Source organism: Bidens hawaiensis, unplaced genomic scaffold (assembly GCF_021521415.1).
Source record: "Bidens hawaiensis isolate Kalapana, Puna unplaced genomic scaffold, B.hawaiensis_p1.1 tig00037905_1, whole genome shotgun sequence".
Lineage (NCBI taxonomy): Eukaryota > Viridiplantae > Streptophyta > Magnoliopsida > Asterales > Asteraceae > Bidens > Bidens hawaiensis.
The window spans coordinates 140,276-212,364 of NW_027496634.1; the positions used below are offsets into that span (position 1 = coordinate 140,276).

At 38.0% G+C, this 72,089-nt stretch overlaps 5 protein-coding genes and 1 non-coding gene across 6 annotated transcripts; 1 reads left to right on the top strand and 5 right to left on the bottom strand.

Annotated features, from left to right (window-relative positions):
* Nucleotides 1–16,350: 16,350 nt before the first annotated feature.
* Nucleotides 16,351–20,291, bottom strand: LOC143589836 (uncharacterized). The gene is made up of 8 exons (XM_077070479.1): nt 20,087–20,291; nt 19,432–19,534; nt 19,245–19,304; nt 19,056–19,112; nt 18,731–18,934; nt 18,533–18,644; nt 16,827–17,041; nt 16,351–16,716 (listed from the first exon to the last, which is right to left on the bottom strand). The coding sequence occupies exons 1-8, from the start codon at nt 20,200–20,202 to the stop codon at nt 16,624–16,626; spliced, it is 960 nt and encodes a 319-aa protein (XP_076926594.1). The 5' UTR covers nt 20,203–20,291; the 3' UTR covers nt 16,351–16,623.
* Nucleotides 20,292–26,242: 5,951 nt separating this feature from the next.
* Nucleotides 26,243–30,019, bottom strand: LOC143589837 (large ribosomal subunit protein uL3c-like). Its single transcript, XM_077070480.1, has 4 exons — nt 29,645–30,019; nt 29,451–29,539; nt 26,851–26,956; nt 26,243–26,745 (listed from the first exon to the last, which is right to left on the bottom strand). Exons 1-4 carry the CDS (start codon nt 30,017–30,019, stop codon nt 26,404–26,406), a joined length of 912 nt encoding a protein of 303 aa, XP_076926595.1. The 3' UTR covers nt 26,243–26,403.
* Nucleotides 30,020–34,644: 4,625 nt separating this feature from the next.
* On the bottom strand, nt 34,645–36,800 carry LOC143589842 (beta-hexosaminidase 2-like). The gene is made up of 2 exons (XM_077070484.1): nt 35,997–36,800; nt 34,645–35,675 (listed from the first exon to the last, which is right to left on the bottom strand). Exons 1-2 carry the CDS (start codon nt 36,781–36,783, stop codon nt 34,723–34,725), a joined length of 1,740 nt encoding a protein of 579 aa, XP_076926599.1. The 5' UTR covers nt 36,784–36,800; the 3' UTR covers nt 34,645–34,722.
* A 16,887-nt stretch (nt 36,801–53,687) lies between these two features.
* LOC143589838 (uncharacterized) lies at nt 53,688–54,155 on the bottom strand. The gene has a single exon (XM_077070481.1). It carries the CDS (start codon nt 54,153–54,155, stop codon nt 53,688–53,690), a length of 468 nt encoding a protein of 155 aa, XP_076926596.1.
* Nucleotides 54,156–56,723: 2,568 nt separating this feature from the next.
* On the bottom strand, nt 56,724–57,824 carry LOC143589840 (uncharacterized). Its single transcript, XM_077070482.1, has one exon. It carries the CDS (start codon nt 57,822–57,824, stop codon nt 56,724–56,726), a length of 1,101 nt encoding a protein of 366 aa, XP_076926597.1.
* Nucleotides 57,825–58,080: 256 nt separating this feature from the next.
* LOC143589843 (small nucleolar RNA R71) lies at nt 58,081–58,187 on the top strand. The gene has a single exon (XR_013145358.1). It is a non-coding gene; the product is annotated as a small nucleolar RNA R71 (small nucleolar RNA).
* Nucleotides 58,188–72,089: the final 13,902 nt, after the last annotated feature.

The window sequence follows — 72,089 nt, forward strand, 5'->3', positions numbered from 1 at the left end:
TCCACCTTTGTTTGAAACCCTGAGTGAGATTGAATATACCGGAATGGAGGAGCAGAGAGTAGAGGAGTATGTTCCCTCTTGGGAGGAAGAATTTAAGGATGAGTTTGGTGAAGAGTTGATGGACTGTGCCACTACGGATGAAGGTGAGTTTGACCCACTTGGTGATCTAAAGCTGCTTGAAGATTTAATATATAACGAGCCAAGTGTGGGGATCGAGAAAGAGCTGTAAGGAGAGCCATGAAGTAGTTAGTGATTTGGTCCTTCCGACACTTCACCTCGATTGTGAAAAACCAAAACACGAACCGTACTCAATCTCCATTCGGGACGTGTTAAGGTTTAAAAATTTGGCTAAAATAATTAGGAGGATTTCTGGGCGAAGAAATCATAGTTTGATGAAGAGATTGACTTCCCCATTTCAGTTCATTCAACCATTTTGGGGGAATTCAAGAGTTGGTGGGTCGAGTTTAAATCATATGATCGGGCCCATGAGAGTTGTGCAATTGGTTTCTTCCCGACCAATTGTAAAAGGAGAGTGTTGAGGAGTATCGACGGGAAGAGGATAAAGGAGAAGCCTCCTGATTGAGGTTTCGGGAGTGAGTCGGGCTGAAGACTATTCAATAAACTTAGCTCTTCCCGGGAGGCAACCCGGTAATATCTTTTCTTGTTATTTTATTTTCATTTGATTTTTATTTCCGAGTTTTGCCGGGTTTCTCTTCTCTTACTTGCAGGTTATTCCTTGGTTGGCTGATGACGGTTGATGAGCTAGAGTTTTAAACAAGTGTGGGGATGCAATTTGCATAAGGATTGCCGTTTTCGTTCGTTAGTGATAGCTTGATAGAGAGCACTAGAGTTTTAAGCTTGCGTTTGAATAGGAGAGCGAGGAACATGATTCACCGGACACTTTCATGATCACAATACCAGGGGAGTCTGTTCCACTTTATTTTTCTTTATGTTTAGTTTTGTCTTTTCCTTGTCTCACATTGAGGACAATGTGAAATTTAAGTGTGGGGATGGGGAACTGACGTTTTCATTTTAAAGAAAATAAAAGAATATTGAAAATCTTGGGAGTTAATATTTAAAAAAAAAGTTTTAAAGGAAAAAATGTCCCTTAAAAATTGTTTTTCTTCTACGTTAAGCAGGAAATGATATTATTACCATTGTGTTAACGAACTCTCGGAACTTTTGAAAAATATAATATAATAATAAAAGAAAAGATGGTTTGCATATCTGATTTGGGATTTGTCGGTAGGCCCAACTAGCTTTGATAGCCCTCTTTAGCAGATTTTATATATATAATAATTTGAAAAACAGTGAAACCGAATTTCGATGCTTAGGGAGGATTACCATAATCTGAAAACTTTGAGATGGTTATACTTAGATGCACTCAAACCAGCACACCACCACATGTCCATCTTTCTACGAGCTTAGAAATAGTTATATTTTTTAGGGTGATATAAAAGATTGAAAAAAAAAAGAAAAGAAAAAGAGAAAAGAAAAAAAAAGAGAAAAAAAAGTAAGAAAAAGAAAAGTATGTATTGAAATTTATGTTTGTGTATTCTCAAAAGTTGTTAAAAAAAAGCAAAATGCTTGTGAAGAAAGTTATGTATTGTAAAATGCCAAATGAGCATTCTTTAAAGTTAGTAAAAGAGGCCAAAGTGCACATACTAGACGGGACTTAGAGTTTACGTGTTACCAAGTGGATGGTGACTCTGAGGATACACTATTGGGGCTCGAATGTTCTTAGTCAATAAATATCAAATTAGGAATTTATAGGACAAAGTCCAATAATATTTAGGAATAGCTCGTACGACCTCCACATGACCATTCATCCATTAAAATTTCACCGAGTGCATCTAATTAGTACCATCAACGAGTCCTTGGCTTATGGTAATTTGTCGAACCAGTTTGCTTCAACTCTAGTTTTTCGAGCTCTCTTTGTCTGAGATGGGGTAGGTGTAGCCTTAATTTTTGTACTTAGAAATGCTTAATGCAAAAGGGGGGCTTGATTGGCTGGTGGTTGGGTTTAAGTGGACAACAATATCGGCAATCGCGGTCAATATGTCGAGCTATTTCTTATGTTTTGATGATGATTAATAATCTGGGAGTTTTTTGTTTTTCACTTGGTTATGATCCTGTGTAGATTTCTATTTCAGGGACGAAAAAGGTTCAAGTGTGGGGATATTTGATGTGTTGCAAAACACATAGCGTTTTTATTCTGTTTTTGGGTTGTTTTGTGCGTTAAAAGTTAACGAATATAAATTTTTCTTGCATGAAATTACATGTTTGTGTATGTGATAGGTCCCATGTTGAAGAGAGCGAGAAAACGAGTCAAATGGAAAAAGAATCAGCTAAAACGGAGCTCGGATGAAGCCGGTACGCAAAAACGAAGATAAACGAGCTGAAAGTCGAAAAACGTCAGAAAATGTCATGTTCGAGCTACGTGACCTGGTCATACCATTCAAGAAGTATGTGGTAGATTCCAACATGTCCCAAGCTACCAAGAATGTTCAAGAATCAGCTACCACGCCTATTTTGTCTTCTAGTGGGCCTAGTGGGCTTGTTTTAACCTATTTTATATTAGGAATGAGGTGATTAAACATATATATAAACCCTAAAAGCCTATGAACGATTTTATTCAAGTTTCCAGCCATCCCACACCTGCTCTAGAGGAGAAACCAAGGAGGACAAGATTACGGTTACATCTTTTATCCTTCGGTTGTCGGTTTTGACTATTTTAACGTTTGTGAGTTCGTTTTTGGATTTTAAGCATTCAAACCTTTTGTAATCAGATTTATATGAACATGTTTATCATTTATATCTATTTCATCTATTGTTCATTGATTATGATTGGCTAAACGTGTTAGTTCTACCTAGGTTAGATGTTTATTGTTAGGTTTTAATAAGTAATATGGATTGTTGATCATCATGGCTTGAATTGTTAATGAAAAGTTTGGTTTAACATTGAATTAGGTTGTGTTTAGTGGCTGTGAATTTATTAGTTATACTCATATACCTCTTGCTTTGATTAATTGAATAAGTTTTGATTGATTGTTGCTTGTTAGAACTCCTTACTTTGTGTTTAGGGTTTGTTTGCGGGGTGATCAACCGTAGGGTTTAAGTGAGTGTATTAATTGAATATAATCAGCGGGTGAACACCTTCTTAGAGACCGGGAGGTGATAAGAAGTAAACTCGTCTCATAGCTTTTACTTGTTAGGACTAGGACAGCGCGAGAGCGGGTTCGGTTCTTGTCGGGTTTGGGTTTTTGAGCCATTAGTTGATCTAATTTAAGTTAAACTAAATTGTTCCTCTATCCTTGGTTGCGTAGTATTCGTCTCCATTAGGGTAGTGTGTCGGTGAGACCGAGAGGAGAGTCGACATTAGAGCACTTTAACAATTCGTTTCCCGGTTTGTTCTTAAAATCAACTAAGTGCAAGTTAGAGTTTGTTAGTGAGACTGAGAGGTGATCTAGCTTTCATGAGTGAACTTTAGTTGTGTCATCCTTAGGAACCGGTGTCGTGAGAATCCTCAATCCATTAGCTTATTATACCTTCAATATGATTCTTACCTAGGTAGACGTTTTCTCCGATTGCAGTTAAGTTTCCAAGTTTGTTAAGAGTTTCATTTAATTAAGTTAAGTTTAGTTAACTAATTTAGTTAAAGTAAGTTAGGTTAAGTAGTTAATTATATTAAAAATCATTTAAATATTATTAGGTGAGTCTTGGTTAGGGTTAGGTATCATATACGTTTTCAAGTGTCCTTGTGTTCGATACTCGGACTTCCATAGTGCTATACTATTAGTGATCGGTACACTTGCCGGTTTTGTGTGGCTTCTTTAGGGATTTCGTTTAATAAATTTATAGCTTAGTTGTGAGAGCATCATTATACACACATCATAAGTTCACCAGCCCATAACTTCACCACTGGATAACTTCGCCAGCTAATAACTTCGCCAAAACCCTAAAAATCGATCGATAACTTCGCCAAAACGGCTGTTCATCCAAAAACATATCAGAAACGAGCCAGAAACACCAAAACGCAGATCTCGAACCATAGCATAAAAGCCTAAGGCTTTGATACCACTTGTAAGTCCCCCCGGGGCGTCGCTGATCGATACGAGATCCGCACGATGTCTAGGAGTGCGGAATCCTCCTAGACTCGCTTATGGTGTTGGAGACGAAGAACACGATTACACACAAACAAATACACGAATGGGATAAACGAACCTGCAGATACTTTATATAAAAACCAAACCACATTACATACCGAACAAAAACAAAAACACGGCCGACCCGAGCTAAGCTCTACCTCAGGTATGCCTACTCGACACTCTCTATCTGTTTCTCTCTAGACAATGACAGCTACACCAAAACACTCTTACTTTTCTGGATACCAAACCCTAAACAAGACACACACATATAAAGATAACCAACTTCGCGGGCTTGGGCTTGGGCTTGGGCCTGTAGGCGAAGTTGTTCTAACTTCGCCTATGGTGAAGTTGTTCTAACTTCACCACTTCGTCTCCCCTGGTCAGAATTGCATAGCGACGGTCACAAAATGCACCAACAGACTCCCCTTTGACCGTTGCTCTCAATCCTAACAAACACAAAAGATTATCTGTTACAAAACATGCACCAACAGACACCCCCTTAACTGATGATCTTCTGTTTTCTTCTTCCGGTAGGACTCGATTGCACTGTGATCTTCAAACTTGAACTTCACATATACATGCAACATCCATCCTGTCTTCAACCAGCGGTGTCTGAAACTGTCTTGTAGCTCCACAAATTTACCAATCACCCGGCGTCTTCTATATCAGATCTCCCCTTCAGTGTAAGATCCTTACATTATTAATAAGAGTAAAAGCCTAGACCTCAGGCTGTAGTATACGTTTGTCTGGATCCTTACATATGTGGTAAAATGCGGTGGGCACATCGCACCACACCTGGTCACGACCTCCAGCCACGATGGGCCGAACCAAAGTATGTTCGAGTGAGAATGACCTTGTGTATATTTATGGTACCTAAGTACGTCGAGACGCTGCGGTGTCTTGCTGGGGTGACCTAGGTAGAGACTCGAGTTTATAATGATATTGTTTTAACTTTGTTATTCCTAAGCCAAGATGGGCCGAGGCATGCGTAACCCTCGAGGGGTAACAAAGTAAGAGAAAATGTTTTCGCGTCAGCATATTCACCAGCATTCGTTGCTGACGTATTTTTATAACATTTTGCAGGTAACCAAGATTAGAGCTAAAGGATGAAAGCTCAAGAATCTGATGGCTCGGATAATTTTTGTTAAATGTTAATATAACTAAATGGTGGTTTTGTAAACTTAAAACAAGTAAACACAAATGGAACTTGTTTCCATCTTTTGTAATGTAAATATTTTTCAACTTTAATCCTTATAATTTATAAAGTCTTCCGCTAATAATCGTAACTCTGATTTATTTACAAATATGGTACCAACTATCGAGTCACACGCCTAGGCCCAAGTTGGGGGTGTGACAGAAAGTTCGAGACCCAGCAAGGTCCCTAGACAAGCTCAAAGAACCGAGCTAGAGAAATGGGTTTTGAACAAGTAATTTCCTGATTAAACAGTTACTATTGGCCCGGCTATTTCAGAAATAGTAAGGACCTTTTTGAAACAATTACTATAAAAAAACGTGGACATCTTCGCCTGGCAACCCGCGGACATGACTGGTGTCCCGCGGAACATTGCTGAACACAAGTTAAGGGTAAACCCGGCGTTTACCCCAATTGTCCAGAAAAAGCGAAAGATGGGCCCGGAACAAACGAAAGCTATGAATGAGCAAGTAAAAGATCTCCGTCACGCCGGAATCATCCGGGAAATCAAATATAAGACATGGGTAGCTAATCCAGTAATTGTCCCAAAAAAGTAACGGTTCATGGCGGATGTGTATTGATTTTAAAGACCTAAACAAAGCTTGCCCCAAAGACTGTTATCCATTACCTGAGATTGATCTCAAGGTAGACGCTGTAGCTCCGTTCAAATTCAAATGCTTTCTTGATGCCTACAAAGGCTATCACCAAATCCGCATGGCGGCATGTGATGATGATAAAACAACATTCCGAACTGATCAAGGCACTTTTTGTTATAAGATGATGCCTTTCGGGTTGAAGAACGCAGGTGCCACATATCAGCGGTTAATGGATCAAGCTTTCAAGAATCAGATAAGTCAAAACCTGGAAGTTTATATGGACGATTTAGTCATCAAAAGCATCGAAGAAGATCAAATTTTAAGAGATATTGAAGAGACCTTTGAAACATTAAAAAGCATCAACATGAAGTTGAACCCGACTAAGTGTTCGTTTGGGATGGAAGAGGGAAAATTCCTTGGAGTCATAGTAACGGGTGCGGGCTTCAGAGCCAACCCTGATAAAGTTCAGGCTATAGCCCGCATGCCCTCTCCCTCTTCCCTTAAAGAGGTTCAAACACTTAATGGAAGACTTGTAGCACTAAACCGATTCTTAGCAAATCACGCGGCCAAGTCTTATCCATTCGTGTCAACACTTAGAAATTGCCTCAAGAAGGCACATTTCAAGTGGACCGCGGAAGCTGAAAAAACATTCTTAGAGATTAAGAAATGCTTAATGGAGTTGCCTACTTTAACAGCACCATATGCAGGTGAACCTCTGACACTGTATTTATCTGCCTCGGATATTGCCATAGGGGTTATACTATTGACGGATAGGAAAAATGTCCAGACGCCAATATACTATGTCAGTAGAACGCTATCAGATCCAGAGACCAGATATTCGATGTTAGAAAAACTTGTCTTAGTACTGGTCTATGCAGCCCGACGGCTCCGCAGATATTTTCAGGGACATCCCATAAACGTTCTGACCGGTTACAAACTCAAGAACGTATTGAGTAAACCGGAAATTTCTGGACGGTTGGCAAAATGGGCCATTGAGTTGGGTAAGCATGCAATCGAATATAAACCTAGACCATCGATCAAGGGACAGGTACTCGCGGACTTCATTACCGAAGTCCCGCAGCACAAAGAGAAAGAATGCTTGATTGAACAACAACCCCAAGCACCCCCGGAACAAGGACAAGTTTGGTCATTGTTCACGGACGAAGCTTCTATCAGTGAAGGATCTGGTGCAGGCCTCAGGCTAGTTAACCCTGAAGGCCATGAGTTCACATATGCCATAAAGTTGGACATCAAAAGTACCAACAACGAGGCTGAATATGAAGCCTTCCTGGCAGGCCTGCGGATAGCCAGCAAGCTTGGGGTGAACAATTTGGAAGCACGGGTGGACTCCATGCTAATTGCGGGATAGATTAACGGAACTTACGAAGCAAAAAACGACGTTATGGCTTCTTATATCTCGCAAGCAAAAGACTTAATCCGCTAGTTCTCCTCCTTCAACATTGTTCACATTAAGAGTAGTGAGAACAAATCTGCGGACGCCCTTAGCAAACTAGCCTCGACAAATTTCGAACATTTTGCTAAGGATATTCGCGTGGAAGTCTTGGAACACCCGTCCGTTCCTCAAAATCAAGTTCTGGTAATTCAAACAGGCGTCGAATCATGGATGACACCGATTAAGGCTTACTTATCATCCGGAGTTCTCCCAGCAGAAAAAGCTGAAGCCCGGAAGATTAAGCACAAGGCTTTGAATTACCAATTAAATGATGGCGTGTTATACCGGAGATCATTTCTAGGACCACTGTTGCGTTGCGTGGATGCGGAAGACGCGAATTATCTAATACGAGAAATTTACAAAGGTATCTGTGGCTTGCACGCGGGTCCTAGAATGACTGTTGCGAAAATCAGGAATGCGGGATATTATTGGCCCGACATGCACTTAGACGTTGTGCAAGAAATCAGAAAGTGCGATTCTTGCCAACGCCATGCCCCCAATACCTTGCGCCCCAAAAATGAACTGATCCCGGTAACGTCCGCCTGGCCATTCCAGAAGTGGGCCATTGACATTATGGGACCATTCCTAGAAGCCCCTAGACGAGTCAAATTCTTGATAATGGCCATAATTACTTCACCAAATGGGTGGAAGCTAAACCAGTTGCATCAATAACGGCATCAAGCGTTAAAAAATTCCTCTGGGAATTTATCATTTGCCGGTTTGGTCTTCCGCGGGAATTGGTAAGTGACAATGGGACCCAATTTGCTGACAGCGGACTACAGGAATGGCTGAAAGAACTTCAAGTTATTCAAAATTTTACGTCTGTAGCTCACCCGCAAGCAAATGGTCAGGTCGAAAGAACCAACCGAACTATCAAAGAAGGGATTAAGGCAAGGCTAGGAACTAAACGGACGGGCTAGGTGGACGAATTGTCCCATGTACTTTGGGCTTTTCGCACCCAAAGGAATTCCAGCAACTCGAGACCCATCAAGAGGAGTAGATCCGTGTTTCTTCACGGACATTTTAATTTTATTTCATTTGTTTAATTTGCTTTTTAATATATATACTCTTTTTTATTTGTTATATTACAAATGTCCACTTTTAAAAATTATTAGCTAATTTCCAAGTGTACCTTTAAACACATACAACTAGCATTAACAAATAATATTGATGGATCCAATTTCAAATGACATTATTGTTATTTAATAAAAAAAAAAGAATCATTCCGTCTTTGAACTTATGATTTTTAAATCATGACACCTAAAAAGAGACTGGGGGTATAATTTTGCAGCCAACACAAAAGGTCCATTGTAAGTAAAAGGCTTGGTGGGCTCATGATGGGCTTATCAGAATAGTATGCCCGTTTGAGGGGAGGGGGAGAGAGACAAGAACAAACCAGGTCACGTAAATTGGAGGTGATCGCACGGACGAACTATTTTTGGAAGGTTGGTACACGGCAGTTTGCACAAGGGTTTGTTTTGCATTCGAACGGAGACGTAAGATTTTTTTTCTACTTTATTTCTATTCGAACAAGTGTGAAAATTTTAGTTATTTAATTTTAATGAAGATCTTGAAAATGACAGTATTGATTTCTTTATAATTATGATCGGCTAAATTTCTCTATAACCATCTACGGGTAGACGGTTCATTTATGTTTTAACCTGAACTCTATTTACTATAGTTATTTGGATTCTTTTTTATTGATTGGAATTAAATTTGTTGCTTGGTTAATTTATATGAAATATTCGTGTTACAAAATCTGTCTTTTATCATTTGCATTCGGTTTTCTTGTATCATGAACGGTTTGATAACAAGAGGGGTATTTGCTTGATGTTTTCGACTCTCATGTTTGCTTGGTAACTCAATTAGCCCCCTTTTGGACTTCTCTAGCTAGTATGTTTAGCCCAATACCGATTTTAGTAGTGCGTTGGCGGAAGGCCCTATAGGTGGTCAAGACTCAAGGGTGGGGCTAGGTAGAGGTGGTGAGTAGAGGTGCACAGAAACCCGGAATCGGATTTTTTTTATAACCAGGTTTTTAATACCCGAACTCAACCCTACATGTAGGGTACGGATAGGGTACGCATTTCGGCACTAAAACTCGAACCCGATTTGTACCCGATAATGCCCGAAAACCCGAACCGATTCCATACCCAGAACCGGGTTTTTCCATTACCCGAAACCGGGTATTTCAAATACTTGATTTATACCCGAAAAATACTATAAAAATACCCCTAAAAAGTGCAACATGTTAAAAAAATTCAATATATACCCCCGAAAAACTCCCTAAAAAACCCGAAAATAAGGTTTTTTTTTAATACCCGAAAATAGGGTATTCAAATACCCGGTTTTAGAATATCTGGTTCTGTACCCGACCCGAACCTGATGCATAATGTATGGTTTTTAGAGACAATGCCCGGACTCGAACCCGACCCGAGTATTACCAATACCCGATTTTTTAATACCTGGTCATACCTTAACTCGGTTCTATATTCAAAATCGGGTATCTGAAACACCCGATTTATGCATCTCTAGTGGTGAGTGATTGAGCTTTTAAAATTTTGTTGGTTTTGATTTTTGAAGGCTCATTGTTGGGTTAATCATGCACCTTCATTTAGTTTTTTCTTTTTTTTTTTCAGGTCCACTTTGAAGCCCCACGATGTGGGTTATTTTAGGGTAAAGTTAAAATATAACGGGAGACAAAAATGAGAAGTGTGAGAAAAAATTTATAGTCACACAAAAAAACTTAAAAAACGGGAGAAACATTATTGTTTTTTACTTTTTTTTTAAACATTTTTTATGATTTTTTATTAATTTTTTAGGGGATTATTTTGTGGCCACAAATCCCTCTCATCATTCTCATTTTTGTTTTCCTTTAAAGAATAACCTGGCCCGGATTTATTACCATTTCAATGATTACCTTTTAACCATTCAGACTTAAGACTACCTCTTAACAGTTAAGAGGTTATAAACCGTTAAAATGTATTATTTTAATGACTATTAAGAAACTACCAAACAGCCTCTAAAAATCTTACACTCTTATGTGTAATTTTGGTATAGGGGTGGTGTATTTTGATTTATTATCTTGTTCAGTTGTAGTAAGTTTGTATGTTGTTAGATCTTAGGGCCATTTGGTTAGGAAACAATACCATTCATACTAGGATCACTAATTTTAGCAATCTAGCAGGTCTTGTATGGTTTTCTTGTTTTAGGGTCCCAAAGCTCCCTAATTTTGTAACACTTTCTTCATTTCTAAATATTTTCTGGACATAGTCAATTGACCTTAAAATTTTGGAATGTGACAAAATACATCTGGTTTATTTGTTCTTGGTAAAATCGTCTTTTGAGACTTGACACTCTTATGAAAAATCAAAATTTGTCTGCTAAAAGATTATGAATTATAATTAATTAACATGTGGTGGAGCCGTGTTGGCAAGCAATTAAGAGAAAAACAAATGATTATCAAAAGTAAAATAGTGGATGATATTTACTGAAAAATGTTATATAAATTAACTAGCTTTTAGACCTATGTATTACACGAGATTTGTTAAATAATAAAAATTAATGAGGTTTGTTATTTCAATTGTGATTCTCAAAATGTTTTTTAATTTGATGTAGAGTTAATGGAAAACACAAACCGGGTTAACGAATATTACTAAATAGCATGATATTGGAAATGTCAAGTGTTGATTAAAAAAGAAATTAAAAAAAGATACTAAAATTGCGAAGTTGGTCAAACATCATAAATAATAATGACACTAAAATCAATAATGAATAAAATCAACTCTATGTTATAACCCAATTAACACAATGGTTTTGACCCATAATCAATAGATAGTTCGAATAAATGAAATGAGATTAAAAATTAGAAGAAATATATATTTGACATATAAGCTTTAACATTTTTTTATTAGTAGAGTAAGATAAGATTTATATTCCTCATTAAAATAAGACAAATTAGAAGAAGTTAAATTTGAATATCACTTGATCTTAACGTGATTTTTCTCACTTGCTTTAATAACAGTCAGAATGAAAAGGTTTCCACTTTCCACATAATTGGGCCCAATAAATATTTGACGTATAAGGTACAATTTGGTAAACATTGAACAATGTCTTATAAGAAGGGGTGTAACTAGTAAAAGAAAAATGTAGACCAAGATCTTAAGAGTCAAGATACACAACCAACCATGTGACATGACATTTTTGTTGGAATATTATCAAAATAAAAATAAGACAAAGGCTTATCTTCTCGGTTGATTATTAAGGGAAAAAGAAATATAGGGTTTGGGTTGCAAATGGTCCATATTGTTTGATTCAAAAGTCGTGAATGTTATGGCTCAGGTTGTTTTGGTTGGATTTGTGGAACACAATGGTTTAAATCAGTCCCCACACGCTACCACTAAGGGTTTAGGTTGTTATAAGATGATGGTCCAAATGATTGTGACTTGTTAGATAAAGATTACTAACGAATGGTTGTTATTTCTCTTATTTAGGACTGACAGTTGGGTACCTATTAAAGACACGATAAAACCTGTTAATCAAAAAAGTACGGTATATGATTTTTTTATTTTCTTAAATAATTGAAATTAGTATGTTAGACTCCCTCATTATCCCTTATTGGTACACAAAACTTAAAACTGTCTTATAGTCATGACATATATAGTAGTTAAACGAGTCGTATTCAGTTTGATATTTGTGTTACGTGTGTCGCCTCTTACCTGTTAAACTTGTTAAGACACGAATTGCCAGCCCTACTCTTATTGAGTTATTTCATACTCTCAGAGAATTTTGGTACAAAATATGGTTTTTAGTTGCTTAAAAACTTTATGCGTTCAATCGACTTATTACCATCCGTTCATCGGTTTATTTGTGCTTCAGATGTATATATCGGGAAGCGTTTGCCTCATACCCAAAATTAGGGTTGTCCAAACTACTCGTCGCTCGCCGCTCTTTCATCACTTGCTCGAAAATTGCTCGAAATATGCTCGTTCAATTTCAGCTCGGTTTGGAAGTGAGCCGTCGGCTCGGTTCGGTTTAAAACCAAGCCAAGCACGAGCAAAGCCACGCTCGGTTTGGTTCGGTTCGTTTTGCTCGAATGATTTTTTATTGTAAGTTTTATATATAAATTTTATGTATATAAATAATGTATACTTTTTTTTAAGTTTTTAAAATTTCCCTTTTTTTTGTTGACTTCAAAGTTCGAATTTAAATTCTAGCCGCTCGTTTTATATATGTTTTGTTAACTTTGAGTTTTAGACATTTTATATATGTTTTGTTAACTTTGAGTTTTAGACATTTTAAAGTTAGAAGTTTAGACATTTTAGAGTTGAAAGTCTTGAATTAATGTTATTTTGAAGTTTTAGAAATTTAAAATTGAAAACTTTGTACGAAATTAATCAAAACCAAGCCACACGGTTTCAAACCAAACCAAGTTAAAGCATAAAAATATCGCTCGTTTCTTTAAATCCAATCCGCTCAATTCGGCTCACTTTCAAACCAAACCAAGTATGAGCAAACCTACATTCGGTTCGACTCGATTCGATTCATGAACAGCCCTACTCAAAATGCATTACTATATTGGAACACTAAGGATGGAACCCCTTTAGTGATAAGAGTACTAAAGCAATAATTTGTAGTTTTTCGTTTCTATTTTTTAATTCAGCTATCATTTAAAATCTTAAAACTCAACATCATTGTAGTTTTAAATGCTTATTTTACATCTGGAATATTGTTAATCATGATCATTTTTCAAAGAATTGGTTAATTTCGAGAAAATTATTTTGCATTTTGATTAATTGGGGCAACTTAAATTATACAATTACACAAATAGGTTTTCTAAATAAACAAAATTGGTCAAGACGGCTAGTGCTATATAAAACTTGTTAACTTAAAAATGAGTCTGCACCATACACAATCATTGTTGTCAATTATTTGTCAATCCCCCCCACCCCTCTCTCTCTCTCTCTCATGTTATCATTGTCTCCACTACGAACACCAATGCCGTTGTGGTTTGAACTTTAAAAGTACTGGCATACTATTATTGGAAAAGACATTAACCTTAACACTGAACCTTTTCAAATCATGTAATCCAAACACGATTTATCTAACCCGTTTGTGTAAATGTATTGAAAATGAGTTGTACTCAAGTTGTAACGTGTTACAATCAACTTGTTTAATTAAACGAGTTAAATATGTCAACTCGAACATGACCCACTACCAACATTTTTCTTAAATTATATGTTTGTAAACTTTTGTTTCGAAATGAAAATGTAATACGTCTTAAATGCATCTTGGCATGTGTACTTAGGTTGACGGACTCGTCATAGGATCACCTAGCGGGTCTGTTTTGTAGATTGTCTTTGGGAGAGAGCTTGGATGAATGGATGGCATTAGAGGTTCTTTTAAAATTCATTATTTCATACCAACCGTGTTTTTCGAAGACGCGTGACATCTCACCTGTAAGCATCTTAAGAGTATCCATCTTTAGGCAAGGTTCTTTGATGTAACAGTTTGAAATACATTCCTTTCCCTATGCTTCTATAAAGTCGAAAAACATAGATCTATAGTATCCAATGCTCAATTTAGGAAGGAGACAGAAAGAGCAATGAGTTTCTTCAAGTACCTCATATATTCAAAGAACAACGGTTCATCAACCTCATGTACACTAGTTTATGATGATCGTCACGAGGTGTAGACCACTTGTCACATGATATAGACGATGTTCCGCAGACTCACAGTTTGAACCCAGAATAAGAGCTATAATCTTATCTTGAACTTGCCATACTTTGGGCTATAAAAATCAGGAGATTATTACTTTTGTTAATCATCCTCTCATGAATAGTAATTATATAGTTGCAACCAAGTGATTATGTTAACTGTGGTGCCACAATTTTAGTATCACTAAACACCCTACACTAGACGTGCACGAAAAAACCGGTTCCGGAACCTAACTGGTGGAACCGAACCGGAACCGGTTCCAGTTCCAACCCGGTTGGAACAATACCCGGTTTGGGTATTTTTGTACCCGAAAATCGTACCCGGTTCTCCTATTTGTATGTCAGTACCAGTTCCAACCCGGTTCCTACCCGGTTCTTAATTGGAACCGGTTCGGTTCGTACCGGAAAAACCGGTTCCGACGGGTTTTTTTGAAGGGTCAAACAAAAGTCAAACTAGCCGTTGGAACCGGTTCCAACGGTAATATAGCCGTTGGAACCGGTTTTTTAGACACCAATTAGCTGTTGGAACCGGTTCCAACGGTAATATAGTCGTTGGAACCGGTTTTTGAGACAACAGATCCGTTGGAACCGGTTCCAACGGTAATATAGCCGTTGGAACCGGTTTTTGATGCCCAAACCTATATATAACTTGTTTCCATTAAAAACTAACTATTACAAACCTATATATAACTTGTTTCCTATATTTAAAAACTAACTATTACAAACATTATTAAAACATAAACGATACTAAACATAACAACTAAAACATAAAAAACCGGTTCCAACGGTCAAAAAACCGGTTCCAACGGTCAAAAACGGTTCCAACGGTCAAAAACGGCTATATAGCCGTTGGAACCGGTTCCTAACGGCTCTAATATTTAAATTTCAAAAAAAACCGGTGGAACCGGTTTTTACGTAAAAACCGGTTCCGGTTCATACCCTACCCGGTTCTTAAAAGTTCGCATATCTGGGCATCAGTTCGGGTCGGGAACCGAACCGGTTCTTGATTGGAACCGGTGCCATTTTACAACCCGGTGTGAAAAAACCAGTTTGGAACCAGTTCGGGTTTTCCATTTGAACCCGATTTGTGCACCTCTACCCTACACCGTCCTTTGATGATAAAGGTGCTCCTAATCGTTGAAATCAAAACAAATTGGCTAGAAAAATTTCAGTTCAATTCACTATTAAACTTTCATTGTATATACTTGGAATACATGTTCTGTATCTTTACAATAATCATGAAGTATCTTAATTATTTTTTTGTGTGATACAAAACTTGTTTTAGAAGAAAATATTTAGAAACTCGTTTATAGTTGTCAACCCACCAAAACCATAAAAAAGACAAACCCATTCATAGGATGTTAACTAGGCAAGCCTGAACTCCACTACTCGTTTTGACTTATGAGAGCTCAAGCTCAAACTCGGATCGTTTCAAGCTCTGTTTCTAAATCTTGAAGCTTGTTTAGTTTATTATATATTATATATTTACTTATATACATTTGTTTATTACTTTAAATGAGTAAGCCCGGCTCAAGCCCATGTGTGGTACCTTAAATGAGCAAAGCTCGGTTGTGCAGAGTGAAGTTAAACATAGAAATCCAAGAGTTTATCGTAAAGATACACTAAACTAGATAAGACTTGACGAGCCTAGTGAATCTTTCCACACAACTAAACAATGCTCAAGCTCGGGCTCAATAACTAAACGAGTTTTATTTGAAACTCATATTCAGCTCAAACCCGATAACCCTAGACCTGTTTCGAGCTTTTTATCGATTTGATCTCAAATAGCTCATGATCAGCTAGGCTTGTTTGCACCCCTACAGCCACCCGACTCAAGCTAATTGGTTTGATTTGTAGCTCACTCAAACCATAGTCAGCGTTACAGACAAAAAAAAAATGGATCCGTCAAAATCAGTAAACACCACTCGCTTTGAACCATACTGTTTTCAGTCCAAAGATAACTCCATAAGTAAACACAGCACACGGACAGAACACACAACATAACACCAACGTTTTATCATCCCACAATCGTCTTGTGGCACCACGTATGTGTGTGACATGTGAGAGATCCATTACAATAATATATTTTTAAAAGTGATGCACGATTTAAATATTTATTACAACGGTATTATATCCCTCCAAAAAATCATGAAAGCAAACCAAACATAACCAATGCCCTATCTCATTTCAACTCATTTTCTTCATACCAACAAAACAAAGAATATGATTCCACAACTAGATATTACGATTCGGTTTCTGTCCATGTGTGTTCACAGATAACATAGAAGCACCTTTGGGGACACAAAGCAGCTTTGTGTTTTACGTTTTTAACTACCTTGCATGTTGGTTTTATGTCGATACAAAATGTCACACCAAGTGTTTAAAGAAATGCAGTACAAACCATTATTGACAACAGAACTCATTCAAAGCTGAACTAATATAATACTTACCAATAGCACGATCACTGCCATTACTTGCACCGCAAGTATTGTAATATTACTTGCAAAAGCTTGGAAATAATTTAAGATTCTTGAGGAGCTTCAAATCTTGTCGGGGTGTCAATACCAGCCATACAGCAAAGACCCGAGATCAAAATTACAAGCAAAACAAGTCCCTGAAACATCATAAAACCGTATGATATTGTTCTGAAGCAAGTGTCCCAGGTATTGACAAAGTTCAAATAAGTCAATAAGTCAACAAGATGAGAAGAGATAGTCAACTTACCACGAAAAGTCCCTCCAACATCGATGATTTGATTTGGCAAACTCCATCACATTTACCGGAGTCATGTGATGAATTTCCAGATTTTTCTGCAAGAAACCTGTCCACCTGGCGGTATGAGGGATAACGGATGACATTAACCGGGTCAGAGACATATAGAACCGAGTATTTTGCCCCTGTCTTCTCAACAGAGCTTATGAGCTCAGACAAAACTTGGCCTGCATTTCAACAAACTCAGCATACTATATTTGCACATGGCCATAAACATAATCATCCAAAACCAGAGACAATTTCAACCCATTTACTTATAAGCGGGTCAATTCAGCTGTTCGAAAAAAAATGGGTCAATTCAGATTATGTTTTAGGGCATATACCATAAAAAACCAATAATTTTTTGCACATAACATACTTTCTGATTTTTCTCATAAAAGTCACCTAACAATAATTTGCACATAAAAAACCAACATATTTTATGTTGTTTATCATGAAAGTCCCTAAACATGTTAAAACTATTTTTTAAAAAAAGATCTCTTATTATGATTAAATAAAATCATGAAAACAGTATTTAATAAATTACATTGCAATAGCGATAAAAATAACTTGTTTATAACTTTTTAGACAAATTTAATTTAGTACAAACCATTTTATATGTTTTTAGCTTTTGTATTTTAATTTGAGTTGTCTTCACGCTCATGTATTTTGTTACTATCAGCTTATTGAATTAAAAAAAAAACAGAAAAAACGAACATAAAACGGACTTTGCCTTGTCACGTGCCTAGTTTAAAATATTAATTCATCTTAATTCTAATTCTTTTCTAACGTAGTATTAATGTGTAAAAAATTGTTGACTTTTATGAAAAAATAAAAATATATATGTTTGTTTTTTTATATGCAGAAAACTGTTTTAAGGGACTTTTATAAGAAAATACAGATAGTATGTTCATTTTTTATAGTATTTGTCCTATGTTTTTATCTCTAAACAAGTCAATAACTGAAAAAGTGATGGGTCGAGCATAGAATCTCCATAAACCATTTTACATTTTTATATAAAAAGTACTATACTCGCATTTGACACACTAATTGCTTATATATAAAAGGGGGAAATTCATATATACCCTTACAAATATTGAAAATATCATATATACCCCCAGAAAACTAAAATATCATATATGCCCTTAAAAATTTGTTAATATATCATATAAACCCAATTCAATAAAAAAAATAATAAATGACCATATTACCCTGGCTCGATTAGATGCGATAAACCATTGAATGGTTTGCAATTTTGAAGAAGTGGCGAGAGACAATTTGGCTGTCCTCAAAGATGAGAAACATCGATCAAAATTAAAATAGGAGTATAAAAAATATTATGTAATGAAAAGCGGTAGCACGGTCTATTCATTAAAAAACGGGCATATATGAAATTTAAATTTTAGAAATGTAAAAGTAAAATGGTCATTTATTAAATATTTATTTATGAATAGAGTATATATGATATTTTAACTATTTTGTAAGGGCATAATTATTATTATAAGGTTTGCATGGGTATATATGATATTTCTAATCTTGGTAAGGGTATATATGAAATTAATCCTACAAAAAAATTCAAATTTAAAAACACATATTTTCAGATTGACCATAAGTTTTACCCATAAAAAACTAACTATTTTGATCCATTACCCAACTCACTCGTTTTCCACCTCACATACCCTCAGAACGTGATTGCTCGCTTCCTTTCACAGGGTCAGCACCTCCATTGCAAAACACAAGAAGTGGTGTCTGCCCATTGGACTTTTTTTCCATACTTGAAACCACATATTCCTGTCATTGTAAACAGTAATCTATTAAACATGTACAGAAAACTATGAATGTGTGATTATTTATTCCAACAAGATAAAAAGCATTACATGAACTGAGCTGATGTCAGCAAGTTTCTCAAAGTTTCCACCATCTGCAGCACAAGATTCCAGTATGCCAACCTTGCTTAATCCAGCATCAAGTCCACAAGTTTCTGCCAACTCGGAAACTATTGAACTTTGCAGAGATTTATTCTCTTCAGATGCAGATACATAAGGGTATGCCAAAGAAAATGTTGACTTTGTGAATGAGGCCTGTTCATTAAAGATATAAGATTGATATGAAAAACAGAATGTTAGACACGAGTTAAAATTTAAAACTTAAACCTAGAAAGACAGTTTTAGGAACATATTCAAGAACTCATGCAGCAGTTACCTTAAGCAAGTCTAGAAGTGTTTGGTCTTCATTTTTCTTCCCAGAAATATCCACAGACTGTGATTATAATAAAATAACAAGTTATGTAGGAGTAGATAATGATTTTGAAATGTGTCCGTTTGTAACTTGAAAGTCATTTATTTTGAAAAATGACACTGAAAGAAGAATAGAGTTTTAACAGATTCTTACCCCCCTCCCAACAAAGACAATGGCAAGATCCATGGATTCTTCGGGATTCTGATTGGAGCACTGAAAAAACAGAACTAGCGTAAGGCTTGCAAACACTTGCATCAAAAAGAAAAAGTTGGTAGCATGTTTTTTCTTATGGCAATACATGAAATATGAGAGCAAAATCCAACTAGATAAAAAAGGTTACCAGTGAGTTTGACCAGCCACCATCTGACATGACAGATTTGACCAAGTCCTCTGGTGAAAGGGTTTGGTAACTTACAGATTCCTTAGCTTTGTTGGAAGTCAATCTGTGGTTTCCATGCCAGTAAAAAATTAAAACAACGCATAAAATCAACTTGAGGCATAAGAAAGGTAGATATTATTACTTAAAAAACACAATAACCCTTGAATGACTCCTCTCTTAAAGCATGAATTCAAACTAATCTCATGTTACTTTTAACAACCTCTCTAATGCATTTGTAGGATAAGAACATGAACTAGAAAGAGATCCTCTACCCTTATATTAAATGCATGTAGTGCTTAACAACAAAAAACTTTACTAGAAATGATGGGCAACATAGAATGACGAACAAACTTGGCTGTTTTGTAGCCACTTAATGGTCACTGATGGGCTACCTCTTGATGGTTCATAGCCTCTTAATGGTTCAGAGGTAACCTTAAGTTTGAATGGTTAAGAATGGTTATCTCTTAACCATTCAGACTTAAGGTTACCTATTTACCATTAAGAGGTAGCCTCTCAATGACCATTAAGAAGCTACCAAACAGCCCCGTTAGTTTGACTCTCAACAAGACCCAAGTTAACAAATGTTTTCCAATGTTTCTAAAAGAAGAAAGCATACCCATCTTGGACATTTGACCACAAAAAAGCAGGGGTTGTAGACGAGAAAGTAAACCCACATGGCAGTTCAGATGCCACAAGTAAAACTGCCACAAAAACGGCTGCAACTGTCTTCATATCTCTCTTTTGTTAACAATGGTGTGACCAGCTGAGTGTACCTATAAATATATACATTATTAGAATCCCAAAGATGACTGCGATGTGGTACTAGGATATGTAAGATCCCATGTTCAGAATCTATATGGCATTAGAAAGATGAGTGATGTGTGCATGGGTTAACATAAGCATACAATAGATACAACACATATAGGAAAACAAAATGTGACACTAGTGCTCATAACGATATATTAGACTCCCAACTTTAGATGTGACCCAAGCACTCACAAAAGATTCACCAACTCTTCAAGCATATATCTCTACCTGGATAATATAAAATATTTAGATGCGTGCATGTGTGGGCATATTCTACAACTATGAAACAAGCTTATTAGTAGAAAAACATTTAGGCACAAGAACGGGTTGAAAAAGAATGATGAGTGTGTTTAAAAAAGTGGAGGAATGCCATCGTAAAAGAATGCTAAAACTAACTTGGGTCAATAAAGTAAAAGAAAATATGGATGTTTAGCTCTTGTAAGGAACTTGTAGTTTTAAAACAGAAACGGAAAATACAAACGATTTAACACCGAACAAAATAAAAGCAAAATCTAAAATCAAGAAACGCAATATAAATGCCAATACACAAAGGATAAAGATTACAAAGTAACAAAGATAAATCTGAAATAACATTACCAAAGTATAAAACCGAAAAATGGCCAAAAAAACATACTTTTGACACCAAACATAACAATCAGAAAATACAAATAATACTGTAGCTCAAAGATCAATTCAACAACAAAAGCATACATACAACAAGTGAAGAGTCACTAATTCGTCAAGCTTATCTATATAAATAACACGTTGGCCAGGGTCTTTGTATTAGAGAAAAGCTTGGTTGTAAAATGTAGAATGCAAAAAAAGCTATATGCTACATAACATTATCCAAGTATAAAAGCAAGAAATGGCCAAAAAGAAGATATATTTCAGACCTAAAAGGTACCGTCACCGGAAGAATAGCTATAAGCATACGAAAACAACAATATCTTGCACAAGAATAATAGCTCAAAGGATGAATTCATGGTTTCCACAATCACATCACAAATGAGATAAGAAGCAACATATTAAACTTCAAATCTGAAACAAAAAGGATCTTAATAATAATAAATGAATACATAAACTATAAAACAATTAATCATTCACTCTCCATCGTAATTACCAAACCAATCTAATTCTAAAACTTAATCCACCAATCAATCAACAGATTAAATTAAGCCCTAGCCTAAAAGCAGGAGGAGATGGATCTAGATGTGCAATTACGGAGGCAGGTGGATCTTACGAGATGAGGTGAGTGCACGAAGAAGATGATGAGATCGTGAATCAGAATCACAAACTCAAACCCATTCGATTGATAGAAACCATTATTATTATTATTATTATTATTATTATTATTATTATTATTATTGTATTGTACGATAAGTTTCTATTTGGTCCTTACTTTATTAATACGAGTCGGAATACTCCCTTGGTTTATATTAAAGTTAGTATTTATTTAAAGAGAAATCTGCATTTTGTCTCCCTGGTATATGGATCAATTCGACAGGTTTAACATTGAAAATGATTTTGCGAAGTATGGACCCCCTGTAAAATTTCGGCGGGTCAATCTGTACCCAAACGTTAAATATTTTCGTTAAAGGCTGTTAAGATGGAGGGTGTTTTGGTCCTTTTACAAATGAAAATTTGGCGATAAAAATGGGTCATTCTGTTTTTAATTTTTTTTGAAAGTTTGGAAAACCAGGTTGACGCTAAAAAAGGCGGTCCGATCACCGGGTATTTTTTTTCTTCCCCTGTTTCCACCGTAAGACTACCCTACCCACCTTCCCCTTCTTTTCCTTTCTTCTTTACCCACATCAACTTCTTCTTCTTCCTCAACACTCCTTCTACATATATATATATATATATATATATATATATATATATCCACCACCGTCGCCATCTTCCATCCTCAACACAACACTTCACATCTTCATCCAAGACCCAAACCCGTAGCTCCTCCACTGTGTTTCCGGCTCACCACCGTCTCCCGCTCCCACCGTCTCCGGCACCCGCTCCCCGTCTCCGGCTCCGTTAAGATGGTTCTAATATTGAACGTGAACTTCAATAGGGCTCTTTTTGGAGTCCCAATCGAACTCAATCTCCGGATTGAGTTCCGTATCCGAGAGATCACGGGTTGGTTTGTGGTCGACTTAGCCGGCCATAACCAAATTAACTTCCACCGTACGTGGAATTTTGGGTCGCGTCTCCGGATGCTACCCTTATAAAATCCGGAAGCTTATGATTCGATTAAATAATTAATTATTAGGTATGTTATGTATGTGAAATCCCGAAGTTTATAATTCGGGTGTTTTGATATATGTATTTTGTGTTCGTGTTATATATATAAAAAATGTTTGTGTTAATTGTGTTCGGGTTGGGTTCGGGAGGTTGGGTTCGGGTGGTTGTGTTCGGGTGGTTGGGTTCGGGAGGTTGGTTCGGGTGGTTGGTTCGGGTGGTTGAACCAAAAGTTTGTGACGAAACGAGCCGTTTCGTCGTTTTTGAGCTAAAATGACACTAAAAACGAGCCGTTTCGTCGTATTCGGACGAAAAATTTGTTAAAAAACGAACCGTTTCATCGTTTTTGAACCAAAAGTTTGTTAAAAAACGAGCCGTTTCGTCATTTATGAACCAAAATTTTACTAAAAAAACGACCCGTTTCGTCGTTTTGAACCAAAAGTTTACTAAAAAAACGACTCGTTTCGTCGTTTTGAACCAAAAGTTTGTTAAAAAACGAGTCGTTTCGTCGTTTTTGAACCAAAAGTTTACTAAAAAACGACCCGTTTCGTCGTTTTGAACCAAAAGTTTACTAAAAAAAACGACCCGTTTCGTCGTTTTGAACCAAAAGTTTGTTAAAAAACGAGCCGTTTCGTCGTTTTTGAACCAAAAGTTTACTAAAAAAACGACCCGTTTCGTCGTTTTGAACCAAAAGTTTACTAAAAAACGACCCGTTTCGTCGTTTTTGAACCAAAAGTTTACTAAAAAACGACCCGTTTCGTCGTTTTGAACCAAAAGTTTACTAAAAAAACGACCCGTTTCGTCGTTTTGAACCAAAAGTTTGTTAAGAAACGAGCCGTTTCGTCGTTTTTTAGTGAAAAGTTTACTAAAAACGACCCGTTTCGTTGTTTTTTAGTGAAAAGTTTACTAAAAAACGAGTCGTTTCGTCGTTTTTTAGTGAAAAGTTTACTAAATAAACGAGCCGTTTCGTCGTATTCGGACGAAAAGTTTGTTAAAAAACGGGCCGTTTCGTCGTATTCGGACTCATTTTGAATTTTTAGAAAAAATTGGCCGTTTAAAAATACGTTTAAAAAAACCCGATCTGCAAATATTATATACAGTATATATATATGCAGCATATATATATATACAGCATATATATATATACAACATGTATGTATATGCAGCATATATATACAACATATATATACGGAGTATATATACACAATATATATATACTATACGGCACACATACAGAACATATATACAACATACATATACAGCACATTGTGGTACTTAATATATATTACATATTGTGTAGTTTTATTAAATGATATCTCAGTTCAACTGGTTTGTGTTGTTTGTTGTTAAACTGAGAGTCGGGGGTTCGAACCCCACCCACTACACGAAATTTGGATATTTAGTTTTAGGTTTAATTATAGACTCAGGGGTAAAAGGGTAATTTCACCATTTTTTGTTCAGTCGACTCACGGTCAACTGACGGCAAGGAGTCAGATTGACCTTGCCGTCAGTTGACCCACCGAAATTTCACGATGGTCCATAATTCGTAAAATCATTTTCAGTGTCAAACCTGTCGAATTGATCCATATACCGGGGAGACAAATTACAGAATTCTCTTATTTAAAAGTATTATTATTTGATTTGGCCAAAAGTATGTTGTAAAAATAGGTGGTGATGATGTAAAATAACTCATCATGGATGGAATGCTTTAAAATGTGCATTCTCCTTGTAGTGTCTTGGTACGACAAAAGGTACAACATACATACCCATAACGTTACCTAGCAAAAACCATGGTCCAGGCCAATCATTTAACAAAGCGTGGCAGGTTATGAAACATTCATTGCGATTATAGTGAATTCATTTAAGGATAGATAATACTAAAACATTCAACAAAAGCGTGGAAAGTTATGAAATATTCCCCTGCAATTATAGTGAATTCACTTACACCCTGTTTTTGAGTTTTTTTTAAGAAGGGAAATGAAAGGAAAACTAAGGATAATTAAAAAATGGGTGTCCTTGAGTTTTTTTTAGGATGGAAATGAAAGGAGTAGGAGGAGTTAGGAGGGATTGAATTAATGTATTTTTCCAATAAGTTATCCTCCCAAAAATGGGATGATTACTAAGGATAACTATTTTTTAACATAGTTATCCTTTCTTTTCCTCTAATTTCCTTCCAAGTCAAGAACACACCTAATTAAAAAAAAATTCTTCCCTTCCCTTCCCTTCCCTTTTTATCCTTCCCTCTCATTTCCTTTTCTTTCCGTGGTTAAAAAACTCAAGAACAAGGCGTTAAGGATAGACAATATTAAAATAATAGGCTTTTTTTTTTACTCTGTAAATACTTCATTCGATAAGAAATGTATTCATTAACTTACTCTCTAATGTAAAAGACATTATTTAACTTACTCTCTAATGCAAAAGCTCTAACCTTGTGCAAAGGCTAACATTCAATATCCAGATATTCAAGGACCACCAAACAAGTATAAAACTTCAAGCCTAGATCATATAATTTGTTGCAACGTGTTGTATAAGTTCTCTAAGCTTTAAACGATCAATTAGAATTGTGTGGTTAGAACAGTCTGTTGTATGATTTGTCCGTTGTTAACAAGTTTGTTCATGTATATGTTTATTTGAAGTTTATATATTGTTTGTCTTTCGGTAAATGCTGAAAATCAAATACGACCGCAATATTGAACATTTATATGTAACTAGAAGTATAAAAGTAAAAACACTTGGATTTTAGTACATGTGGTTTGTCCAACTATGCAACTTTAGTACATATTCTTTATTTTGTGCAAATGACTACCCCAGTTTCAAAAAACTTGCACTTTTAGTCATTTTTTCTAACGTCGTCTATTTTTTCCGTTAAGTCAGGGATAATTTGTTAACTTCATTATTTTTTTTGTTTTTTCTTTTATTTTAAACGCTTATATCTGGTAAACCGGCTATATGGGTTTCAACAAAAATTCAATTGCCGGGGTGCATTGGATTTCAATTTTCAGAATCATAATGTTTCGCGGAGTTTCACCGGAAAACTGACTAGCGGTTGCGGAGGTGGCAGTGGCGCCGACGTGTATTGGATCTGGGTTTGTGGAGTCAAAGTCAAAATGTTGGTAATCAAGAGGTTGATTGAATACATGTTGCGTACTTCTAACGAATCGATGATTGATGAAGGAGAAAGGGCTTGGGGATTTAGGATTTGGATTTGGTGTTATGATTTGGGGATTAAGGGTTTACTAGATATAAGCGTTTAAAATAAATGAAAAAAAAACAAAGAAAATAATGAAGTTACCAAATTATCCCTATCTTAACGGAAAAAATAGACGGGGTTAGAAAAAAAGTACTAAAAATACAAGTTTTTTGAAACTGAGGTAGCCATTTGCACAAAATAAAGAATAGGTACTAAAATTGCGTAGTTAACCAAACCACAAGTACTAAAATGACATTTAACTCTAGATTAAATTAAAACAACTTTTAGTATTTATTTCATCTACTAGAAATCCAATTCAATACAGTTAAATAAAACCATCCCAATTCCCAACTCAAATCAACTCATTTTATACATACCGGCGGTTAAATAACTCCGTCAACCCATTTATATACAAATGGGCCAGAAACGAATCAGTCAACCGATTAATATACAAACGAGTCATAACATAAGTCAGAACAACCTAATATTACACAACAGGCTAAACCAGCCTCTAATATTTACACAAATCTCATATTTTAACAAAATATATAATTCTAAGATATTTAGTTATACTTCTAATTCAATGTCAGATCTTTGTTCGAAATCATAATTAACATTACAAAACTTCACAAACATAATATCATACAGCTTAAAAAAGAGAACAACAAACAACAAATGGTAATCGAAGAGAACACGAAACCACACTAATTCTTCGGTATATTCTTCCCAACGATCTTCGCAGGAGTTATTCTGATAAGGTTTCCGGGCTTACCAGGAACCGCCCCCTTTATCATTACAACTCTCAAATCACTATCAATCTTGACAATCTTGAGTTTACGGATTTTGGTCTTTGTTCCTCCCATTTGACCGGGCATTTTCTTGCCCTTGTAGACACGCCCTGGTGTCGTCCCTGCTCCGATTGACCCAAGAGCCCGATGACTCTTTGACCCGTGTGTCATTAGACCTCTCTTGAAGTTATGCCTCTTAATAACACCTGGTAACATGATCAAACATGCCATACCCAATAAGAATATAAAGAACACAATCTAAAGATCAATGCATAGGCTGCTTAAGCAATTATATTAAGCTTTCAAAACGTAAATTTAGGATTAATTAACTTAATTTGAAAATAACATTTAGGATCAATGTACCGGCTGCTTAACAAGATTTCCATCAACTAAATAAACCGACCCGAAACAGAAACCGATAGTAATAACCGAACTTTTGGTTTTGTGTGTAATTAAAACCGAACTGAACCTATAGAATTCCATATTTTTTTATTTTGAAATTTTAGTGATATATAATCTAACTATTTATATAATTGCCTACCATAAAATCCTACGTGTCGCGCTCTGGTCGCTCCCCACCCCATCTAAAGCCACCAGATTGCTTAATTTTTAAATTGAGAGCTCTCCTTGATTTAGCCCGGTTTGAACCGGATATCTTACACGGGTCATAACATCTCAAATAGATAACCTTTATTTTTGTTTATGAAACCTAGCATCCACAACTAATAAACCCTCATACCGGTGATCATCGGCGAACCTTCATCCCATGGGGATCTTCTCCATCTTGGGTCATCTCCGAATATCTGACGACACGTCATGGTCTTCAATTTATTTTTTATACAACGATCTGTTGCCTAAGACTCCGGTGAGATCCATCCACCTCTGATCTCTATTCTCCATCCGTCCTTGTATCACGCGCACATCAAGAAAAATGTTCACACAATTACAAAACCTTAGGGGAACGTCTTTCAGGTATGTAATCGTGCTTATGCGACGCTGCTCCCCGTTTTTTCTTCGCCGATTTTGTTCATGTGAGGTTCGAAATCTTCAATACGTTCTCCCACTTTAATCTTTTACTTAGCATCTATGTTATGAATTGTTCAATTAATTTCTGCGGCTGGTGATGTATTTTTGCTGTTTACTCGATTTTTTATTTGCTTAAGAATCATTTGCTTTTGGCTTACAAAGTTGTCTTCTTAGTTCTTGTTCAAGCTAATGTTCATTTGATTTTATTGATTGACAGTGTGTTTTTTATGTTTTGTATATAGCATATTGATACTCCAGAAAATATCACTAAGTTCCTTGGAAGTTATTGTTAACTTTTTGCGTAATTTAGTTCGTTCATGTGTAATCTATTCTATCTATTTTTTAGCAATCTTTTTGTCTCCAATATTTTAATGGAATTCATGTTTATTGCATTATATGTTAAACATTTGAGTCATTATGCTTTTGCAAAACTGTCAACTCTCCACACTTTGAAGTCTTTTTTTTTAAGTGTTATGTTGATTTTGGATGTTTATTTCAATTTAAGTTGTACCATAAAAGCATGGAATTTTCGACTGACGTTGGTTTATAATTTTTCTTCTCTCGATTCCCAGGCGATAGTTGTATATCCTAGAAGGTGACACTGGTTGATGGAGTTTGAAAGCAAGGATTTTGGAAAAGGTAAATTGTATACTTTCTTTTCTCACAGTACTTTACATGTTTGACCTGTTATGAACAACACATATACCTAATCTACCCATAACTACAGGGTGCAAGCAACTCTCAAACTCATAACTTCTTTTAAATGTGTCACTTTGGGTTGCATTTGATCCAAAACAAGGTACTAAGTATTTAACCAAAGGTAAACGGATCAAATGGGTGGTAAATGGCCAAAATTCATCAAAAAGTTCGCTAAAAGAAATAAGTTATACTTATAAAATATTAAATAAATTATTACTTCAATACTAACATGCCAATGGGTTCGAAAGTTGCCCAATACTTTACAAAAATACTGCTAAATATTTTGGTTCGGTTAGACATTTCGTTTGACTTCGTGAAAATTATTTATTCTGTTTTTTTTTTAAAGTAGAGTTCTTTCACTTTATAGCATTTTTTCTACTTTTAGATCTGTTGATCAAATTTCGTTGTAAGATTGAATTTTTGGATGTTAACTTTTTTACTGAAAAACTGATTGCTTAGCTTGCGTCTTAACTATTTTTTTTTAATTTATACTCTTTGAGTTCCTATAAACACATGTCAAAAACTCCAAAACATTCATTAGCCTATCAATCATTTTACTTTTTCATCACATTCTTTTATGTATGATTAAAATTCTTAACAGATTTGTATCAAAAAATATGTTTTCTCAACAAATTTGGTGGTTTATTCTGCAGCCATCGATTCTTTCGATCTTTTACTTATGGTTGTATTTAATTTGTTGCTTATGCAGCTTGGCTACATCGAACGAGTTCGTTGACTATGTTTCTCAAGTACTTATGTACGTAATCCCTAATTTAAGCAATCTGATTCGATTTCTGTAACCGGAACATACCAGGTGCTTAACTGAAACCATATGTACGTAATCCCTAATTTAAGCAATCTAATTACTAACTTGTGACTTGATTCTGATTGTTTAAATGGCAATTATGAATGTTAAAACAGTTTCTTAAAAAGGATTCTTAACTGAAACCATATGAGATAATATTTTTGAAAAGATTTAAGTTTTGTTTGTCTGAAAGTGCTCCATCATTGAAAGGCAATAGTTATTATACGCGTGTTACACGGGTTCGTGTTCAGTTAATGCTCATGTTCGTCCGGTTTGTTTACTGGCCTATTGTTGAATAGTTAACCTCTTATGTATGTTCTTACTTCTGTTTTGATTGAAAGCGGTGGTCCAAAAATAATAACGGTTTCAACACACAACCTAAACAAACCCGCGGGATAAAAGCTAGTGACTTAATATATAATGTAACCCTAACCCCAATTCGGGTTTGGTCAGCTTTTTATCTCTAACCCTCCTATACCCAACTTGGACGGCATTGTAGCCGTCAGTATCATCCATTTTAACCTGAATAATTATTAGGAACAAATAAAATTATTATTTCTAGTAATATCATTAGCCTTAAGAAATAATTTATTTTCTTAGTATAATTTTATTTATTCCTAACAAAACCTGAGTCACGACATTTCCTTCCCGGAAACCTATGACGGTGACCGGAACCACTTTTCCGGTGGATTCGAAATACGTCATCATTCCCAATTTGGTCCCCATTATACCCACCCCAGCTTCCATGGACATTTGGATTGAAGTGGGTTTTCGGGTTCGGGTTTTGATGGGTGTGATTGAGGATATACGGATGGGGTTGAGGAATGAGGAGCTTAAGCAGCGGAGGGAGGTGGGGGTTTTGTGGAGTGGGAGATGGAGGGTTGCGGCGGTGGTGGTGGTGGAACGATGGTGGAGTTGGGGTGTGACGGTGGTGGTGATTGAAGAAATCCGACCGGCGACGGACATGGCTTTTGGGAGATAGTGTGGGTTTTCCTTATCCATGAGATATTGAAACTATATTTAAAATACTAATCTTAATAAATATTTTGAATACATAATTTAAATGTTTAAAAAATAAACAATTTACTCATTTCAATGTTAATCGATTGCTTAAAACTAATTTTTTTAAAATATGGGCGGTAAAATATCGAAAATTTATTAGGCTTAAAACCAGATTGTCAGTTTAAGCCGGTATTTTAGAAAAAGAAAAATTGTCGGTTCAATGTTACATCAAACTGTCCAAAAATACCGCGCTCAAAATACATACTTAATATACGAAACCCGGTATTACAGGTTTAGCCTGCCGGTACGAACCTGTTTTTAAAACACTTCATAATCTCATAACTTTAAGAAAGCTTAAGAAAATGTACATCCCCGTTCATTCCGATGACCAAATACGAACAATTCAATAGCAAATTATTATGAAAATATTAACAAGGTGGTTATTTCTGTCTTTTATTTAGTAGTTACTATAATATTATATTGGATTGGGCTGAGATCAAGTTGCGCTAACGTTGAGATAAGTTTTGGGCTAGTGCTTGTTAGAGTTGGTGATGGACTCAAAGATGGCGTTGAACTAGTAAGTTGGGCTAAGCCTCATCATGAGTGTATTAAAAGAAAAGAGGGGAAGATGTGCAGTTTAAAACCTTACACCCCCCCCCCCTTTCAAATTATCTAAAACTTTATAGTTTCTCATCTCATATCACTATTGCTGTTGGTCTTCATCTTCATATGATTTAGGGTTTTAACATGTTGATTGTAATCGTGTCCATTTGTATTGTTCTTAGCCTAAACAATTTTGGTTTAAGGTTTAATACGATGAAATTCAAAATATTACAGTAATCCAGTTTCTATGAATCAATCAATCAAACCCAGTGAAATCCCACCAATAGTAAAACTATAAGTAGGGTCCGGGGAGGGTGGGATGTAAACACATCGTACCTCTATCTCAGAGGATAGAGAGGTGACTTCTAGTGAGACCCCCAGCTCTAAAAATCATATGTAAGCGACAATATAGAAGAAAATCAAATTGCAACACCAAAAATAATAATAATAATAATAATAATAATAATAATAATAATAATAATAATAATAATAATAATAATAAATCTATTAGTATTATTAATATTATAATACTTAAATAGATAAGAATAATAAGCGCAAAATACAAAATAGCAATGTCTGGGGGTGTAATATGAGAATAAATAGCATAGTGGGGTGTAATAAAAGGAATGTAAGGAGAAGCCCCTTAAGATATTACCTCATCCATACAAGTCTTGCACCTTAATTCTACGTTTCCAAGAATTCCTATCATCAACCATGTCCTCAGAAAGGTAGTGATGTTTTCTACAGATCTAACAGGATTCGTCGTTTGTCTTCTCTTCACATGTCCAAACCATCTCAGTCTCCCCTCTCTTATATTGTCAGATATGTTAGCAACCCCTAATCTCTCCCGAAACACGTCGTTTCTTATTCTGTCTAACCTTGTGTGCCCACACATCCATCGTAGCATTCTCATCTCTGTTACCTTCATCTTCCGCGTGTGTGCCTTTTTGATGGCCCAACAATCTGTTCCATATATCATTGCGGGTCTAATTGCGAGTCGATAAAATTTTCCCTTTAGTTTAGTTGGAAATCTCTTGTTGCACAATACACCTGTGGCTACTCTCCATCTACACCATCATACCTGGACTCAGTGGGCCACATCACTATCTAACTCCCCATCGCTCTGGACAAATGATCCTAAATACTTGAACTTTGTTACCTGCGGGACCACATGTCCTTCAATGGTGATCTGCACGTCCTCATCGTCATTTACCCCACCGAAATCACAGTGGAAATACTCGGTCTTAGACCGACTAATCATTAAACATTTTTCTCTCCAAAGTTGTTCGTCACTCCTCTAGCCTCATGTTCAGATCTTGTTATCTCTCAGCAACCAACACAATATCGTCAGCGAACATCATGCACCACGAGACTGTCTTCTGAATCAACTTTGACAGCTCGTCCAAGACTACTGCAGAAAGAAACAGGCTCAACGCTGACCCTGGTGAAGGCCTACCTCGACAGGGAAGAAGTCGGTATCTCCTACAGGCGCACGAAGACTTGTAGCACTCTTGACATACATATCCATAATTATATCTATATACTAGGTTAGAGCCAGCGTGACACACGGGTTAGTAAAACATATATAATAAAAAAATACATGTAATACACAGGATAATAATAAAACAAAAACGATAAACAAATGATAATATAAACATTTACAAATATTTTTGTTAATATCATAAAATTACCAATAGCATACACGTAATAGACATTAGTGTTTTGTAGTAGTTAACAAACGTTACAAAACTTTAAAGTATTCTAATGGTAAGCTTTCATGGAGACTATATATTTAGGCCATGTAGTACAAAGTTATATAGAAATTTAAATAGAACTTTTTAATTTCAAACCAAAGTAATAAAAATTTGAGAAGCCCCATTTCATAAATTGGATTTAATCAAAGAACCAAATGAATATAATTAATTTATCAAAACCCATATTTTTACTAACGAATCTCCTATGAATGTTTTAGTTTTGTGTTGCATTCGATAAATCGATACCCAAGTTGATGAATATCGACTAAAACACATTAAAAAAAGAAATCAAACAAACCTTATAATTCCAATGTAGAACACGAATGCAAAAGCATACGACGATCGTTAACTGAATATGTATAGTCTAATAGCATTTACACTTTGAATTAGAGTATAATCATTATAGAATTAGGGTTGAGGATTACATAGAATTTAAATAGATTTGATGAAAAATATATTAATAAAAAGGAAAAAATAAAAAAATGCCAAAATGTCATATGACAATTTAAAGAGATTTGATGTAAAGTATTTTAATGAAAAAGAAAAAATAAAAAAAAATGTCAAAATGCCATATGGTAATTTAAAAAGATTTAATAAAAAGTATATTTTAATGAAATTGAAAATATTAAAAAAAATGTCAAAACGCCATGTGGCAATTTAAAGAGATTTGATGAAAAATAGAAAAAAATGGTTGTGGAAATCCACTCTTTTATTATATAGGTAGATTTCCTTGGAACCCCTCTAGCCTTTAGGCAATCCCAAAGCACTTGACGCGGCACGTTGTCGTATGCCTTTTCTAGGTCAATGAACACAATATGTAGGTCTCACTTCTTCTCCCTATACTTTTCCATCAATCTTCTTATGATGTGTATTGCTTCCGTGGTGGAACGCCCTGGCATGAAGCCGAATTGGTATTGGTGGAATTGCCTTTTCTAGGTCAATATAGGGTCTAAATATTCTTACATGCAGTATTCAACAAGATCCAACAATTTTATGGTGTGAGGAGATCTGATTTTAACAAAACTCACAAATTAAGATGTATTAGACTCAATTGCTAGTGTTTTTGGGAGTGATTACAACCAAGGAATCAAGTAATTACAAAGATAAGTAAACATAATGAGATGGGTGGATCCAAACGTTCGGTTGAGAGATGAGTAGAAGAAAGCTCTCATTAATATTTATACCAACTAGTTTTTAACTGTATGTTGCCCCAGGGCAATTGAAAAATGTTTTAAGTCAATGATGCTCTAATGTGAATTTGGTTGGTATGGGTTAAGTTCATTAAGAAACCGATACTAAATTAAAAATATTAATCCGTTAATGCAGAAAACAGTTGCGACGCTCAGTAAAAAAAATCAACTTGTTAAAAAGTTCGTAACCATAACGACAATAATTTTAACCAATATGAGTCATTGCGACACCAAAATTGCCTTTGAATCTATATTATATAGATAATATCCATGTCGTGTCCTCTCTTGTATTATGCAATGCAAGGGTTCCTTCACTTAGAGGTGCATAAATCGGGTTTTTCAAATACCTGGTTCTGGGTATGGAACGAGTTTTGGGTATGACCGAGTATTGAAAAACCGGATGGTAGCAATATTTAGGTTCGGGTATGGTAAAAATCATACCCTATGCATCAGGTGTTGTTCGGGTATAGATTCGAGTATTCTAAAACCGGGTATTTGAATGCCCTATTTCCGGGTATTGAAAAAACTTTATTTTTGTGTTTTTAGGCTTTTTTCGGGTATATATTGGATTTTTTTTAAGGGGTTGCACTTTTTAGGGGTATTTTCGGGTATTTTTCAGATTTCTTTCGGGTATAGATCGGGTATTTGAAAAACCCAGTTTTGGTATTGGAAAAACTTGGTTCCGGGTATGGAACCGGTTCCGTTTTCGGGTGTTACCGAGTATAAATCAGGTCGGTTCCGGGTACGGGTGTTGCTACTGAAATGCATACTATATTCGTACCCAACGGGTAGGGTCGAGTACGAGTTCGGGTATTAAAACCCGGAGTTTAAAAAAACCAGTTCCAGGTATTTGTTTGGGGTTCGGATTTCTTTGTGCACCTCTCTGCCTTCACTTATGTGTATTGTATATAACTTGATGGGTCTTTTGAGCTGGGCCTCTTGGCTTTAGGCCTAATAGATGCATAACATGGTGTCCGTTTCCATACCTGGGTGACACATCCTTTTATGCCATTGTTCGACAAATTAAACAAAGATTTTGTTCCATTAAACTCTTTGAAATAAAATTCCAATTTCATTATAACATAATCTCAAAAACAAACTAAAATCACTCACTTACTCTCATAACATCAAACATTAAACATTCAACACAAATGTTTCAAAAAATCGGGTTATAAGTATTACACATGCCCGGATTCCTAATGCACCAAAGCGGTTGAATCGGCTCGGCTTGGACCCCTCGGCTAACCATCCTATTAACCCACTCATTCAACCTATCCGTAGCATCCGCATACCTCTTCATCCCAGTCTCATCCCGGTTCCCAGACCACAACGCCTCGGCCATAGCAGATGCCCGAGGCCAAATCCGGGAATCAAGAACCCCCGGGTCCGACTGCTCGGACCACAACGCCACCTCCCCACCCAAAACCAATTTCGCCTCATCCTCGGTCAACCCATATGTGATATCATAGTTGTATATCAACTGCCATGTCTTAAACGGGTTACACCACGACCCGCCCTTTTTCTGTTCAAATTCAAACGGTTGATCATACGCGCTATTGTTTCCCGTAAAATCACCGTGCCCGCAATCCAAATAATAAAACTCGGATGAGGACACAATTGTCCTGTATCCTGCAGACACCAACCTTTTGGTGTTTGCGGGACCACCATTCCATGTCTGCATGATGGTGGTCCCTGTTGGGAGGACTGACGTGTGGACTTTTATCTCCGCGTCGAGAATCACGTCCTCCCAATACACAGCCGTGCGGTTAAGTGAGGTAATGTAAGGGTTGGTGGTGTTAATAAAAATTTCTAGGACATCACTAAGGGTTTTGTTACCGGCTAGATAGTTTTGGATAGTGGGGTCGGCTTTCCAGCAACCGGGAACAACCTCGTCGGCGCCGCCATGGTAAAAGGTATCTGGAAATAGAGTTGTGGTTTCTTGGATGATGTTTTTGACAACCTCGTAGGTTTTGGGGATTAATGGGTTTAGGTGGCCGGTTCCTGGTTCGGCTGCTAGGCGGTCTTCCCATGGGGCGCCAGCCGGCCACCAGAACATGTTGGCGCATGCGACGATTTCTGGGTAAGCTTCTGCCCATGATCCGGTGTGTCCTGAAAGTTTGGAACATATGACAATGTACTAGATAGTTAGAATTTAGAAACAAAGCACATTGTTTAGGAACTATTTCTAATAAAAACTTATTGTTAAAACGTACTTAAATTTTAAACAACTTACATGAAAAATCAAAACATACCCTAGGTAACAATTAAATGGAAATGAAATTAACATGTTAGTATGTCCTATCAACTCTTGTTAATTTTCTAGACCAACATATATTCTGTTTTTTTTTAAGTAGCTAGGTTGATTTTGAAAAACATTTTTCTAGGTGTTTTTTTAACTTCTACTTTAGTTAGTTCAAGTTCAAGACTTACCCGGCATATCAATCTCTGGGATGATACGAACACCGTGTTCTAACCCGAACTCCACAACCCGCTTCACATCCTCGGCTGAATATTGCATATCCGGCCCATACGACCCTTTCGTTGCAAGCTCGGGTTCCGACTTCAAAACCAATGGAAACGATTGTGCATCAGTTATATGCCAATGAAACACATTCAACTTATTCACACTCATAGCTCCAATCAACCTCAACAAATCCTCAACTCCAAAATAATTCCTAGAAGTGTCCAAAAGAACCCCTCGGTGCTCGAATATTGGCCAGTCGGATATAACTAATCCGGCTGCCACTCGAGCAGGGTTTCCCCAAACTAGCTGGGAGAAACTTTCCAGCCCTCTCATGGCGGCCCAAGGTGTGGCCGCCACGAGACTGGCTGAAGTTGTGTTGGATGGGATGGTGAGAGTGTAGGATTCATTGACACCGTGTGAAAGCGGTGCAGTGATGTCCGAGATGGTGATGGTTAAAGTTTGTAATGGTGGAGAGTTGGTTAAGTTTATGTTGGGAATGAGTAAGGGTTTGTATTGGGCGGTTTGGATTTGCCGGAGGTAGCGGTTGACGGCGGGAGTAAGGTAGTTGTGTGGTGGAGATGTTATGGTGAATGATGGTGATAATATAAGGATTGCATGGGGGGTGGTCCATTTGAAGGATCTTGGCTTAGGCCATATGTTGATTGGAGACGGATCAACGGCTGATATTGAAGGAAAGATGAATGTTAATAATATTTGGAAAATGAAAATAGTTGAATGGATATGAGTACTCATTTTGGTATATATGTTTTGGGGATATATGAAGTGTGATGAATAGAAGAATAGTGAAGGTGAGTTTATATAGTTTGTGAATATGTTACAAGTCAACGGAGAAGGCAAGTTTGTATTATATTATGTATTTATGTTATTCTTTGCTAGCTTCCATTTGTTGCTTGGTGCTTGCTTTAGAGAAATAATTGTATTTTTTTTTAACTTTAGAACAAGTTTAGTTATCATACATGGATAAATTAAAAGGTATGGTATGAAGTTGGTTAGACCAACATTATAGCATATTTTAGAAGTTTAAGAAAGTTACGTGTGAAATTGAAGACCGAAAAGGACTTATTATAGAGGCACTTTTCAAGAATTTAGAAACATCGAATTCAGTCGTTTAAACCAATGTTGAAGGAACGTTTAAAGGGTTGGCATTGCATGATCGTCATACTCCATATGAAGAAAAAAAAATACATATTGTACATAGTGAAAGCTATGTAAAAGCGACAACTAAGAAGTTACTAAACTACAATTTCTAACCTTCAAGAAGATGGTGTAGTGATAAATGACTCTATAGAGCAGATGCCTAAGGTTTAAATTCCAACTTTCACTGGTTTTCCGCCTTTAATATCTTAAAACACACCTAACTAGCGCAAGTTGCATTATATCGTCTTAATGGTTAGCATGGTACTCGCTTCATACAAATTCACGGTCACGGAAAAATAAATGAGCCTGAGCTTTCTTTGTACGATCAATGCTAACTGTTTATTCGTTTATGAATAATTTCATAACAGTTTCATGACTTTAATATATAAATTTTAAGAAATGAATCAACACTACGGATTTTAAACATATCGATTACACTAAAAGTTATACTAAACATCATATTTGCTCATGAACGAGAACACTCATTGTAAACTTTCTTTTCTAATTTGTTTGATGTTTATAATAGTTTTTGTAACTAGTAAGATAAAAACGACAAATAAGTCAAATTTGCATTGTTAAATGGTTAGTGCCGGCGAACCGTTAATTACGGAGGCTTTCTCAAGTACTTCGACGGTCGATTTATATATGGCTTCTTGCAGGCACTTTTCTTATTTTACAATATTTGTCATATTTCAAAGGATAGAGAGTCCAAATGCAAACTTTAAATATTCATGGACATTGACAGATCTACGTGAGAATGGACATCGACGGACCTATTTGTAGTGGTGGATTCAAGAATTTTTTTCAGTGGTTCACTGTTTTTAGATGCTCTAATTTTATACGAACATACATAAAAAATTTCCGGGTTGTTTCGACCGTTTCGGGTTGAGTAGGTTCATCACATGATAAAAAATCGATACAATAAGAAAAACAAACATCATCATTAGAAATAAAAAGATATAAACATACAGAGACGGGTAATGTATCAAAGTCCGTTATAAAAAAGTCATGAATAAATTAAAATCCGAGTTGGGGTCATGTTTGTTCGTTTATTTAACTTTAGACAAACACGAACATTTAATCGGATAAATTGTTAGATAATGTCCGTTCGTTTAAAAAATGGACATATAGGAAAAGACGTAAACGAACATAAACAAACATAAATAAACACATTTAAATGAGTATAAACGAACATATATGAAACTTTTAAGTAGATGATTTATCCATATAATATTTATTTATTTTCTATTAATATGTAAACAAACATAAATAAACGTACGTTCACGAATAGAACATGCGTTTATGTTCTTTCATTTAGTAAATAAACGAACATAAACGAACTTTCCGTCGGACGATTCACTAAACGTTCAATTCGTTTACATTTCTGTATATAGTCAGCACAAAGAAGATTAGGTACTCTGTTGAAACAATTTACTAGTTTTGACCCTTATCCAACCGGTCTAGTATCAAATAAGTGGATCACACTTCAACACACCTGCTAATATGCTAACCATTACAACTACACATCCAATTATTTAATTAATTATAGCTATTTTTTTCAATAATAGGTAGGTTTAAAAAAAAGGAAGTATTATTAGGTGATTGACTTTATTTTAAGTGATTTTAGGTAATCATCTATCTCAGATAGAGGATTAGGGTGACGCATCAGTAACCTTTCCAAGTGGCGATACACATCATCCAATTTGTCGTCCATGTCATCGCCACATCATCCAAGTGGTCATCTATGTCATCTAAGGTGTGTGGTGACAGAACATGTGGAATCATCTATCTCAAATAGAGGGTTATGAATAAAATAAAGAATTTGTAAGGCCCCGATCCCAGTGCCTTACATTGGACGTTGGATTTACTCATAAACACAGTTTTAAATATCAGGGTGAATTAAAACTTTCGTGGAATAATAATATTAGTCAACCATTCAATACAAACATTCGTAACTTGTATTTTAAAAATATAACATAAACGATAATATCAAAACATCATGACAATCTTCAGATGCCAGCCTCTTCAATCTTGCCATGTGTCCCGCTCAAACCAGCTGTCTCAATCTGTTAACCTGCGTGCATACTAAAAGTCAGCTACGCTGAGTGAGTTCTAGTTGATCAGACGACATACAATACATTCATATACTTATATATGCACCCAAAGGTACATACTTCATATTTACTTATATACTTACGTACATACGTACTTTCATTCTTTCTTTCATACTTACATACATACTTCCATTTATACATATACGTTTTAAAGATCATTCCACCCTATAACCTTCGCCGATATTACTAGGGTCGGTTCCCTACATTCGCAGATATTATTAGGGTCGGTTCCCTACATTCGCCGAAATTATTAGGGTCGGTTCCCTACATTCGCCGACATTATTAGGGTCGTTCCCTACATTCGGCGGCATTTTTATGGTCGGTTCCCTTTTCTAACTATACCTTCCATACCTTTTCTATACATTCATAACCATAACCTACATACGTTCATACATTATTTATACATCATATATGTATCAATCATATCTTTAAACTGTCCCTTGATGGTACATGCAATATCCGAAGATCGTTCATGCATCGTCAAGCATAGATTCATACATAAATCATATAAGACATACACTTACCACTTAAGGTAAGTGTATTAACTAATCACGTCGAGCATGCACACAGCCCCAAAAACATAACAAGGAATGGGGATAGAAACTCACCTGAACGCGGTTACGTTCACCGTTAATAGTTATTCCCTTCTTTAGCTGTGCGCGACTAACTGTATAACAATTACACGTATCAATTATCTATCGCTACCCATATTGCATTTCTAGTTTAATTACGACCCTCAACGAACGGGGGTCCGGGGCAGCGAGGTTCTAGGGGCGGCAGCCCCTAGCGGGGTCCAAGGGGCAGAGCCCCTAGCAGGGGTTAAGCTGCCAGGTCAACTTTAAAAAAATTTATTTTCTTTATCTGTCTTAACACATTTTCCAATAGGATTTCATGATAATTTATTATTGTTAACATCTCAATCCTTTAAGGTATCTTCTATTTAATAAAGTTTAAGGGCTGTTTTGTAATTAAATCATTCTTATCTAAGTCCAGGGACCATTCTGTCATTTTTATCAAACTTTTGGTTCGTTACCCAGTTCTTAACGAAATGGGTTCATAACGAATGAACCCATTCGTTACTTTATAACGAACTGCCCTCATGACGAATTGGACCCTGTAACGAATCTGGACTTATTCATTTGGTCTGGTTAACGAATTGAACTTCATAGTGAATTGAACCCTTATAACGAACCAATCCCCATAAAGAATTAGACCTTATAACGAAATGGTCATCATAACGAATTGGACTTAACGAACTGGGGCTAGTTCGTCGCTCTTTCATTAACGAATTAGCATATGAATTGCTTAACGAATTAGCTAGCGAATGAGGCTAATTCGTTATCATTCCATAGCGAATTGGCATAACGAACCGGAGGATAATTCTTTATATTTCCGTAACAAATTAGGGTTAGGTTAGGTCAGAGAATGTCAGAAACATTCTCTGACAACCTTAAATTCTCGCGCCGCCTTTCCGGCGTCGTCGTGTCGGAAAACCAGGCGGTGGCCGGAAAAACGTATTTTACCCAATTTTACACTGTTTTTCACCGTTTTTCGTCCCGTTCAATCCAGATATGAGCTAGGGCGACCCCTAAGCTCATCTTTTGCTTGGTTTATACCCGATTCCATCCGAATCTCGTGACTTTAACGGTTTAGGGTGTCGGCTCGTCGTTTCACGGCTAGATCTAGCGGGTTTGGATCTATACATTTTCATACTATCATTACCTCGGGTTGATGATCGGGTTTCTTGGTGATTTTGGATAGAGAGAGAAGGCAAGATGAGAGAGAGAGCTAAGTGGGTGTTTTTGATGGTGTATGGAGTTAGTGGAAATGAATGGATTAATGCATAAGTTTGGTTTATATATTATGGGTCATGGGCTCAAGCCCATGGTCTTTTCTTCCTTTATTTTATATCCATGTCCATAACCCATATCTATTTAACCCAACACTAGTTCGGCTCATAATAAAACATATTTTTATTTTATTAACCGAAACGAGAAAACGGGATGTTACAAGTCTTCCCTCTTTAAAGAGGTTTCGTCCCCGAAACCAAACTATTACATAAACAAATCTGGATAAAACTTGCGCATCTCTTCTTCAGCTTCCCGTGTAGCGTCCGATCCTTTCCGATGCTTCCATATCACTTTCACTAAGGGTATAACCTTGTGACAGAGTTGATTTTCCTTGCTATTAACTATCTCGATTGGTTGCTCAATGTAGTTCAACTGTTCATCAACTTCGATGTCTATTAATGGCACGTCCGACGTGTCATCAGCCAGACATTTTCTCAGATGAGAAACATGAAAGTTTGAATGAATTACTTCTAACTCCTCGAGTAAATCTAGCTTGTAAACCACTCCACCCACACACTCCATAATCTTAAATGGCCCAATGTACCTCGGACTCAACTTCCCTCTCTTTCTAAAACGGATAATTCCTTTCCAAGGTGATGTGTTGTAAAACACACTTACTTTCCTTATCGTTTTATCATGATTTAATTGCTTTTTAGTTTAATAAATAATAGTTATGGATAGTTTCTGCATGATCTTACAAAGATTGAATATTAATTGTAGGTTATGAGTTTTAATGGAGAAAAGAGTAAAGTTTGAAGACTCTAGGGGCCTTTTTGATCAATTTTGAAGATTAAAACTCAAGTAAAGTTCCAAGGTGATGTGTTGTAAAACACACTTACTTTCCTTATCGTTTTATCATGATTTAATTGCTTTTTAGTTTAATAAATAATAGTTATGGATAGTTTCTGCATGATCTTACAAAGATTGAATATTAATTGTAGGTTATGAGTTTTAATGGAGAAAAGAGTAAAGTTTGAAGACTCTAGGGGCCTTTTTGATCAATTTTGAAGATTAAAACTCAAGGCCCGACCCAAGCCCACAATATTAAAGCCTTACATGATAATATATTAAGTTAATTAACAAGAAAAAAACCCTAGACCAGCCTCTAAATCCCGGAATCAGCAGCAACCATCCAAAAAACTTCCGATCGGCAGCTTCTAGGGTTCCAAGAAAGTCGTTTTTGCATCTTGTGTGACCAAGTGAAGAAGAATAAGGATTAGGACAACTTGGTACAGCATCTAGGGACCATATTCATCAAGAAACTCAGCCATAATCTTGAGTATTACATCCATAAACTTTGTTCTATTGTTCAAGACTCATAACTTGTTGATTTTGATCTTTAACTTGAATTGTTTTGCAATTGAATTGAAGATTGACTTGTTCTTGATTAATCTTGATCATTGAATGAGTTTAGTTATGTTTTGGTTGAGTTATATGATGCTTAAACTAATGTATAGCTTCTGTCCAAAAATAATGTTAGGCTAAACTTGTTAGTTCTACCTTGGTTTGATGAAAATTGTTAGGTTTTAGTAAGTAATATGGATTGTTTGATCATCATGACTTGAATTGTTGATGAAAGTTTGGTTTAACATTGAATTAGGTTGTGTTTAGTGGCTGTGAGTTATTTAATTATGTTGGTGCATGTTTTGTGACCGTCGCTATGTAATTCTGTTCAGCATTGTGGAAGTACGAAGTTAGAGCAACTTCGCCATAGGCGAACTTGTAACAACTTCGCTATAGGCGAAGTTGTAACAACCTCTGCCATAGGCGAAGTTAGAACAACTTCGCCTACAGGCCCAAGCCCGCGAAGTTTATATATATATATGTGTGTCGTGTTTAGGGTTAGTAATCCAAAAAGTTAGAGTTTTGAGTGATCATTTTATTTGTCAAGAGAGAAACCGAGAGAGTGAGCCGTGTGGGACGGCCCGAGGTAGAGCTTACCTCGGGTCGGCCGTGTCATTTGTTTTCATGTTTGGTATGTAAGTGTTTCGGTTATTATATAAAAGATCTGCAGATGTGTTTATCCCATTCGTGTGTTTGTTCGTGTATTAGTATGTGTGTAATCGTGTTCTTCGTCTTGTACACCAATAAACGAGTCTAGGAGGATTCCGCACTCCTAGACCTCGTGCGGATCTTGTATCGATCGGCGACGCCCCGGGGCGGGGGACTTACAAGTGGTATCAGAGCCTTAGGCTCTTATGCTATGGTTCGAGATCTGCGTTTTGGTGTTTCTGGCACGCTTCTGATCGTTTCTGGCCGATCAGCGCCGCAGGCGAAGTTATTGGGTTCAGGCGAAGTTGTCGCTTAAATTTTAGGGTTTAGGCGAAGATATAAGGTTAAGCGAAGTTATTCACAACTTCGCCTACCTCACAAGTTCGCTTATCAGTCAGGCGAAGTTATTGACAGGCGAAGTTATAGCCAGGCGAAGTTATGGACAGGCGAAGTTGACTTTAGGCGAAGTTAACGAGAAAAAAAAAAAGGAGTGTTTTGGAGTTTTAGTGTGTATGGCCAGGTGTACACGATTATTGTGAGACCGGAGATGTTGTTCCGTCAACGAGTGAAACTTGTTATCTCTGGGTCTTACGTTTGAACAAATACGTGTCAACTCTTGATATGGAGTTGAGTTTGTGAATGGGATATTGATTGAAACTGGATATTAACACATATTTGGGTGTTTGTCGGCAATGAAATTGTTGTTGTTCGAGGTTGACCAACTGAAGAAAGTCAAATTGAACTGAAGGTTTTCGTCATTACTAGATTGCGGTCAGAGCATATTATTTATGTTATTTTCAAGGCGTTCGAGAATTGGATCCTGAAACGTGATGCTTATTTATTAGAGTGAAAATTCTGGAACAAGTTGGATTTAATCGGGATTTAAAGTGTTTATGTTCTTGATCGTTATCCCTGGTGATTGAAGATGCTTCGGATTAATTAATGGTCATGTGTGTTAGATTCTGTCAAGGTGGTTTTGTGATGAAATTGATCACTTGATGTTGAGTAGTTGAAGATTAAACCTTATCGTATGCCGACTTGTTGGTGAAGTTGTGGAGGGAGCCCAACTTCACGTGTTGGTGAAGTTAGAAGAACTTCACGTGTTGTGAAGTCAGAAGGACTCACGTGATTGGTTGAGATGATTAATTAGGCACGAGGATGCATGCATTTCAAAGACCTCAACCTATTATATTCGGAGAAGCTTACACTGAAGGGGAGATCTGATATGGAAGACGCTGGGTGATTGGTAGATTTGTGAAGCTACAAGACAGTTTCAGACACGGCTGGTTGAAGAGCAAACAGAAGATCATCAGCTAAGAGGGAGTATGTTGGTGCATGTTTTGTAACAGATGATCTTTTGTGTTTGTTAGAATTGAGAGCAACGGTCAAAGGGGAGTCTGTTGGTGCATGTTTTGTGACCGTCGCTATGCCATTCTGTTCAGCATTGTGGAAGTACGAAGTTAGAGCAACTTCACCATAGGCGAACTTGTAACAACTTCGCTATAGGCGAAGTTGTAACAACTTCTGCCATAGGCGAAGTTAGAACAACTTCGCCTACAGGCCCAAGCCCGCGAAGTTTATATATATATGTGTGCCGTGTTTAGGGTTAGTAATCCAAAAAGTTAGAGTTTTGAGTGATCATTTTATTTGTCAAGAGAGAAACCGAGAGAGTGAGCCGTGTGGGACGGCCCGAGGTAGAGCTCACCTCGGGTCGGCCGTGTCATTTGTTTTCATGTTTGGTATGTAAGTGTTTCGGTTATTATATAAAAGATCTGCAGATGTGTTTATCCCATTCGTGTGTTTGTTCGTGTATTAGTATGTGTATAATCGTGTTCTTCGTCTTGTACACCATTAAACGAGTCTAGGAGGATTCCGCACTCCTAGACCTCGTGCGGATCTCGTATCGATCGGCGACGCCCCGCGGGGACCTAAAAATTATACTCATATACCTCTTGCTTTGATTGATTGAATCAGTTTTGATTGATTTTAGCTTGTTTGAACACTTTACTTTGTGTTTAGAGATTGTTTGCGGGAAGTACAACCGTAGGGTTTAGTTGGGTATGTTAATTGATTAGATTCAGCGGGTAGACAACTTCTTAGAGATCGAGAGGTGATAGGAAGTAGGGTCGTCTCATAGCTTTTACTTGTTAGGATTAGGATCGCGCGAGAGCGGGCTCGGTTTTTGTCGGGTTTGGGTTTTGAGAGATTAGTTGATCTAGTTTAAGTTAAACTAAATTGTTCCTCTATCCTTGGTTGCGTAGTATTCGTCTCCATTAGGGTAGTGTGTCGGTGAGACCGAGAGGAGAGTCGGCATTAGAGCACTTTAACAATTCGTCACCCGGTTTTGTTCTTAAAATCAACTAAGTGTAGGTTAGGGTTTGTTAGTGAGCCCGAGAGGTAATCTAGCTTCCTGAGTGAACCTTAGTTGTGTTATTCCTTAGGAACTGGTGTCGTGAGATTCTACAATCCATTTGCTTTTTATACCTTCAATAGGATTCTTACCTAGGTAGACGTTTTTCCCATTGATAAATCTTATTTACAAAGTTTCGTCTAGGTTTCTTAATTTAAGTCTTTTAAGTTAATTTAAGTTAGGTTAAGTAGTTAATAATTAAAAAACATTTAAAATATATTATTCTTAGGTGAGTCTTATTTAGGGTTAAGTATTGAATACGTTTTCACGTGTCCTTGTGTTCGACACTCGGACTTCCTTAGTGCTATACTATTAGTGATCGGTACACTTGCCGGTTTTGTGTGGCTTCTTTAGGAATTTCATTTAATAAATTTAAAGCTTAGTTGTGAGAGCATCGTTTTACACACATCACAAGGCGATTCCTTGAGCATCACATTGTCACCAACACTAAACTCAATCGGTCGTCGCCGCTTATCAGCATACGACGTCTGTCTGTCTTGAGCAGCTTTCATCCTTGCCTTGATCTGATCAAACTTTGACGAGGTTTCTTGAATAACCTCTAGTCTTCCCATCTCTTCCTGACCAATCTCTCCCCAACATACTGGGGTTCTACAACGTCTCCCATACAACATTTCGAACAGTGGCATACCAATGCTTGCCAGGTAGCTGTTGTTACAGGAGAACTCTGCCAGGTGCAGATGATCATCCCAACTTCCTCCAAAGTCTAGAACACAAACACGTTGCATATCCTCAAGGGTTTGGATCGTCCTTTCAGACTGTCCATCTGTTTGAGGATGATACACCGTGCTGATGTTCAACCTCGTTCCCATAGCTTCATGGAACTTCTTCCAGAACCTCGAAGTAAACCGAGTATCTCTATCGGACACGATCGATAACGGTACTCCATGCTTAGATACAACTTCTTTAATGAACAAACTTGCTAACATTTCTGACGAGATGGTCTCTCGTATAGGCAGAAAGTGAGCACTTTTGGTCAAACGGTCCACTATCACCCAAATGGTATCATGATGCTTAGCTGTACGAGGTAACTTAGTTATGAAATCCATGGTGATGTGTTCCCATTTCCATTCTGGTATCTCCAAAGGTTGCATCTTCCCATAAGGCTTCTGGTGCTCTGCATTGACTTGTAAACAAGTTAAGCACTTACTGACATAATCTACCACATCATTCTTCATTCCTGGCCACCAGTAGTCTTTTTTCAAATCCTGGTACATATTCGTAGTTCCCGGATGAATTGAGTATCTTGACTTATGAGTTTCATCTAAGATTCGACCTCTAAGATCTCCATGGCGTGGGATCGACATATGATCAAACCTAGTCTTAACACCATGCGTGTTTTCCATAAACTCGTCTTGCTGACCAAAAATCCTTTCCTTCTTTATTAGCCCTTCATTTATCAGCACTTCTGACTGCACTTTGATGATTTCTTCAAATAGGCTTGAGTTCATAATCAACTGGTATGACTTCACAGTTGCAATAACTTCCTCATTCTTACGACTTAACGCGTCAGCAACCACATTAGCTTTACCAGGGTAATACTTAATGTCACAGTCGTAATCCTTTATTAACTCTAGCCATCTTCTCTGCTCATGTTCAGCTCTTTCTGCTCGAAGAAGTACTTTAAACTTTTATGGTCAGTGTAAATGGTACACTTAGTACCATACAGATAATATCTCCATATCTGTAAGGCCCCGAATCCGGTAGCCCTACTTTCACGTTGGATTTACTCATAAACACAGTTCTTTCAAATCAGAGTTAATTAAAACTTTCGTGAAAACGTTAACTTTAATCATTCGGTACAAAACATTAATCCTTTCTTTTAAAACCATAACATAAAACATCATATTTAAAACATCATTTCTTCCATCTTCAGATGCCAGCCGTTCAATCCATGCCATGTGCCCTCCTCATGCTAGCTCCTTAAATGTATTCACCTGCGTGCATACTAAAAGTCAGCTACGCTGAGTGAGTTCTAGTTAATCAGGCGACATACAATACATACACATGTCATACATACATACATATCTGAAGATACATATCCATACCTAACCAGTTACCTTTCCAACATACATTTATGCACACATACTATTACCTACCTCAGCTTACCGAGAGTATGTTCATAGTCCGCCGTCTATACCTATACTCAAGGTCAGCAGTCCTTACCTACGTTCACCATTTATGGTACGTGCAAGGTTCGCAGTCCTTCCCTGTACCATCCCACAATAACAACACCTACAAGGTCCACAGTCCTTCCCTATGTTGCAACCTAGTTCATAGCACGTAAGAGGTCCGCAGTCCTCTCAAATGCTACCATAAAAAATTACAGCATGTCTAAGCTCTGCAGTCTTTTCGTATGCTGGATCATATCCGAAGTACGTATAAGGCCCACAGTCCTTAATTACGTTCTCATCTATCATCTATAACACGTATAAGGCCCGCAGTCCTTAATTACGTTATCAACTACCATCTATAACACGTATAAGGCCCGCAGTCCTTAACTACGCCATCGCATGCCAAGTCTATATCTAAAGGAAGTTAGAGGGATTTGCCATCCTAACTTATTACGTCAGACGTAGAACTCATTAACCGTTCCTGTACCTGCATACACTTACTTTGCGTATACAACAATTACATCGTGGCGTAAGAACACTCTAGGCGTTCTTTCACATTATTCATTTAACAACCATACCCATTATCGTTACGTGCAATATCCGAAGATCGTTCACGTCCCGACAACATTCATTCATAACGTTCATACATCATCCATACATTACATATAACATTCATATCTTCATTTATAACCCAACAGTACGCGCAATATCCAAAGATCGTTCACGTACCATCAGTCAACCATACGTACTGTAACATACGTACATCATTCATACATCATGTATATAAAATCATATATTTAAACTACCACCTGGCGGTACGTGCAATGTCCGAAGATCGTTCACGCGCCGTCAAGCATTTATTCATACATGAATCATACAAGGCATACACTTACCACTTAAGGTAAGTGTATTAACTATCACATCGAGTATTCCCACAGCCCCGAAAACATAACAAGGAAATGGGGCTAGAAACTCACTTGAACTCGGTTACTTCTTCCGTTAACGGTTATTCCTTCTTGAGTTGTGCGCGACTAACTGTTTAATAAATGCATTATCAAGTATTGTGCTAACCATTCTCATTATTTACTTAATTGTTCTTAAGTGTCTAACCCGGTTTTGCTTCATTGCATCTTTACCGGTTAGTTAATCGTTACTCGTTAACCTTTAAAGGTATCTTTAATAAATTATCCAAGTCCAAGGACTATAATGTAATTAAACCATTCTTGTCTAGGTCCAGGGACCTATCTTTCATTCCTTCAAACTTAATCCATTAATCAGAACATAGCCTGATTCGTTATCTTATCATAACGAACTGGACGAAGAACGAACTGACTTTTATAACAAACTGGTCCTTAACGAACTGGACCTTGTAACGAACTGGTCCTTAATGAACTGGAACTTAATGAATCAGTTCATATAACGAAGCAGTCCATGTAACAAATTAGACTTTCTAATTCGTTATCTCTTTCTTCTCGAATTTGGACACGAACTAAGTCTAGTTCGTTAAGCTTCCTTTAACGAATTATCAAACGAATTACCCCTAGTTCGTTATCTTCCCCGTTAACGAACTACCTCTAATTCATCAACTCCCCGTTGACAAGTTAGGGTTAGGTCAGAGAATGTCAGAAACATTCTCTGACATAACTTTCCTCGTACCCGCCGCCTTTCCTGCGCCGCTGCCGGAAAACCGCAGCTTCACCGGAAAAACGATATCTGACTCATTTTCCACCGTTTTTCTTCCCGTTCAATCCAGATTTGAGCTAGGGTGACCCTTAAGCTCATCTTAGGCTCGGTTTATACCCGATTCCACCCGGATCTCGTGACTTTAACGGTTTAACGGTGGCGGCTCATCGTTTTGTGACTAAATCTAACGTTTGAGTTCATACAACATCATACTATCATTACTTCGTGTCGGAAATCGATTCTTCTTCTATATCGGCTAGAGAGAGGAAATAAGATGAGAGAGAGTGACGTGTGTGAATATATATATAAAAATTTAAGTAAAAGTTCCACACAAATCGGGTTTTAAACTAGGTTTTCACCTACAACTAAACCACACACGAAAGGCAAGTGTACCTATCGTTTATAATAAAGTGTCTGTAAGAAGCGAGTATCAATCCATGGACACGATAAATTTCTAGTACTAAATCTTTGTAAATGATCAAGCGAATAAGTAAATCTTAAGTTGAATTTTTAATTAACTAAATTTGCATACAATGAAAATAAGCAAGTAAAAGCACAAGAATATAATCAATCCAACAAACTACCTAGACATGAATCCACTCTACTAATATGATAAAATAGCAATAATATGGTAAAACATCATGAATCTAAACATAAATACTAGATTACAATAAAGCAACCTAATACTAGCAAATAATCATCATGATGGGTTTTCAATCAAGAGATAAACATAGACTAACTTGTTTGTCAAACCAACAAAGTCTCACAATCAAAGGAAAGCTAGCATGAACAACATTCTAACCACATAAGATTACACTAAAGTAGCCAAATTCATGAAATTAATATAAACTTATGAAACTTTAACTAGCAAGTCATCACCAAGTCAAGAATCATAACAACACTCATCAATTTTCCAATATTAAGTGTAGGGTTTCATACTCATCAATAATTATATAACCAAGTTAATTTTTACTAGTCATTCCTAACTTAGTAATGTAAACAAAGATTTCATGAATATTCAAAGTTTACAAACAAACATCTAGAACATAGTTTTCCAACATGAATGCCTAAACATTTGCAAAACTAACAAGGTTATGTAACATAACAACCATGGACACCATCAATATCAACTTATAAATCAACCATATTCTTGAAAGAAAACCACTTTACCAAAATCATGCATAGATAATATATCACATTAATAAGAGTTTCAACATTGTCTAGATAAAAAAAGTAATTAGCCCATAAGGCTTAATACAACTACAATCAAACTAGAAATAAGCTTACAAAACATGTTCAAGAACAAAGGAATGAAAACTAAGATCAAGCAAGGATTGAAGAATGTAATGATGGATCTTGAGGATGGTGGAAACCTTCAAACTCTCAAGGAACACATAAACTAATTTTCAAGGGTTGAGAGAGAATCATCAAGGCTCCACACACCAAAATGAAGTGAAAATAAGTGTTTATAAGCTTCTGGACAAAGTGCACGGTCATGCACAAAAAGTGCATGGTCGTGCACTATTTTGGGTAAGTCAAACTTTCACTTTAGGCGGCTTAGAGTTGCAGGTTCCAAAAAAGTGCACGGTCATGCACAAAAAGTGCATGGTCGTGCATTTCCGGCATTAGCTAGTGCACTTTCAAAATTAATGTGTCTAGTCCTCGGCATCGGATAGTGCACGGGTTCGTGCCCTCCGAAGTGCATGACGGTGCACAAAAAGTGCATGATGGTGCAGTTTCACTTTTGGCACGATAGTAGATGTGCACGGGTTCCAATAAAGTGGCACCGTCATGCACATAAGGCGCATGATGGTGCCGTTTCAGAGCATGGTCATGCACTTTCCTAGCATGGTCATGCACTTTGGCACGGTATTAGATGTGCACGGGTTCCAATAAAGGTGCACCATCATACCCATAAAGTGCATGATGGTGCATTTGCTCAGCATGTCCATACACTTCCTTAGCATGGTCATGCACCTGCTCTCTGCATGGTCATGCACTTTCTCAGCATGGTCGTGCACTTTTGGCAGATTCTTGATTTTTGTCCGAAAAACGCCATCTTTTCATCGTTTCTTCGTCGGGCGGGCGCCCGGACTTGCAAATTCATAAATAAATCAAATAAGTACCGAATACAACAAATTTGCATGGAGTTTTACCAAAATAAGAGGATAATTTGATGCTAAAAGGTGTACACTTTGTGTTACATCAAATATCCCCACACTTGAACTTTGCTTGTTCTCAAGCAAATGAAACAAACTCCACAAAAACAAGAATAACCCGCAAGCAATAATCATTCAAAGTTTTTAAAAGATTTACAAGCAAGCACTATTGATGTTTCCAAACAAGCCTATTAAAAATGAAGACATAGTCTAAAGAACATTACATTTGTTGCCATCACATTCCCACCTTGCAAACCTCACAATGTTCACTCATACACTCGGCTATATTTAGTGATCATACATGTAATATTGTATGTTGAGAACACTCGATGCCAAGACGATGACCAAACAAAGCGTAGGCTTGTTTAAGGCTCAAATCTAACCGACACATACATAGCATAAAACACGAGTACTTGAGGGTTGTAATTTGGCTTAGGGTTAGGGTGAGGAATTTTTGGGAAAAGTGGCTAAAAATGCTAGAAAATCCGGAACTAAGCTAGCTAAAAATAAAAACTAACTAAACCAAGTGGTCTAAACGAACTGAGAGCTAACGAACCAAAAATTGCTCTTTGAAATCAAACTTCATCAATATAGGATGAACTAAATTTCTTATTCTTTTCTTGCAACACTTTTTTTTTTCTTTTTCTTTTTTTTTTGTTTTTTTATAAAAACTATACAAATGAATAAAAACTAATAAAACACTTTCGGAGATAGCTCCCAAGTGATAAAATACATGAAAATGAAATGAAAAACAAGCTAACTTAGCCGAACCGGATTTCTAACCAAAAATGGGTGGAAAAAAAGGCTTTATGGCTAAGTGGGCGATAAAAATATAGGGTGAAAAAGAAAAACACGGGAAAAGGCTAAACATGGGCTACTAGGAGAATAATGTGGGTAAGGAAAATATAAGTGAAAAATGGCTAGACATGGGTTTATCCTAAATTCCTCAAATGGTTTATACTATGTATGTGTATATGGTTTGAAATGCATGCCAAAAACAAGTTCTACTTTGCAATAATCACCCGGCTCACTCAATTGCCCGCAAAAACATGAGCAAAAATAACTGACGAGGCTAACTCACGGAAACGGGCGGAATGGGTAATTTTTGCAAAGTAAGAATGTGAATCTTTTTGTTTGTCATGTTTAAAGGTATGTATTTTTAAAGATTTTTGGCTTGAATGTCTTAAAGATTTGTGCTTCAGAACAATGCAATTAAAGTTTGAATTAAAAATTGCTTAATGGTTATTATTTGTTACATTTATTTAGGAGTTTTGCAAAAAAATTTTATTTTAGACAAACAAAGTTTAAACTCCCTCCCCACATTTGAATTGTACAACTCCCTTGATGTACAACAAAAAACTATAAAAGTAAAGTGCAAAGAGAGAACAGAAAACTCCCCTGAAATCCAGAAAGCTGCTAGAAGGTAACTCCCAAGACTCGGCAATGTGACAATCCAAAGACCCGACCATGCAACCGCGAGTGTCTAACAACCAATATGGTAAAGAAACCAAAGACAAACAAAAAAAAAACAAAAATATGCCCTTGACATGCTCAATAAACACAACAATTTCAAATCCATAACATAACAAAAGAACCAAATCCACAATAAAATCCATAAGATAAAGTCCACATACCAATAAAGTACTACACAAATAAACATAAACACAAAGAAATACAAAACACATAAACAAAACTACGAAATTCCTAAACTTGCTAAATTTTGATGGTGTCGATAGTTAGACTCACACTCCCCACACTTATTTCATGGGGTGGAGGGAGAGAACCTCGAGTGCAACCTCTACCGGCTCACCCAAATAGTGTTTAAAGCGATGACCGTTCACCTTGAAGATGCGTCCATCCTCATGGCCGATCTAAACGGTACCGTAGTCGAATACTTGCGTCACACTAAAGGGGCCGGACCATCGGGATTTCAACTTCCCGGGGAATAAACGAAGGCGAGAATTGTAAAGCAAAACACGATCGCCCACTTGGAATTGTTTGTGGTTCTTCAAGCGGGCATCATGAAGCCTTTTGGTCCTCTCCTTGTAAATTTTCGAGTTTTCATATGCTTGGTCTCTCAATTCCTCAAGCTCATGAATCTGACCAAACCTGTTTTTGCCCGCACATATAAGATCAAGATTAAAACTTTTCAAATCCCACTAGGCTTTATGCTCGAGCTCAACAGGGAGATGACACGCTTTCCCGTACATCAATTTAAATGGTGTCGTACCAATCGGTGTCTTGTAGGCGGTAAGGAAAGCCCACGCGTCATCCAGCTTCTCGGACCAATCCTTACGGTTCTGACTTACCGTCTTTTCAAGGATTCTTTTGATACCCCTACTGGTGACCTCGACCTGCCCGCTCGTCTGCGGGTGATATGGTGTAGAGAAGCGATGATGAACACTATATCGGGACAATGCCTTTTCCAACTGGGCATTACAGAAATGAGTCCCACGGTCACTGATCAATGATTTGGGGGCACCAAAGCAAGAAAACAACTTCTTCAAGAATTTCACCACCGACCTAGCGTCATTAGTGGGCAAGGCTTGCGCCTCGGCCCACTTTGAAACATAGTCAACGGCTACTAGGATGTAACGGTGGCTGAAAGAAGTCGGGAAAGGTCCCATGAAATCGATGCCCCACACATCAAAAACCTCGCAAACCTGAATCGGTCGCTGGGGCATCTCGTCTCATGATGAGATGTTGCTTGCCCTTTGGCAAGCATCACAATACTGCACCATGTCATGAGCATCACGGAAGATGGTTGGCCAAAAGAAACCAACGTCAAAGACCTTCTTCGCGGTGGATGTGGCTCCATGGTGTCTTCCGGTCGGGCCCTCGTGGCAGTGACTCAGGATTTTGCGTGCTTCATCACCATACACGCACCTCCGCACGAGCTGATCGGCTCCGACACGAAACAAATAGGGATCCTACCAAAGATAATGCTTAACATCAGAATAGAATTTCTTCTTTTGCTGGTGAGTAGGGCCCTTTAAAACGATCCCACTCGCGAGAAAATTCGCGATGTCCGCGAACCAAGGGTAATCTTCATTTCGCGTCTCGACATGCATGAGAAAATCGTGGGGGAAATTGTCATTTATGTGGACCCCCACTTGTTCCGATGAAGCTGAGCACTCAAGACGAGAGAGATGATCGGCCGCGACATTCTCAGTGTCCTTTTTGTCACGAATCTCAATGTCAAACTCCTGCAGCAATAAAATCCAACGAATGAGTCTCGGCTTCGCATCTTGTTTACTGAAAAGATAACGAAGTGCTGCATGATCCGTGAACACGATGGTCTTAGAAAGGACAAGATAAGACCGAAATTTATCGAATGCAAAGACAACCGCAAGGAGCTCTTTCTCGGTAGTCGTGTAATGCTCCTGCGCGTCATTCAGAGTCATGCTCGCATAGTAAATCGGGTGAAAATGCTTATCCCGTCTTTGACCTAAAACCGCCCCGACTGCAAAATTGCTAGAATCACACATCAACTCAAAAGGAAGAGTCCAGTCGGGGCTACCATGATAGGAGCGTTTACCAATTTCTCCTTCAACAACTCAAATGCACGAAGGCACTCGGAGGAGAAAATGAACGGGGCATCCTTCTCGAGGATCTTAGTCATTGGGCGGGCCATTTGGGAAAAGTCCTTTATGAAACGCCGATAAAAACCCGCGTGACCAAGAAAACTCCTAATAGACTTCACCGAATTCGGTGGCGGAAGCTTAGAAATGGTATCAATTTTGGATCGATCAACCTCAAGCCCTGCCTGTGAAATCTTATGCCCAAACACAATGCCCTCCTTCACCATGAGGTGACATTTCTCCCAATTAAGAACAAGGTTGTCCTCTTTGCACCTGGCCAACATTTTCTCCAAATTTCTCAAACAATGATCAAAAGAACTCCCAAAAACAGAAAAGTCATCCATGAAAACCTCCATGTAGTCCTCGATCATATCATGAAAAATCGCCACCATACATCTTTGAAATGTGGCAGGGGCATTACACAATCCAAAGGGCATCCGCCGGTAGGCGAATGTGCCATAGGGACATGTGAATGTCGCCTTCTCCTGATCCTCAGGAGAGATGGGGATCTGAAAGTATCCCGAGAAGCCGTCGAGAAAACAATAGAACATTTTTCCCGACAGTCGTTATAACATCTGATCGATAAAGGGGAGGGGAAAATGATTCTTTCTCGTGGCGTCATTGAGTTTGCGGTAATCAATGCAAACTCTCCATCCCGTGATGGCACGAGTAGGAATTAACTTGTTTTTCTCATTCATCACAACTGTCATACCGCCCTTTTTCGGGACAACCTGCACAGGGCTCACCCATGGGGAATCAGATATCGGATAAATCAATTCAACATCGAGTAGCTTGATGACCTCTTTCTTCACAACGTCTTGCATATTAGGGTTGAGACGCCTTTGATGCTGCACCACAGGTTTGTACTCCTCCCCCATTAAGATCTTATGGGTACAAAAGGATGGATTAATCCCTTTTATATCCATGATCTTCCAAGCGATCGCATGCTTGTGCCTTTTGAGAACTGTAAGCAATTTAACCTTCTCCTCACTCGACAAACTTGAAGAAATGATAACAGGCAAGCGGGACCCATCCTCCAAAAAGGCATACTCCAAATGGGACGGGAGTTCCTTAAGATCAATGGATAGTGGGTCCTCAATAGAAGGTTTTGCCTTGGTCTCGGCAACGCGATCAACATCCTCAATTTTCTCCAAACACTCAGGAGGCTCGTGGTCTATACCATAAACCAACTCCTGAAGTAGAGGCTCAATGACAAGGTCAGAACCAACTCCACTAATCAACTGAGTATCCAGAGAACTCTCCTCACACGTGTCCTGAAGGTGCTCACACACACAAGAATCAATGTTATCAATGTAAAGTACGTCATCATGATCCTGTGGGTGTCGCATGGATTTCCCAATATCAAAGGTTACCTCCTCATCTCCAACTCTAAGAGTGAGTCTGCCGGTGCAGACATCAATGAGAGCTCTAGCAGTGTCTAGGAAAGGACGACCTAGGATAAGTGGTACATTTTTATCCTCATCCATGTCTAAGATCACAAAATCGACTGGAAACACGAATTTGTCGATTTTCACAAGCATATTCTCAACTATACCGCGAGGATATTTTACAGAACAGTCGGCAAGCTGGATGCTCATGCGAGTAGGCTTAGGCTCACCTAGGTCTAGTTTGGAAAAAAACAGAATATGGTATCAAGTTTATGCTAGCACCTAGGTCGGTTAAAGCATTACTAACCGACAAACTACCGATCAAACAAGGAATGGTGAAACTGCCCGGATCAGTCATTTTTTTAGGCAATTTATTCTGAAGGACCGCAGAACACTCGTCATTCAAAGTAACACAAGAAAGCTCCTCCAACTTCTTCTTATTAGAGAGGAATTCTTTCAAGAATTTAGCATACTTCGGCATTTCTTTCAAGGCATCAAGGAACGGAAGATTAATGTGTAAATGCTTAAAAAGCTCTAAGAATTTCCCATACTGCTCTTCCATCTTCTGCTTCTTCAAACAGCCTGGGTATGGAATGGGAGGAACATAAGTCCTAACTGGCTCACTGGCTTGTGCGGTACTTGCTGGGTCTAGCCTCGAGTGCACCTCACCAGGAGTCTCAGTCTCGATCTCATCCACAATCGGTTTTGGTGTGGAAACCGATGCATCAACAGGAATGGTAGTCCTACCACTCCTCAGGGTAATAGCCTTAGCCTCAACATTTGGATTCCTTTCGGTGTTACTAGGAAGGCTACCCTGCTGTCTCTCAGAGAGGTGTTGAGCAATCTGTCCAACTTGATTTTCGATGGTTTGCATGGATGCTTTTTGGTTCCTCAACTCAAGATCGTGCCTCTGGAGAGTCTCATCAATTTTCAGGTTCCTTTGCTCAGCCAATTTGTTTGAGGTCTCGGTCTTAGCCAAAAGTTGGGACAAAAGGCTTTCAACGCTAGTCCCCCCACCTGACTGATTACCACTACTGGAACCCTGAAATTGAGGCTTTTGCTGGTAAGATTGATTTTGGGTTTGACTTTGATAATTTGGCTTTCTGTCAAAACCCGGTGGCATTTGATTTTGATTGCTACCACCATCTTTCCAGCTAAAATTGGGGTGGTTTCTCCATCCCGAGTTGTAGGTGTTGCCGTAGGCATTGTTTTGGCGGCCCACAAAGTCTACATCCTCCACCACCACGGCTTGCTGGCACTGAATGGTCTGGTGTTTTCCGTCACACACCCCACAAAGAGAACTAGATTTGACAAGATCGGATTGCATTTGGTCAAATCTTTATGTAAGAGCTTCTAACTGGGCGGAGACAAGGGTGTTTGAATCAACGTGATGAACACCCTTAGAGGAAGGAATACAACGAGGCGGATTATACGCGAAACTCTTCTTAGCGGCTTTCTCCAAGATATCAAGCGCCTCATTTGGGGTACACCTACCGAAATATCCTCCCGCAACCTGATCGATGGCCTGCTTTTGTGCCCCGGATAAAGCGTCAAAGAATGTACGGCATTGAAGCCCGCGGCTCAAACCGTGATGAGGGCATTTTCTCAGCAAGCCCTTGAACCTCTCCCATGCGGCATGAAGTGACTCGTCATCATCGACACGAAAACCAGTGATGTTTTCTCGGAATTTAGCAGTTTTATCGGGTGGGAAATATTGAAGAAGAAACTGCTCAACTAATTGATTCCAAGTGGTGATGGAACCGGAAGGGAGTGCCTCTAACCACTCCAGAGCAGACCCGCGAAGTGAGAATGGAAAAAGTCTAAGTCTCACGGCATCATCAGAAAAATTATTGATTTTGAATGTCGCACATAATCGAAGGAAATGTGAAACGTGAGCATGAGGGTCCTCGTTCTGGAGACCATGAAAAGAAACAGAATTTTCAACCATATGAATGATGCTCGACTTGATCTCGAAACTCACTGCAATCTCGGGCTGCGTGACGCTGCTGCCATAACCTTCAAGCGATGGTGTGGCAAAGTCGTCCATGTGACCTTGATCGTTCGGGTCCGCCATCTCTTCTTCTTCTACCTCGGGGGTGTCGGTATCCTCTACTTCTTCGTTTTCAATGACCTCGGTGACCTCGCGTGCTCTCCTCCTCAAACCTTCTCGAAGATGTCGCTCGGGCTCAGAAAGAGGTGAAACAAGCTCAGGAACGGGTGTGGTGGACATTCATCACCCGGAAGAACGCGGAACGGAAAACGAACAAAGACACAGAACTAACTAGAAACTACACTAAAATAAAAAAAATTAGGTGAATAAAAATGAAATAAAATAAAATAAAATAACATAGATCAAAAATATCAACAAGGCTAATCAAAGACTCGGATCGTTCCTTAAAAATCACCGTGTCCCCGACAACGGCGCCAAAAACTTGACGTGTGTGAATATATATATAAAAATTTAAGTAAAAGTTCCACACAAATCGGGTTTTAAAATAGGTTTTCACCTACAACTAAACCACACACGAAAGGCAAGTGTACCTATCGTTTGTAATAAAGTGTCGGTAAGAACCGAGTATCAATCCATGGACACGACAAATTTCAAGTACTAAATCTTTGTAAATGATCAACCGAACAAGTAAATCTTAAGCTGAATTTTTAATTAACTAAATTTGCATACAATGAAAATAAGCAAGTAAAAGCACAAGAATATAATCAATCAAACAAACTACATAGACATGAATCCACTCTACTAATATGATAAAATAGCAATAATATGGTAAAACATCATGAATCTAAACATAAATTCTAGATTACAATAAAGCAACCTAATACTAGAAAATAATCATCATGATGGGTTTTCAATCAAGAGATAAACATAGACTAACTTGTTTGTCAAAACAACAAAGTCTCACAATCAAAGGAAAGCTAGCATGAAAAACATTCTAACCACCTAAGATTACACTAAAGTAGCGAAATTCATGAAATTAACATAAACTTATGAAACTTTAACTAGCAAGTCATCACCAAGTCAAGAATCATAACAACACTCATCAATTTTCCAATATTGTTTCATACTCATCATTAATTATATAACCAAGTTAATTTTTACTAGTCATTCCTAACTTAGTAATGTAAACAAAGATTTCATGAATATTCAAAGTTTACAAACAAACATCTAGAACATAGTTTTCCAACATGAATGCCTAAAAATTTGCAAAACTAACAAGGTTATGTAACATAACAAGCATGAACACCATCAATATCAACTTACAAATTCAACCATATTCATGAAAGGAACCACTTTACCAAAATCATGCATAGATGATATATCACATTAATAAGAGTTTCATCATTGTCTAGATAGCAAAAGTAATTAGCCCATAAGGCTTAATACGACTACAATCAAACTAGAAATAAGCTTACAAAACATGTTCAAGAACAAAGGAATGAAAACTAAGATCAAGCAAGGATTGAAGAATGGAATGATGGATCTTGAGGATGGTGGAAGCCTTCAAACTCTCAAAGAACACATAAACTAATTTTCAAGGGTTGAGAGAGAATCACCAAGGCTCCACACACCAAAATGAAGTGAAAATAAGTGTTTATAAGCTTCTAGACAAAGTGCACGGTCATGCACAAAAAGTGCATGGTCGTGCACTATTTTGGGTAAGTCAAACTTTCACTTTCGGCGGATTAGAGTTGCAGGTTCCAAAAAAGTGCACGGTCATGCACAAAAAGTGCATGGTCGTGCATTTCCGGCACTAGCTAGTGCACTTTCAAAATTAATGTGTCTAGTCCTCGGCATCGGATAGTGCACGGGCTCGTGCCCTCGGAAGTGCATGACGGTGCACAAAAAGTGCAAGATGGTGTAGTTTCACTTTTGGCACGATAGTAGATGTGCACGGGTTCCAATAAAGTGGCACCGTCATGCACATAAGGCGCATGATGGTGCCGTTTCAGAGCATGGTCATGCACTTTCCTAGCATGGTCATGCACTTTGGCACGGTATCAGATGTGCACGGGTTTTGTTAAAGGTGCACCATCATACCCATAAAGTGCATGATGGTGCAGTTGCTCAACATGGCTATACACTTCCTTAGCATGGTCTTGCACCTGCTCTCTGCATGGTCATGCACTTTCTCAGCATGGTCGTGCACTTTTGGCAGATTCTTGATTTTTGTCCGAAAAACGCCATCTTTCATCGTTTCTTAGTCGGGTGGGCGCCCGGACCTGCAAATTCATAAATAACTCAAATAAGTACCAAATACAACAAATTTGCATGGAGTTTTACCAAAATAAGAGGATAATTTGATACTAAAAGGTGTACACTTTGTGTTACATCAGAGAGCTAAGTGTGTGTTTTGAGTGGTGTATGGAATGGAATGGAAATGAAAGGATTAATGGGTGATTATGGTCTATATTTATGGATCATGGGCATAAGCCCATGGTCTTCCCTTCCTTCCCCCATAACCCAAGTCCATTACCATATCCATTTAACCCAACACTAGCCCGACTCATGACATCAGTTATTATTAAATTAACCGGACGAAAATTTGGGATGTTACAAGTCTTTCCCCCACCCCCCTAAAGAGGTTCCGTCCCCGAAACCTAGCTTATTCCTTACAAAGGAACATTTCCTATGTTCACGCACTTTATTGCATCGTATTTTCTTTCTGGGTTATCCTTCTTACTCCTGACTTGCAGTCATCGAGTGGTGGTCATGTGTTTTAGCTATTAAGGTAGCTTGTCCATGAGGCCCTCAATGTACCAAGTCTCGTCTCGTCCTATCAAGGGGCCTTGTTTCATACTGTTAAACACTATTTTCTATAACGAGATTTTATCATTCATAACCAACTCAATATAATACACCTCATAGATAAGCATAAGTCTTAAACATTAAAGCAAAACAAGTTCTTAGGCAATCATAATTAAAACAAAATAAAACTATCGCATAAGCAATTATTCCTTCAGCGAGTGCTCCTCTCTGCAGTTTTCCAAAGTCTTCACCCTTTCGCACCTCCTGCCCCTGTTTCGTTGCAATCCCTAGCCATGTGGTCAACTTTACCGCATTTGAAGCATTTCGGGCGATCAGGGCATTCTCGAGATTAATGCCCACTCTTTCCACACCGATAGCACTTGTCTGTCCCAGTCTTGCATTCTCCCTGGTGCACTTGCACACACTTCTTACATGCATCCTTGCTTCCAACCATCATCAGTTGTTGCCATCATTTCGCCAAACCGCTTGGCCGGAGTTGTCCATTTCTTCTCCTTCTTCTCCTCCACCGCATCCTCTGCCGCCAAGTCATCGTAGACAATTTTTGCCAGTCCCACAGCAGAATCAAAGGTAGCAGGTCTAATAACTTTGACCAAGACGCGAACATTTTGTGGCAGCCCCCTGATGTAGCACTTAATTCGCTTTGCTTAAGTGTTCACCATGTCCGGCACCAGCCTAGACAGGCGGTTAAATTCAGTGGTGTATTCGCAGTGTGTCATCTTTCCCGCCTTCAGACTCAAAAACTTCATCTCAACCCTTTCGACCTCTGCATCAGCGCAGACCTCTTCATCACCAACTCTTTCAGATCCTCCCATCTCATCGCCTTAACCTCATCCCTAGTCTTTCTCTACTCCACACTTTCCCACCAATACATAGATTAATCTCCAAATGACTGAGTAGCATAACCCACAGCTTGGTCGGGACGGCATTCGCTAATACGGATAAATTTATCCATGGCGGTTATCCATTGAAGAGTAGCGATTGCGTCTCCCAGACCAGTCAGCTTCGGCGGGTCACAACCTTTGAAGGATTTGTAGTTAACCCACCTCGGTTTTTCCTCCTATCATCATCCTTCACTGACTTATCCACGCTCGATTCCTCCGTCTCACTTTCATTATCTTTCTTACCATTTCCTCCTAACCCTTCAGCAGTTCTCCCTTGACTTCCAGCAGACCTTTCACAGCAGCAGCTACAACTTGAACAATGGCTGCTTGAGCCGCAGGGTCAAGTTGAACCCCCTCATTGTTGCTCAGGTTTCCTCCAACTGCGCTTCCTTCATCTCCGGTATTGGAAGCTGTTTCTACCGACGGTTGTCGGATAATACGGGGCCTGCCTCGACGTCGAGTACGACCTCTAGTGCTAACAATATCTCTTTCTCCAGCCATCGCATTCTAAAAGGGAAAACACAAACGTCATCACTCAAGGAATTATTTAGCACGTGATTCGTAAGGTAAGTAGTTAATGACAGTGGCCAAGTGTAATTAACTATTTGCATTACCAATATCCCCACACTTGAACCTTTTTCGTCCCTGAAAACGATATATACAGATGAATAGATTGCATACAGACCCATGGTCTCCAGACCCAAAGCATCCCATTAATACAGGATTTAAGGTTATAAAACCATACGCCAATGAGGTGTAAAACACTAAACTAGCAGTTTAAGATTTATATCACAGGCTACACGGCATACTCTAACGTTAAACCTACCCAAGCATCATATGATAACGTATTCAAATTTTTAAATCTCATGATATTTACACTTTTTCATACCAAAATTTGAGGCTTGAGTATGGCCCGACCTTTCATTACTTATTTTTCACGGACAAAACGCTTTACCCAAAAAAGATTCCGTTTTAACCATTTATCAAATTTGCCCTTTCATTTTCAAGGCTGAGCCTACTGACACATCCCAAGTTAAGTGCGTTTTCTTTTATTTATCTCATATTATTAGTAGTTTGAAAAACCGATTTCCGATAAATATCATCATCTCCCACTTTAACGCAAAAAGAAAACTAAATTCAAGGGACATTTTTCTATAAATTTTTTTTTTTAACATAAACATTCTTTTATTTTTCTTAAAAATGAAAACGTCAATTCCCCATCCCCACACTTAAATTTCACATTGTCCTCAATATGAGACAAGGAAAAGACAAAACTAAACATAAAGAAAAATAAAATGGAACAGACTCCCCTGGCATATGTGATCATGCAAGTGTGAGGTGAATCATGTTCCTCGCCCTCCTATTCGAACGCAAGCTTAAAACTCCAGTGCTCTCTATCAAGCTATCACTAACGAACGAAATCGGCAATCCTTAAGAAAATTGCATCCCCACACTTGTTTAAAACTCCAGCTCATCAACCATCATAAATCAACCAAGGAGTAACCTGCAAGTAAGAGAAGAAACACCCAGCAAAACTCGGAAATAAAAATAAAACGAAAATAAAATAATAAGAAAAGATATTACCGGGTTGCCTCCCGGGAAGCGCTAAGATTATTGAATAGTCTTCAGCCGGACTCGCTCCCGAAACCTCAATCAGGAGGCTTCTCCTTTATCCTCTTCCCATCGATGCTCCTAAATACTCTCCTCTTATAATTGGTCGGGAAGAAACCAATTTCACAACTCTCATGGGCCCGACCATATGAATTAAACTCGACCCACCAACTCTCAGACTCCCCAAAAAATGATCCCCTATAGTGAAACGGGAGATAGGAGCTCTTCCGCACACCATGATCTCTAAGCCTAGATATTCTCCTTATTCTTTTTGCCAACTTTTTAAACCTCAACACGTCTCGAATGGAGATTGAGTACGGTTCATGTTTTGGTTTTTCACATTCAAAGTGCAATGGTGGAAAGATTGTTTCACCAACCACCTCATGGCTCTCCTCACAAGGCTCATTCTTGATCTCCGCACTTGGCTCGTTATACAATAGATCCTCAAGCAACTTCAAATCACCAAGTGGGTCAAACTCTCCTTCATCCATAATGGTAAAATCCATAGACTCTTCGCCAAACTCATCCTTAAATTCTTCCTCCCAAGAGGGAACATACTCCTCTACTTTCTGTTCCTCCATTCCAGTATCTTCAATCTCACTCAGGGTTTCAAAGAAAGGTGGATTCAAAGGTGGAATATACTCCAAATCCTTTCTAATGGCAAATAATACATCATCCATTATTGATTCCAATTCTGGGTGGGCTCTAATATATTTCCCAATAAGTCTTTATACCCTAAGAAGTTCCCCATTTGATCATATGCAAATTGGTATGGAGGAGGCTTTGCCACAAGTGATTCCCATGGAGCTTTCCGTGACTCGACTTCTATCCTCCTTTGCTCATAAGCATCATATACCCAGTGATCTCCGCCACATACTTTGCACTAGGGCGTTTCAACGTGTCGTCCGAACATATTTCCTTTAAAGAACACTCAAAAGAAAAGGATCACGGGCACCAGATAAAAATAGAATAGAATACTTATAATAAAATTAAACTAAAAATAAACTAATTAAAAAAACTAATCTAATCTAAATATACGAAAATACGATAGGTAAATCCTAACTCGGGTCGTTCTCAATACGCCTCTAACCGTAAATGGGGTAACCGATTCCTGAACATTTTTGGAATCCTTTGGGACATGTGAGGCATCTCATATCATGGGCATGGATGCCTCACCTGGTCTCATAGCGCGGCCAGATCCTGGGTGCTCGTTTCTTCGTTTTCTGACTCGTTTATCTTCAAACACGCATACCGGCTTCATCTGAATCCCTTTTGAGCTGATTCTTTCTTCATTAAACTTGTTTTTTCGCTCTCTTCAACATGGGACCTATCATATACACAAAAATTTAATTTCATGTAAGAACAAGTTATATTCTTTAACGGTTTACGCACAAAACGACACAAAAATGGGATAAAACGCTGTGTGGTTTGCAACACATCAATTACTCCTCAGGTTCTACATACTTCCCGTTATGATTTCACTTGTGCTAGTTTCTACTTTTAAACAGTTAATCAATCAAACAATCAATTAATTCTATCTCTAACCTGCACATATTCTTCCTTTAGCAATTAGCTAATATTAACATTCATTATTTAACCATACATTTACCATACTGAGCTTGCTTGAGTGACATATGGCTATCTTGAACTGGCATCTTCTTTCTTCCCTTACTTAAATCTCATTTTCAGTTCAGTCTAAGCATGTAGGATGCTTAAATCTCTTGAACTTTGCTCTGATACCAACTTCTAAGGCCCCGAACCCGGTAGCCCTACTTTAACGTTGGATTTACTCATAAACACAGTTCTTTCAAATCAGAGTTAATTAAAACTTTCGCGGAAACGTTAACTTTAATCATTCGGTACAAAACATTAATCCTTTCTTTTAAAACCATAACATAAAACATCATATTTAAAACATCATTTCTTCCATCTTCAGATGCCAGCCGTTCAATCCATGCCATGTGCCCTCCTCATGCTAGCTCCTTAAATGTATTCACTTGCGTGCATACTAAAAGTCAGCTACACTGAGTGAGTTCTAGTTAATCAGGGACATACAATACATACACAAATCATACAAACATACATATCCGAAGATACATATCCATACCTAACCATTTACTTTTCCAACATACATTCATGCAGACATACTACTACCTACCTCATTCTACCGAGAGTATGTTCAGAGCCCGCCGTCTATACCTATACTCAAGGTCGTGAACATGAAAAAGGTCCGTAGTCCTTACCTACGTTCACCATTTATGGTATGTGCAAGGTCCGCAGTCCTTCCCTGTACCATCCCACAATAAAAACACGTACAAGGTCCACAGTCCTTCCCTATGTTGCATCCTAGTTCATAGCACGTACGAGGTCCGCAGTCCTCCCCTATGCTACCACAAACAATTACAGCATGTCTAAGGTCGCAGTCCTTTCCTATGTTGGATCCTATCCGAAGTACGTATAAGGCCCATAGTCCTTAACTACATTCTCATCTATCATCTATAACACGTATAAGGCCCGCAGTCCTTAACTACGTTCTAAACTATCATCTATAACACGTATAAGGCCCGCAGTCTTTAACTACGCCATCACATGCCAAGTTTATATCTAACGGAAGTTAGAGGGATTTGCCATCCTAACTTACTACGTCAGACTAGAACTCATTAACCGTTCCTGTACCTGCATACACTTACTTTGCGTATACAACAATTACATCGTGGCATATGAACACTCTAGGCGTACTTTCACATAATTCATTTAACGACCATACCCATTATCGTTACGTGCAATATCCGAAGATCGTTCACGTCCCGACAACATTCATTCATAACGTTCATACATCATCCATACATTACATATAACATTCATATCTTCATTTATAACCGAACAATACCCGCAATATCCGAAGATCGTTCACGTACTATCAGTCAATCATACGTACTGTAATATACGTACATCATTCATACATCATGTATAGCAAATCATATCTTTAAACTACCACCTGGCGGTACGTGCAATATCCGAAGATTGTTCACGCGCCGTCAAGCATTTATTCATACATGAATCATACAAGGCATACACTTACCACTTAAGGTAAGTGTATTAACTATCACATCGAGTATGCCCACAGCCCCGAAAACATAACAAGGAAACAGGGCTAGAAACTCACTTGAACTCGGTTTCTTCTTCCGTTAACGGTTATTCATTCTTGAGTTGTGCGCGACTAACTATTTAATAAATGCATTATCAAATACTGCTCTAACCATTCTCATTATTTACTTAATTGTTCTTAGGTGTCTAACCCGTTTGAACTTCATTGCATCTTTACCGGTTAGTTAATCATTACTCGTTAACCTTTAAAGGTATCTTTTATAAATTATCCAAGTCCAAGGGCTATAATGTAATTAAACCATTCTTGTCTAGGTCCAGGGACCTATCTGTCATTCCTTCAAACTTAATTTGTTAATCAGAACATAGCCTGATTCGTTATCTTATCATAACGAACTGGACGAGGAACGAACTGACTATTATAACGAACTGGTCCTTAACGAACTGTACCTTGTAACGAACTGGTCCTTAACGAACTGGACCTTAACGAATCAGTTCATATAACGAAGTAGTCCATCTAACGAATTGGACCTTCTAATTCTTTATCTCTTTCTTAACGAAATTGGACACGAACTAAGTCTAGTTCGTTAAGCTTCCTTTAACGAATCATCAAACGAATTACCCCTAGTTCGTTATCTTTCCCGTTAACTAACTACCTCTAATTCATCAACTCCCCATTGACGAATTAGGGTTAGGTCAGAGAATGTCAGAAACATTCTCTGACATAACCTTCCTCGTACCCGCAGCCTTCCGGCGCCGCCGCCAGAAAATCGCAGCTTCACCGGAAAAATGATATATGACTCGTTTTCCACCGTTTTTCACCATTTTTCGTCTCGTTTGAACCAGATCTGAGCTAGGGTGACCCCTAAGCTCATCTTAGGTTCGGTTTATACCCGATTCCACCTGGATCTCATGACTTTAACGGTTTAACGGTGTCGGCTCGTTGTTTCGTGACTAAATCTAACGGGTTTTGAGTTCATACAACATCATACTATCATTACCTCGGGTCGGAAATCTATTCTTCTTCTATATCGGCTAGAGAGAGGAAGTAGGATGAGAGAGAGCTAAGTGTGTGTTTTGGGTGGTGTATGGAATGGAATGGAATGGAATTGAAATGAAAGGATTAATGGATGATTATGGTTTATATATCATGGATCATGGGCTTAAGCCCATGGTCTTCCCTTCCTTCCCTCATAACCCAAGTCCATAACCCATATCCATTTAACCCAACACTAGCACAACTCATGACATCAATTATTATTATATTAACCGGACGAAAATTTGGGATGTTACAATATCTTAAGAGCATGCACTACTGCTCCAAGCTCTAAATCATGCGTCGGATAAGTACTCTCATGGACTTTCAACTGTCTAGACGCGTAAGCTATCACTTTTCCTCGTTGCATCAACACGCAACCTAACCCACAATGCGAAGCATCAGTACAAACAACCAAATCCTTGTCACCTTCGGGTAAAGCAAGGATTGGAGCTTGCGTGAGTCTCTTCTTTAACTCCTCAAAAGCCTCTTCTTAAAAATTACCCCAACTGAATACTATCGACTTTCGGGTCATACCGGTCAACGGTGCGACTATCTTGGAGAAACCTTCGATGAATCTCCTATAGTAACCAGCTAACCCTAAGAAGCTTCGTATATCAGTCAGATTCTGTGGAGTCTTACAATTCATTATCGCTTCATTCTTAGTTGGGTCCACGGTAATCCCTTCAGGATTGATCACGTGGCCTAGGAATTGCACTTCTCGGAACCAAAATGCGCATTTCAAAAACTTAGCGTATAACTTTTCTTTCTTCAACGCTCCAATACCTCTCTCAGATGCTCAGCATGATCAGACTCGCTCTTTGAATAAATCAATATGTAATCGATGAAGACAATAACTAACTTATCCAACATCGGCCGACACACTCTATTCATTATATCCATAAATGCTGCAGGAGCATTTGTTTGACCGAATGACATCACGAGAAACTTGTAGTGTCCATACCGCGTCTGAAACGCTGTTTTAGGGATGTCCACCTCTTTCACTTTCAATTGATGATAGCCAGATCTGAGATCTATTCGTGAGAACCAACTTGAACATTGCAGTTGGTCAAACAAATCATCAATCCTTGGCAACGGATATCTATTCTTTACCATAAGCTTATTCAACTTGCGATAGTCTATGCACATTCTCATACTTCCATCCTTCTTCTTGACGAATAATACTGGTGCGCCCCACGGGGAAACACTTGGTCTAATAAAACCCTTGTCGAGGAGTTCTTTCAGTTGGGACATCAATTCTTTCATCTCGGACGACGCTAGCCGGTAGGCGCTTTCGCGACAGGCTGGGCTCCTGGTACTAAATCTATCTGGAATTCTATCTCTCGCTCCGGTGGAAACCCCGGAAGATCCTCAGGGAATACTTCTGGGTAGTTGCACATGATAGGAACATCTTTCATTTCTTTCGTCTCGACCATAGCGTTGACAACATACGTCAGGTAGGCACCGCACCATCTCCTTAACAAACCTTCGGCTTTTATCATTGAAATGGCATTAAGACCAAAACTTTCCTTTATCACCATTAACCGTCACCGCACTACCATCCAAGGACTTTGCTTTATTATCCTACTCTTACACACTATCTGGGCCTCAAACTCAGATAGTTAAACTATACCCAAAACCACATCGAACCCTCCTAAGGTCATAACATACAAGGTTACAGGGAACTCATGTCCATCTAATTCTAACTTACATTTCTTAACCATTCTCAATATTTTTACTGAGGTCTCACTCGCCGTTTCTACTTTAAAAGTTTCAGGCACACGACAACATTTCATTTTTGCTAACTTACTAAATGTCGTAGCTACAAAGCTTCTATTCGCACCCGAATCAAACAGTACTGAAGCAGAAATACCGTTCACTAGAAACGTTCCTGTCACGACATCAGGAATCTGCCTGGCCTGTTCTTGAGTCAGCATATAGGCCCTAGTCTTTGGCCTCCCTTGTTCAACATCTTTCTTCTCACTTCCTCAAGGTTCACCACTCGTACAAGTCCTCGCCAAGTGACCTGTTTGTCCGCACTTATAACACGTGGGCTTTGCATGGCAATCCTGAGAAAAGTGCCCCATCTTACCACATGTGTAACAAGCATTTGACCCTGATCTGTGTTGGTGCATGATGTCAATAGTTCGGTGTCGAGTGTCTGTAATCGTGTTAGTTAGATTTGAGTTTTGTATGTAAGCGAAGTTGCTAACAAGTTCGCTTATATGCGCGAACTTGTTAGACAAGCGAAGTTAGGAACAACTTCGCCTGAACTTACCAGGCGAAGTTGTCGCCTATATAGTCTGCTAGGTTACGGCAGTTGTCAAAATTGATTGACAGAAATTGTGATTCGAGTCAGAGAGTTTGTATTCAGTGATCATAGTATCACGTGTTTACGGTTGGAATACAACGTATGTTTGATTATCGTATCGTGTGTTAGCTCGTATCGTTTTCTATACTCGTAACGTCTTACGTAGGGATTCCGCACCTACGTAGAACGCGATATCTCGTGTAGATCCGGCTGGGAACCTACAATTGGTATCAGAGCATTTGCTCGATTGTGTGGTTCGGGATTATCACGCGGGTGTAGAAATCGTTTCGTTCGACTATTCGCGGGACGAGTTTTCTGAGTTTTTGTGTCATACTCACCTCTTACAATCATAAACAACCCATAACACCTTCACAAACCTCGTAAAATCCAGAAATCAAACCTGCATATTCATCGTGTTCATCAGGCGAAGTTGCCGTCACTGTTCGTAGGGTTTCAGCGAAGATATAAGGTTAAGCGAAGTTATCCACAACTTCGCCTACCTTCTCAAGTTCGCTTATCTCAAGCGAAGTTACCCATAACTTCGCCTACCTCTCAAGTTCGCTTACCTCAAGCGAAGTTATTCACAACTTCGCCGAATTAGGCGAATTTAAAAAGGACGCGAAGTTCATAATCAGCGAAGTTCAGACTTAAGCGAAGTTATCCACAACTTCGCCTACAGTACTGTTTAAAATAAAATTTTTTATTTTTCGAGTTTCTTTGGGTTTGTGAAAGATGTCTTCAACAAACATTACGGAACTAGTTAAGAAGGAAGTGGAAGCGGGTTCGGCTACAAAGGCACCGAAGATGCTTAAGAAAACCGATTATGTAGCGTGGAAAGATCGTTTTGAACAATATGTCAAATACCAAGATGCTAAGATGTGGGTGTGCATACAAGATGGTTACATTCCACCTACTGCTGAGTATGAGGGTCGTGATCAGATCAGAAATACAAAGAGATGGAAGAAGAAGAGAAGAAAATGTATGAGGCCGAAAGCAAAGCTCATGCAGCAATTACAATGGCTCTTTCATAAGAGATTCTGCACACTTTCAGAAAGTATAAAACTGCCAGAGAGCTTTGGGAAGCGCTTGAAAACCGGTTTGAGGGCAATGTGGGAATTCGTGCATCGAAGATTAAACTTCTAAAAACCCAATTCTCGGTCTTCAAGTATCTGAAGAATGAATCACTTGATGATATCATCACTAGATATTATCATCTGATGACTGAACTCAGCAACTATTCAATTGTTTACAAAGAAGATGAGATTGTTGAAAAGCTTCTTGATGCTCTCCACCGAAATGGGAGATGTATACTGTGTTGATGAGAGAAGACAAAGACTTTGCTGACTATGACCTGGAGACAGCAGTTAACAAGCTAAGAACGTTTGAACTGAACATGGTACGAAAGGAGACACCTACCGATCAGGTTCAAGATCCGGGTATGTATGGTGCAAAGGTTAACTCAGGATCAAGTTCGAAAACTGAATCATCTGCTTATTACTCTAAGGGAGAGTCAGGCGCCAGCTCAACACATGAAGGACATGTATCTCTCAACATGAACGGTGATGTGTGCTTTGTAGCTGGAGGATCAAATGCTTCTCAACCTCAAGCGACCAAGAGTAGTTTTTCCCCAAGTGTTTCAAACAACAACTACTCGAAGATGCCCATGAGTGTTAAATCTGCTGAACAACAGTTTGCTCTCTATGCATCTTTTATTGCTTCGTATGAGAATTACATTCAGGGTAAGATTGTTGATCCTGCAATTTTGGATGAAGACTATGATCAGATCGATGCTGATGATCTGGAGGAGATGGATCTGCAGTGGCAGATGGCTATGATTGTGAGAAGGGTTTAAGAGGTTCATGAAGAAG

Coding starts and splice junctions, on each gene's coding strand:
- LOC143589838 (XM_077070481.1), bottom strand. CDS start 54,155: ATGGGACCTTTCCCGACTTCTTTCAGCCACCGTTACATCCTAGTAGCC.
- LOC143589840 (XM_077070482.1), bottom strand. CDS start 57,824: ATGCAATCCGATCTTGTCAAATCTAGTTCTCTTTGTGGGGTGTGTGAC.
- LOC143589842 (XM_077070484.1), bottom strand. CDS start 36,783: ATGAGTACTCATATCCATTCAACTATTTTCATTTTCCAAATATTATTA. Junction 35,676..35,996: donor CCCAGAGATTGATATGCCGG/GTAAGTCTTGAA, acceptor CCAAACTTTCAG/GACACACCGGATCATGGGCA.
- LOC143589836 (XM_077070479.1), bottom strand. CDS start 20,202: ATGAAGACAGTTGCAGCCGTTTTTGTGGCAGTTTTACTTGTGGCATCT. Junction 18,645..18,730: donor CTGACATCAGCTCAGTTCAT/GTAATGCTTTTT, acceptor TTACAATGACAG/GAATATGTGGTTTCAAGTAT. Junction 17,042..18,532: donor CGAGCAATCACGTTCTGAGG/GTATGTGAGGTG, acceptor GTTGAAATGCAG/GCCAAGTTTTGTCTGAGCTC.
- LOC143589837 (XM_077070480.1), bottom strand. CDS start 30,019: ATGGATAAGGAAAACCCACACTATCTCCCAAAAGCCATGTCCGTCGCC. Junction 29,540..29,644: donor AAGGAAATGTCGTGACTCAG/GTTTTGTTAGGA, acceptor ATAATTATTCAG/GTTAAAATGGATGATACTGA. Junction 26,746..26,850: donor GAAATCTTGTTAAGCAGCCG/GTACATTGATCC, acceptor ATTGATCTTTAG/ATTGTGTTCTTTATATTCTT.